We start from the raw sequence: 72,089 nt of genomic DNA, 5'->3' as shown, positions 1-72,089 counted from the left end.
TCTTTAGTTGATTATTTCATGTACAGATGAAATTTTGTAATAGAATTTGCACTCCTTTTCCTATGTGCTAGTTTTGAAATTTTGTATGACAACATGCTATTCTAATATTTTCAAGGCTTAATCATCTGTCAATCATGAATTAAATTTCAATTTTGTAACCCTGCACCACCTGCTGGCAAGTTTGAAGGAAAAATTGATTTCAAAATTAAAAAGTAAAAAATAATTTTTAAAAAAATTAATTCTTTCTTTTACACTCATAAAAATGTGTTTTTTCAGACCTTTTACAAATAAAACATTGTTCTGTAGTGCAAATAACATTGACTCTTTAAAATTCTCCATTATGAAATTCTTTGTACATAATGTTCATTAGTTCTATAGAGAATAAAAATTATTAAATTAATAAATTCAACAATTAAAAAACCCAAGTTGATCAAAAGAAATCTTCGAGCTTCACGAAGAATAAAAAATATTAGTGCTATATGAGGTTTAAATACGAGTGGAATTAATTTTTTAAAGCATCTTTTTTTATTATTATTATTTAAGAGCTATGCACAGAATCTGAATTCGATGGATAATTCCCCCAAAAATAAACTATCTTTTGTTGTTAGAAAAAGAAAAAAAAATCTCCCAACAGATTTCTCTCCTGACACAGTTATAGTTAAATAAGCAACCACATTTTATAACTAAAGAAACATCCAAGCAAAAATGTATTGATATTTTGTTTAAAAGAATTTTTTTAATCTTCTGCCGCTTTAAAACATTCCAGTTAATTGGTATTCTAGTGAACTGGAGTTTGCTGTGTTTTTTTTTTTTAATGGAAAATTTTTGAAGTGTGCTGCTAAACAGTTTTAATATATATGCTAGATAAAAATACAATTTGATATTGTTTATATATTTTTACTTAAAATTAGTAAGTCAATAACTTGAAAATTTTAAATTTCATTTTATTATAATTTAGAAAGCATTATGAAAAAAAATTGATGAAATATTCTGTAATTTAACTATAATTTTTTTTAAGATTTTTTATCAGGTACAATACAGGCTTGAAACAAAAAAGGCTGAACTTCATAAAATAATGAACTATAACAAGCACTATTAGAGTTCTAATAAACAAATTTCATTCAAACACAATGTTATGCTTTTTGATCTTGTTTTCAGGCTCATTTCGAATTTCAAAAGACAATGCATTTGGAAAACTTATTTTCAGCAAATATGACAATAATTGATATTTATGAACAGTTAATATAGTATTAGATATACATACAAATTAACGCTACAGATATTTATTATTAATTCTTATAATTTTTATTTAATATAATTTCATTATATTTAATTTATATTTATTTTTTATTTTATATTTATATATATTTTTTAATTTATACTTATAAATTATATTTAATATAATAATTAAATGTTTAATTATATTCAGTAAGATTTTTAATTTGTTAGAATTCATTTGCTTATGATTAAATGTGCTAGAATTCATTTGCTTATGATAAATAGGCACCAAAGCATATATCAACTTTTCCTTTCTGCTTCCTCTCTTTCCTTTTTGTCTTTTTAAGTTGAATTTTGAGCCATCATCTTTCTTGTACAATTTTTATCAAGCTTCTATTCAACACAATTCCTATTACGAACTGAGAAAAATGGAGATAAAGCAGCCGAATCGCAAGCATAAATCTCAAAGCACAATGAATTGAACTGATCAACTTCTTTGCATTATATTTGAATAATGGTTTGCAACAATATAAACATGCTTGGTATATTAATTTTTTAAATAAAAATTATAATTCAACAAATTTGGCTCAATTTTTTTCTTTCATAAAATTTAAAAGATCCAATACAAAATATTAAATATCTGTATATTGAAGAATTTATATTCGTCTCAAGTATTATTTAAAATTAATACAATTTAATCTCTTTTCAGTAACAATCACTTGTTCAACTTACAAGTGTATATGATACTATTTCATTGCGAATCTTGCAAAATATTTACCAACTATTAAAATAATCAACTAACATCTGTCATTTGGGATAAAAGAAAAAATTCGATTCAAGAATCAAGTTTTACTTGAGAAATATTCAATTTTCTTCTAGGACAGACATGTCTGTTGAGTTATGAATTATGGCACAATATAATTTTTGAAGTAATATCTCTTAGAAATTGCAACTAATAAAAGCTTAAATATAAAATATGATCAGAAGTGAGATTTAGTAAAAGAGCTCATAATGCATTAAACATTTTAAAACTTCCACCCCCCCCCCCAACAATCAACATAGATTTCAGGTAATCTACATCAACTTAAACATGCTGTTTTAATAAGTCATTTTATAATTTTGTTAAAAAAAATTTTAAATTTAATATTTTAGAACCCAAAACATAAATATAACAAGATAAAATATTTATACACTTCTTGACAAGTACGGATTAAATTGCAGCATTTTTTTATACATGAATGTGTAACTATTATCTCTCTTTACAACAAAATTTACAAGTTATTTTCTCTATATCAACTAGATAATTGATTGAACTAAGAATCTGGAATATAAGATTTAACTCCAAAAAATTATAGATACATCTCCGATTTATTTAATCTTATTATTGCAATACGAATCAAGAATTTAAACAAACTTATTCAAACAGATTTTTTTTTTTTTTTTTGTAGTTCTCAAATCCTATTTATAAAATCAAATAATGATAAAAGAACAATTCATTGAAGTTTCAATTTTCTTCCATGCTTGTTAAAATGAATATTTTGATAGGCCAAAGAAAAACACTTTTTCTTTACAATATCAGTTACAATGGTCAGAAATCATGTCATTCACCACTCATATTTCACATCAAACATACCTAATATTGCTTGTTCAGATTTAAAATATCTTTAGGCATTTTATAAATAAATTACTAATAACTTACCCTTTTGCTTTGGAATCTATCAGCAAAATATGAAATACTTTTAACATAATTAAAGTTAATTATGATATATCAAATTGCAGAATCCATGCGATGATAATATTGTGTACAAAAATGTCAAACTACACATAAAATTAACTTTTGAAAGTATGATAAAGGATACGAGAATAAATACATTTATATATAATATTTTTAAAGTAAAAAAACCTCGTATCAATTTCTCCGATCACCTTTTTTTTTCCTAATTAAAACATAAATATCAGTGCCATGGTACAATGTTTTAAAAATTATCAGAAGTTTGATTGTTTTTGGGTGAGTTATTGTTAATTTCCAAAGAATAATTAAAACTTATGTGCCAACTCAAACAAATAAAATTTCAAATATTTAAGATTATTTTCATTCAATAAGAATGGTAACACTAATAAAAAGGTCTTTTATATAATAGAAATATAGCTTATAATTAATAAAAAATTAACAATTTATATAGTTTATTCACAAAAAATTCATTAAAATCTTCCTTAAGGTTTATCACATATTAAGCAAGTAGAGCAGTAGTTTTAATTACTATAGTATAAAAATAATGATTTTTTTTTATTCACAGAGATTTTAAATAAAATATTTCTGAATTAATTTTTTTTTTTTTTTTTACTTAAATGCACACACAATCCAATTTTTGAAAAATTGGAAAGAACATATTTCAGAAAGTACTATATTAAAATTTTAAAGAAAACTTCAAAAGTGTACAGATATTTATCATAAGGAAAACAAACACATAATTCATTAACAGCAATAGCAACTGTCAAAGAGTTTTTAAATGATGGAATATCTACTAATTATCATTTAATTGAAAGGCATTTAGCTTATATAATAACAGTAAAATTTTAATCACTTCATAATAAAACACAAAGAAAGAATTCAAAAATTTTGTACAAAATTTTAATCGCTTATTGATGAAATGGTATAAAATTTAATCAGATCAATTGTAGAATCCAATTTTTTTTTCCAATAAATAATAGAACAATGTAAAAAATATACAATCAATATCTGGGACAATTCAGAATTTCTATAAAACAGCTTTGCTTTTGAAAAACCACAAAACAATTGAGTTTTAAATAAATTTTTGTTCAATGTCTTCTAATACAATAGGTCAGCATTTTCTTTAAATAAAAATACTCAGATGTAAGTAAGAAAAAAATGTGCCAATAAAACAAGGTTTTTAATGTCAAATTATTTCAGCTTTGAAGTAAAGTATTCATCAGGAAAAGTGAATACATGCACACCATTGCCATTAATGTTTGGTAAACTGCCGGCATTTGGAATAATATTCCAAGATAAATATAAGCTGACGTTCTTATTCCCACGGAGACCATTACCATCGTCCCAGAAATAATACTTAGTATTCATTTTTTTATAATCTAATGACGCATTTTCGTTCCGTTTGATGATTTTATCCCATAAAACAACCTGGTTGATAGCATTGCTTTCGGTGGTGTATTCGGCTGTTAAATAAATGAACAACTGCTTCACATTCCAGTTGAAAAGATGCGACAAATCTGCTTGAAGATCGAAAGTTACAAATCCTAGATCATTTTTCCATCTGGAAGCACTGAAATCTGGAACATTTTTCACTACAGCTTTAGCAGTTGATAATGTTACGTTTCCGCTGTATTCATTAAAGGCAGTGGACAGAAAACATAAAAATGTCAAACAAGCTAGGACACTCAAAGAAAACGCAAATATTGCATTGGCACGAGACAAAACGGTATTCATTTTTAGGATATTATGTCAGTTTATAAAGCGGCATGAAAGCTTCCTTCGCTTACACTTATTTGTTTGTCGCGTAAGCAGAAGAGAAACGATGAAAGTTAATCGATATTTGACGGTTAAGGGTGCGGAATCGAAAAACAAGAGTGACGTTACCAGACTGGCGTAATAATAATTTCACAGATAATAAATTATTCCTTAAATATTAATTTATATCAATATTTAAATCAATTACATAAATCTCGAATCAACTAAAATATGCTTGTCATTTTTAAAAATTAATTATATATTTTAAAATTAAGAATCGACTAGGATGTCGCTGCAATCGAACTTTCAGTGACAAAACTTTAGCGATTTTCGAATGGCATTTTGAATTGAAACCGGCAACGCCATTTTCTTTTCGTTTGGAATTCGTTAACGGTAGGCATTTCATAAGTTCAACTGATTAGTTACCGGTGATTACTTGTAAACGAAAGTACAAAATCTGTGTACAACAATGTCCGACAAAAGTGAGCCCGAACAATTTCGTAAACTCTTTATTGGTGGCCTTAACTATAAATCAACGGAAGAATCTTTAAAGGCTCATTTTGAAAAATGGGGTGAGATAGTTGATTGTGTCGTTATGCGAGATCCACACACTAAAAAATCGCGTGGATTCGGCTTCATCACCTACAAGCGAGCTCATATGGTGGACGATGCTCAAGCGGCCAGACCTCACAAAATCGACGGCAGAGAAGTAGAACCCAAGCGTGCTGTACCACGAGAGGATTCTGGTAAACCTGAAGCTCAGGTAACTGTAAACAAACTTTATGTGAGTGGCTTGAAAGAGTTAGGCGAAGAAGATCTTCGGGAATATTTTGTTACCTACGGTAATATTGTGAGTGTAAATGTTGTTGTGGATAAAGCAACTGGTAAGAAACGAGGTTTTGCTTTTGTAGAATTTGATGACTATGATCCTGTGGACAAAATTGTGCTTCAAAGGCACAACTGCAAAGGTCAGCGACTTGAAGTTAAAAAAGCCCTTTCTCGAGAAGAAATGAATAAAATAAAGAGCAAAGACATGGGTGGTTATGGTGGACGTGGAGGCAGAGGTGGGCCTAACTCTGGTCGAGGTGAATGGCGTACTGCAGATGAATTTGATCGTGGCTACGGAGGTGGATATGGTGGTGGCTACAACAGTGGTGGTTATGGTGATAGTTATGGAAATGGTGGTGGCGGCGGCTGGGGAAGCAACTCTTATAATGATGACTATTCCAACTCCGGAGGTTGGGGAGGAGACTATGGAGACTCGAGTTACGGTGGTGGTCCAATGAGAGGAAGTGGGGGCTATACTCAGCGAAGTCAAGGTCCATATGGCAGTCGTGGTTCTGGAGGTTATGGACGAAGATAAGCTAGTAATAACATTTATCATGATCTTTCATATTGTCATGCATCTTCTTCACGTGACATATTTTGTGTAATGAATTTTTTATCTTAGCATCATTTTTTAGCTACACAATCAAACCAGTCTTGAAAGATTGTCCTCAAATCATTTTTTGTGAGTATTCAGTTCAATACTTGCTACCAAGGTGGTAATAAATTTTATATTGGAATTTGTGATGTGTCTATATTTATGATGTTATCAGTTATCATATATTTTATTTGTTTTTATTGGAAATTTCGTTATTTATTTGATTCATATTTGTTGAAAAAACTTTGTAAAATGCAAAAGATCTTTTGAAATAAAATGCAATGACATATTAATTGATTTTATATTAAGTAAGCTTTAGTTTTGGAAAATAGATCAATATTATTAAATATTGCAATGAAATTCTGTTTTATGTGCTTAAGCTAAAATTACTATAAAAATTTTTAACAAAGTGCTTTTTGATTTATCAGTATGCTTAAAAATAATGCACACACTTAAAATTTAAATATGCTTGTCAATGCAGTACGCATGAATATAAATCCATCTAAAGCAATGAGAAGTCTTATTTCAAAATGTTCAAGAGTTGAAAACTTTATATAAAAAATAAAATTGAAATCTGGTATGTTTTTTTAATGGTGCGAAAATCATTAATGCAATGACCATATAGGAGAATTGGGGACATGGCGAATAGTGCCAAGTTGTAACTTTTTTAAGATGCTAAGTCTTTAATTGTGTTAAATCTTTTTTTCTTATTATATTAGTTTGGTGAGTTTTGTAGATTTACTAGAATTTTTCTGCCTTGGCAAGAAGATCAATACTCAATTCTCCTGTTTTACAGATGTAAATTATCAATATTTCTAATAAAACAAAAATTCTGAATATTCTTGTAACGAGTTCTTACTACACAAGAAGTAATTTTTACTTAGTATATAATTGTAGATCTATTAGTGTGTCCTGAAAAGCATTTTGTAAATATTTAAATATGAACATTAATATATTATTAATAAATTACAATCTATAAATGTTAAAAACTTAAGATGTCATTAAATTTGGTGCAGAATTTAATATAAAATATTCGGAGCTCTGTTCTAAGTTAAAAGGAAGTACAAATTTTGATAACTCAAACTTTTCATTTTTTAACTAAATATGTACTTTAATGGGGAAGGAGCTAAATTTTAAAGAAAAGAGCATTTAACATTGATTTTGTCAATACTGGGTTCAATTCTATGCTTCTGTTATGTTATATAATTAGCTAATTTTAAACAAGCTTTAGCCCAAATAGGTTTATACATAGTTAACTGTTCTTGTAATTACAACTGCCCTTTTGTAGATAATACTTTTCAAGTAAAATGTGCTGCAATGATTCCTTGGTGAAACCCAAATCCTCCGAAAATCTGTCATGCCTTCAAGCAGAATATATGTTACATCTGACGTTATAGGCAAAACATCTTCTTAGTGTAATTTTGGGGGGTGCAGCTATGGTTTTGTCATGTCACCTGGCCAATATATAATTTTGCGGGCTATATCCCAAAATAGCCTAGTATTTTTCAAATGTGGTATTAATATAATTAAAATTTCATTAGAGAAAACATCCTTGAATAAAATATAAGAATGTTGATTTTTGTTGTTTCTGTATTAAACAAGTTTCAAAGAGGCTCAAAAAAGAATCATTGAAATTTTCTCTTAATAAGTTATGTTTTCACCCATATGAATTACATTCATATAAAAGAATGCATGCGTTTTTCTCGTTTTAATGAGAAAATATTTAAACCTCCATTTTAAGCATCTCATCAGTTGCATTAAAATGTTGTATATCAAATATGTCAAAATATTTTCATTGATGCTGAAGACTTGTAGTATAGGTGAGTTACATATATTTTCAAATTGTACGTTATAAAATGCAATTTATTGGTTTCCAATTGTTACTTCAAAATGTTGTACGATTTTGATATAATGCATTTTGCTTTTGATACTTAGTTTGACAATAAATTTGTTGAATTAATATCATGCTTGCTTTCTAAATCTGTACAAAATCTTGAATGTTATAACTAAGCTACATTGTGTGTGAGCGATTGAACTTTCACTGTTTGTATATTAAAAGAATATGGAATGAAAATTGGGAACGAAACTCAGTTTAAATGTTTTATTTATTTTATAAATAACAACTGCATTATGAAAGTAATAAAAATACAAATAATATTATCAAGCAAAGTTAATGTGTATGTTACTGTGAAAAACTGAAATACAAGAATGTAAGCATTTTCCGATAAATGTTAACATTCTCTGGAAAATTATGACATTTGCCAGATATCGATTTTTCACTGCATCATATATATATATATAAACTATTATTGTTATTGCTGAAGCCTGCAATTCAGACAAATAGATTATTTAATTAGAAAGTATGTGTGAAACAGGCAATTAATTCACTTGGCAGCCAGCATGTTAGTTGTCTAAAAATGATTAACAAGATAAATGATTTTTCAAGAATGTTCTATGTGTTGCAGATTTTTTTCCATATTTTATTAATTTTTCCTTTATATATTAAAATTGTCCTTTTTCTGCTATTAGGGTAATCTTGTCTTCTGAATAGAAGTTGTATAGGCTTCTTTGCATAAAAGATTTGTTGTATTAATGAGCCGCATACATTTTAATTCTATTGAGAGTCAGACACTTTCCTGTTAGTATAATCTAGTAGTTTCAAGAGAAAGTGCTAGTTTAGTTATTCTTGGCTCAAAATTATGAAGTCTTGTTCATTTTCCATGTAGCCTTAAAGCATGAAAACTCGGTTAAAACATTTAAATTTTCACTTGGTTCCTTTTTAAAATCATTTTGTGCAGTGTGTTCTTTATCTGTAGAATTGAATGGCAAGGTAACTGCTGATAAATTAATTCCACAAAATGACTTTTAAAAATGAATAATTATTATATGCAGTTTTTTTTTATTCAGAAGCATGCTTTTGATGAAAATCAGAATATCAGGTCAACACAAATGAATTAAAATTCATCAATAACTAATTTTCTACATAAATTATTTATTATATTAATAAAACAAATTTTGTTAATAAATGCCTAAGTATAAAAGAAAAAGCTTGTCTTATTTGAGCAATTGACTTTAGTTTCAAGCATGGGTGGAATCATTACTTACAAATCAATAAACATGAAAAAGCATGTTCAAATTTAAGAGAAATTTTTAAAAGTAGTTTTAGAATAGTTCAAAATAAAAAAGGACAAAAAAAAATTTGCTATATTCAATTTAATTGCAAACTTTACAGTATTCTTTAATCATTTCTTATATAATAAAAGTTACATTTTGAAGAATTCATTATCATTCTTTAGGATATGTGGAACTGAGGATGCGATTCTTTCCAGTTTTCCACTCTTTTAACGAAAAGAAATTCTTAGCAAAAAACATTTGTGACAGCCAAGTCTAAGGGTAAAGAGAGTATCAAAGAAAGCTACATAGAAAATATCTGGCAAAGTTGTCAAATTTCAAAGAAGTATTCACCTAAAAAATGACGTGTCAAAAGTTCTTGCACACAAAATGAAGCTATTTTTTGAGCCACTATGATTGATTTTCAAAAGCACATTGTGAATTGAAACTTAAGTCAATGAAAGATCTGTAAAAACAGCCAGTAATGTGTCTCAAAGATCCATTGATCATTAAAGAAATGCTTGCTAAAATAGACTAGTGATGTACATTTGCAATAAAGTACTGGCCTTCCCTTCATATTTGTTGTCTTATATAGATTTGAATCTTACCTGGAGATTATACTTAAAATATCTTCGGGAAAAATCATATGCTATTGATTTCATACTTTTATAAATATTTTGAATGTAAAATTCTGCTGGTTTGTAGTTTCTATAATTTTTTTCTGTATATTGACTATAATTCACACTTTTTGCATGCTTTTCTTCCGTGTGTTGTTTTATGTCTGCCGCATTTTTAGATTTCCCTTTTTTCTTTTTCTTTTTGCCTTTTGGTCAATCACATCCTTGTGTGGAGCATACACACATCAGTGACTTTTATTTATATTGAGATAGAAGTATATAATAACCTTATCATTAATATTTTGCTGAGTTTTTATTTGCAATATAATCTTAAATCTTTCACATTTAAAAAGACTGCACTTCTACTTTTTAATTTCCAAAACTTTTTACAATTATCTATATTTACATAAAATTCTCTTTTTTAAAAAAAATCACTTGATAATTCTTGCAGCGAAATTTTTAGTCATCAATGTTTTTATCATCCTAGCTTCCTGTCGTTCATCCTGGTCCTGGCTTTATCCCATCTTCACTTATACTTAGTAATATTTATTCATTTAAATATTAAAAATCCCATCAATGTAGTCAATTCATTTTAAACTTTTTTTTCTAGAATTATTTACCATTTGTTTTGCACAAAAAATTTTCCACTGAGCATGTAAATTGCATACGCTTCTGTACATCTTGTCCTTGTAATCTTATAAATTTAGTAACAATATCTTGGAAGTATTTATATAGGTTTGAATTGTGTCTTTGCCACTTTTCAAATGCTTCTCATGATTTCAGTTCTCTCAAATTAATATAATTACCTGATTAAAATATCTAGTTTTTATCCTTAAAAAAATTGAAGGAACAATATTAATACTAGAACTTCTTCGAGATAGTTGCTTGTTGAGATTAGAATTGATGTATTAAAAGGCTTTTATATATGTAGGTCTAATACGGAGTCATTGTATATCAAGTACATGACATGTTATTGAAGTTTGGAGAGTTAAATGTTATGCTTATCATCTAGCCATTGTTCTTAATTCATATTTTTACACTGTCTCATTGCTGTCTTGCTTCAAAATGGAACATAAATGAACTTGCATGTGTTAAATTTTTTTCATGAAAGTATTCTTTTGTGGGAATTGAAGATCTGATCTGAGATCATAAATGACACTGTTGAAAATAGTGCAAGAATTACATTCTGCAGAAATTATAAGTAACATCCTCTGATGTACAAAAATTAAGATTGATGAGCGTAACCATATAGTGATAAACATAATTTCATGTTCATTGAATAATTGGGCTTAAAAATGTAAACCCTCATATAATGCAAAACAACTGCATAAAAGGTTTGCTTTAGGAAAAGATATATTTTGTTACTGAAATATAATCCAAAAGAATATGTATCACTTGCAAATGCAATCCAGAACAATGTTTCAGTAAGCAATATATTCATACATGCTTTAAATGATGTAATTAATATGATTCTGGTACAATTTTTTTTATTCATTTTACTCTGTATGCTTTTGTATATGGATAAGAAGTAAAGAGATTCTCCAAGACATTCTATACATTTACTATAAAATTCAAATCAGGTAAACATGCTTGATCTGCGACATAATTAAATAGTCTCACTTTAATGGATCTTAATTCTCAATATATATTCTTCAAGAAAAATTTGGCTGCTGCAATGTAAGAGTTGCATGATATTGGACCGTTTTGATAAGTTGGTTGAATGGCTTAAATTAAAGTGTACCAGACCTTGCTATATTTTGCTCCTTCATAACCTGCTATTGGAGATATACTATTAATGAGATAGGAGTGTCACGAATCCAAACAATGATATTCATTATAACTTATTAGTTCTCCATTTCTTTTCATTTCGTTATTTTTACCCACTCAGCAAATACACTTGCCTGTCTAAAGTCAAAAATGAGTCACCACTTGTCAGAGACGCGTTATTCCTATCCTTTAGTTCCAAGATTCGAGTTCAGATTTTTTTGTAATATATATATGATAAAACCCTGATTTATATAACGTAGCCTTATGTTTACGTTTTTGATATTATCTTGGGCTCTGATATAATTTTAGTTGATAGCAATCTTGTCCAATTATTGCTTTCATGAAAAAAAGAGGATATTTATCAGAAAGACTGCCTAGTCAGAAAACATGTGACTATAAGGCATGAATTCTTGAAAGACCAATTGCAATTTGTCATCTCAGATCCTATAAACTGCTGGAAGATTGATACTAGCTACTACTTGGATTTTATTCCTTGATAACTGTATTTCTGTCTACAAGAGACCACTGATAAAAGTGTATGTTCCAAATCTTTTAAGAAGAGTTTACGAAGTTGTTTTTATCCTCTGTCCAAATTCTCTTTATAATAGTCATCATAAAGTGAGAAATCTGAATTAACTTCAGCTATTTCAGATAAGTTGGAATCTAATCTTTTGGATTTATGAAAAAAATAATCATTTAGAGCTCTAATGAACATTATAATTCTTATTTTGGATAAAGATTCTTATTTTACTTTATAGCAATGCAAGATGAATGATTTCTTTAATTTTTACTAACAAATTTGTGTAAATGTAAATTAACATTTGTACATTTACACATTATTCTCAATTTCGCTTTGCAGTTTCTAGGTTTGCATTAAGTGGAGCTTTTAGTCTCCATTTCTCTCTTTTTTGACTTCAAAACCAGATATATTTTTATTTGCTTTTGTTTTAAAATTTATATTAGCTATTTAAACTGCAAATTTTGGGAAATTATAATAAAATATTTTATTTACAAGAGAACTAATTTCAATATCTCGTCTATAAAAAATTAAACTGTAAAGATGGCAACTGTTTTGACACAATTTAATAGTGGATATTTTTTTTAAATTGCTAACAGCATATCTTCTTATAAATACAAAATTATTAATATAAAAAATGTTTTATATTAATTAGAATGGTTTTTTAAACAATGTTAATATGTTAAAAGGACAAATGCAGAAAATAATGCAAAATTTGCATTAATGCAATGCAAATAAAAATTATTAATTTTTTAAAAAAAATTGAAATAATGCATTAATTGAAGTGTTTTCAAAACTTATTCAAAAGGGCACCTTCACTTCATGGATTTAAGCATTTTCGGCCCTAAGCAACACACATTGTGAGCACAACACTTCCTTTAAAAAATTAATCCATTTATTTTCACGTTTCAACAATTTTTATCAATAGTTAATGAATTATTTTATTTTTTATTCTAATAATTTCCAAATATATATACTTTTAAATTTATATATATATATATCATCTAAAAATGAGTAAAATAATAAATTTCTTTAAAAAAATATTAATGATATAAATAAGTATTAGATAATTATTGCAATAGATTATAAGAAATTTATTTTATTTTCTTTAAAAGTTTTTTTATACGATTTGTCATCTAAAAGTAGATACATTCAGAAAAATATACAACTACTGAATAAAATAAATAGTTTAGTTGATTGAAGACAACAATTGGCAACACGTATATCAATAGAATTCAGCATATACGCTCAACAAGAGGAGTATTTGAACAATGAATTCTTATTTCTAATAAAAGACTGAAATCTAGTGTAGCCTCTCGTATCTTCAACTGAAAAAGTGTCTCTGAAACTCCATTTCAATTGTTGTACGATTTATTTAATTACACAAATTTAATAAATAAAACATATCGATCTACAAAGGTTAACTGATCTGAATATATAATATCTGAGATGGAATCGGCATTTATGAAATAATAGGTGATTTAATGACTCGATTATTTAATAATCGCTCCTTTATATGTTTAAATTTTAAGAATTCTATGCGTGTTGTTTTTGAATAGACAGCTGGATTTCCATGTTTTGTTACTTCATTTGTTAAAATAATAATATTATGAATTTAAATCTAAATTTCCTGAAACATTTTCATTGTTAAGTGATCTGAAAAATGCATATTTGTTTTCTTTAGCCTCGAAATATTAAACTCCAAACTATAAGAAGTTTTATTATATGAACAGCACATTACAAAATATTGTATATATTTTGTATACGTTTAATATATTACTCTCTCTTATACATTGTATAGAGAAAGTATAGTAATCGTCAAAAAATTCAACATTGAGATTTTGACGATTTCCACATTTCAGACCTCTCTGAGTTCGAAAAACACATTTTTGGAAAATGTCCGTCCGTGTGTCTGTCACAAAGATAACTTAAAAATGCTTTGAGATAAAGGGTCGAAATTTGATATACGGTCTTTACAAAAAATTTTGAGAAAATCTATTCAGAGGAACTCCGTCTGTTCGAATATAAGTTAAAAAGATTATTACAAAATGAAATGAGCTAAGTAGATGAAATTCGGTGCACAGATTTAACATCTATACTATAGAAACTAGGGATTGCAATACCGGACTAAAAGTTCAATACCGGTATTCGGTATTTTTTAGATCTTAATACCGGGATACCAATTTTAATACCGGTAGTAGAAATTTTAGAAAAAGAAAGAAAACACAGGTGTTTCTTTGTTATATTTGCCAGTTTTATTAGAGAGTGTAAATATCACAAAAAATAATTTGCAACTTATAAATTATAACAGTATATAAAGAATTACAAAAAAAAAAAGTAAAGGAACATCTTATTTATTTAAGTCACGAAAAAGTGTAAATATCACTATTCAGTCTGTGGTACTATTACACATTTTTGAAATATGATCTTAAAAAAACATAATGCATCAGTTGTACTGTTATTAAGCCTGGAACGTAATTTTGTGCAAAAATGACCAGCTGTCGAAACTATTCTTTCGGCATCTACGCTGGTTGGTGGTACTGTTAGCAATGTGCGATATACTTTTTCCAAGTATTTACTTCTAAATCCCTCATCTTCAAATAAATCGATTTCTCGTCAGATGGTCTCGGATATAGCTGATTTCTGCATTCTATTTTGGTTCGTTGAAATTTTTTTTATTTGTCGCTCATTCGAATTTTTGTTCAAGAGACAATTCCTATTCACTATCGACGTTAGTGTCATCATAATCTTCGATAACAGTACCGAATTCTTCTGAATGTGGATAGGTTTTTTGGGTAAAAATGTTTAAGAAAATGATCAGACTTGAATTGGTTAGTCTCTTTTTTATCATTTTCATTTATAAAATCATTATAATTATGTAAATACCGTAATACATTTTCTATTTCGGTATGCCTTTCTTCTGTGCGATTCTGTAATATATAATTCTCCAGATAGTGATGTGTGCTGTTCTTTCAATGACTGCAACATGAAATTTATTGTTGCAATAGCTGTTAATAAATTAGAATCTCTCCGACATAAGGCCTGAACAGCCAATTTTATTGGAAGTAGAGCTTATACAGTTCTGGATATGAAGTCGAATTCACTATCTGAAAAATTAATTAGCAGGTTTAAGTCGATTATTGCTTTTTGGATTGAATATCTCAGTTTCAAAAATCGTTCCATCAATAGGAGTAAACTGTTTCAACGTGTTTTAGAATCTAATATTAACATACATTCTGTTTTATTTTCAGTTAGTATATATTTTAGTAATATGTCATTTTTTGTAGGGGAACGTTTAAATATCTTAACAATTTTTCGAACTTCATAAATTATAGGAAGCAATTCTTGATGGGTAAATATTTCATCCTCATTAGCAATACCTTCTTCAACAATTACATTGTCATTATCTTCATTGTCAGTATCACTCTCACTCTTACTCTCTTCAAAGTTCGAATCCGAAGTTTCTATATCCACAGTATTTGGATTCTTCTGTTCTTTATTTTTTTGGTATAATACATCTATTACTTCTCATTGAATTTCATGAGCATAGCACATTTGCTGATTTGCACCAATCAACTTTTTTCATAACTGTTGCTCCATCAGTCATTATAGATACAATATGTTCTTTCAGGGATAATTCATGTTTCGCTAATTTAGATTTAAGCCATTAATTATCTAATTAATTTCGCCCGTTAGGGAGACATAAAAACAACTCGGAGAAATTGCCTTTTGGTGTAGATAAGACAAATTAAAAATATGGGAAATATTGGAGTATGTTCCGAGGTGCCGCAAGGACGTTAAAGTTTCATAAAAACACAGTTTTCGAAACTCCTTCAAAGATTTTTGCTTTTTCCGATTATGAAATAAAAAGTTTTAAATAGGCGTTATAATGTGAATAGAAATATAAAAAACAGTTTTACTATTGCATTGGTATGGCATCCAGGACTCTGAATCATCGCCGGAGCGGTTGTTATTGAGGGGAATTTGTCTGCGTTTGGTGACAAGCTCAGAGTTGTGCCAGGTCAGTAACTTTGCCGAGTTCAATTGAGTTGGCTCTCCGTTCCATCCATTGTGTTACTGATTAACTTAACTGATTTGTTAGTTTGCGCGCTTGTGTGAGTACAAACGACTTAGACTAAATTCATAAAGACAAGACAAGTGTCGGATTTTTTTTTTTGGGGGGGGGGAGGTTAGTCATTTGCTTGAAGTTGAGCTCACTATTCACAAATGTGTTATGAAGTGCTACTGTTATATTAGACATTATCTCAAAATTTCTTCAGAGAAGGATCCTTCTGTAAGTGAAATATGTAACACTTTGAGAGAGTCTCCGGAAACAAGGGGTGGGGGATTCAGTTACGTCATTTTCAAGCCATGAGATCATGTCGAAATAGTCCTTTGCATCGAAGTTTCCCTTCGGAACTTTAAACTTTCTGACTCTGATTCTACTTTCTGTTCTTGCTTTTAAAATAAGTCGTAAACCAAGTTCTCATTGAATTTTAAGTTCATCACTTAGCATGGACAAAAGGATATTTTCTGGAACAACAAAGTACCCATTTCTGTGAATACTCGGGTCTATAATGTTCTTGAGATCGTCACAGAGATATCTTGAATATAAAATAAGGTTAAGCAGATATTTGGAACCATAAGTATATGAAGGTTTTAACTTAATATTAAACCACATAAGTACATACACTTTCAAATGTGCTCAGCCAGAATCTTAAGATATTCTTAAAGGATCTGATTGGTTGTTGCCTGTTTTTGTAAAGATCATTGTTTTTCTTCTGCGCTGTCATTGTCACCAGTAACCATTTTTGTCCTTTCTCGAGTAAGCTTATCTATTTTCTGTAGTTCTTTACTTTTTCTTGCTTCTTTCTTCCTCAAAGCGCTTGTAATAGTTTACTAGGTATCAATATTATTTATAACCATTTAGTTAATATTTATATTATATTTAACTGGTAATATTTTTATTATACTTAAGGCATCTGAAGCTGAGCGAAGTAATATAGTGGACCCGGTTATCGACTTTTCCTGGTTTCTTTGTCACACACAAACAGTGGAAAGAGCTGTGAAATTGGAGACCGAATCGGCTCAAATTGTCTATGGTTTAATCGCAAGAGAAGGATACATAGGAGTAAAAATTGATTCACATGTGGGTATGCAAAAAGTTAATACAAAAAAAAGACAGATTAATGTATCAATGAAGTAGAAACAAACATTTTTTCAGCTTTCACATTTATAATCATTCAGGATACAGAAGTAAGAAACACAAAATTTGATATTAAAAAATATTTTATTTACTATTTTTGTATTTTGTAATAGATAATTTTTTCTATGTATATATTTAAAACCATCTTCTGTAATATTGTAAGTATGAAAAAATCATAAAAAATATTTTCTCAAAGTTTATAATTTTTCAAATTTTTTTTAAATAAATTTTAAGCTTTTTTCCGGCATTTCAAGATGTTGTTGTATTACAACTAAATTTTTTTAAATTCTTTTGGAACCTCTTAGGCAGTTTTTCCCCACTATTACTAAACTAAAATTTAAAAAAATTAAGGCCATTTTTGTTTAACCCTAATGTTTATATTTAGCAATAAGGTGAAGTCGGATTATTTTAGAAATTAGGAAAATCATGAAAATGCCGAAAAAAATTACAAATTTACCATAAAAATTCTTTAGAATATTTTTTTATTGAAGTAAGGGGAATTAACATAGAATTAAGGTTTAATAAACAATGCATTTCTGTATTTAAAATTTATTACTTCACTTTTTTGCAAGTAATAATAGCATTTTTTTAGTTAAAACATTTCTTCTTTTATTTACTGTCAAATTATTTAATAACATTTTGAGATTAATATAAAGTGGATAAACGGGAGTTTATGTAAAGCATTTTGTTTTTAAAAAGTATTTTCTGAAGCCTGTCTCCAAAATGCAACAACACTCATCAAGTGACTACTTTTATTAATTAAAACGTTTTTATGTTTATTAAACATTATATCATCTTCGATATTCAAAAATGATATTCAAAAAGGACCCGACGCTTCAGGCTATTCTCTAATTTTCATGCATGATCTCAATCAATTGATTCGAACCGAATTAGTACATATTTTAGTTATTTAAATTGGCAGCACTAACTAACACGTAAGTGAAGACATGTTTTTAAATCCAACCGTTGTGACACATTGCATCTTTTCTTTGACTTGCCGTAAGTATGGTGCTTTCTAAAAAATATTACAGATTATTATTTGAGAAGTATAATGTATGAAATAATCAGCTGAATTTTACAATTTTTTTTTTTCGTGGTGTTGAGGGGTGAACTGAAAGAAAGTGTATCTAATGGTACGAAAGTCAGAACCTGACAAAGAATTACAAATATCCGCTCATATTACTGGCCAATGCCACATTGCGAATTAAAATTTTGCAAAATTGTTAAACTTGGAATTCTGAAACGAAAAGTATAATCAAACAAGAGAATAATCATTAAAAAAAAATCCAAAGATCTGGAAAAAACAAAAACATTTTCCATTAGTGAAATTTGCGCAAATTGTGCAGCGCTTCATGTGCTAAGGTTAGCCACCTTGATATCTATATTTCCCCGCCTTCTCTGGTCACTAAGCCATTGCACATTTCTCAGTTCTTGTTGTTTAGTTCTCTGTTGTATAATCTATCTAGAAACTATTAAGTGCGTTTAGAAAGGAATTACAGCATGACTTCTGTAAACATTAAAAATCTCTATGCCACTGCATTTAAAAGTTCATTGCACGTTTATACAACGCCAATGCACTGACGTTCGGTGAACTTTCTACATGATAACAACTGAGTGGGTATTTTGTCTTGATTATTCATCTGTTCATTCTGCGGGTATTGTAATAACTGATAGTTGTCTAGATTATAAAATAAGCGTTAGAATAGTAATTAGATCTTATCAAATTTTCGGTTTTCTTGCAATGTTTTTTTTTTTTTTTTTTTTTTTTGACTTTACAGTAACGATTTAGGTATTTACGATGTCCCACTTTTAATAAACTGGTTACTTCAGTTACACATTTCAACATATTTTTATTTCAATCAAAATGATTTATTTTAGGTTACGCTTGTATTTTACTAACTTTGAGAAAATGTTATTAATTAGTTTATGAAGCTGCTCTTTTATTTAAGGTTAATATTTTATTAACTTTGTGAAAATTCCATTATTATTATTACTAGCCAGCGTTGACATCCGGCCAGTTCGCCAGCATTAATGCTCGCTAAAATTTTCACTCATACTATTACGAAAGCCTTAAACCGTTCTGTTCATTGTACTAAGTATCATTCTTTGATTTTTTGTCAACTCCAGCAAAATTTTGATTTTAATTTAAAGTGGGAACAATTAAACTGCAATTAATTAAAAAAAAAATTTTTTTCCACTGAAACCAAGCATTTTAACATCACTACTGAAAATATTAATCGTTCGGCCTTAAAATCTTACGCGCATTACTGAATTATTTTCATAACTTATATAATATCTCAAAGAATTATGCAAGAAAAATTTCTCGGATTCATCTTAAAATTTAGTTTTTAGTTTAATTTGAAAAGGATTGAAATGACGTGAATAATAATGTTTTGTTTTGCCTCGATCTATAAATATATTTCAAAAAAATATGAAGTTTAAATTTTAGACAGTCCTTCGGCCCTAAGGAATCATATTCTTCAAAATATTCTTCGCACTCCAGCTTTTAAATAAATGAATAAACGTTTCTTCTGCGATCAAATCAGACTGATTTATGAAGTTTTGAATATTACAATTTCAGAACAATAAATATTTTCATAATCTAGGCCAATCATTCTTGAGAAACAATGGAAGATGATTGGCGTATCTTCTTATAGACGGTCGATGAAGTAATATAAAATCGTCGATTTTTATATAATAGTAATATACAAATTTTCATAAAGTAGTCAGTTTTATTTAAAATATTGGTGTCTCAAAAATATTTTGTTAAATATGATTCACATCGTATAGAATCTATGTAAAAATTTAAAATTCGTAATTCATCAGAGCATTTATTGAATCAAATTATATAAAATATAATTATTTATTTCATTTAGACCATTTTGTTGTCAGATGTATGTCTATTATTAAATGTTTACAAAATTGCTACTAGGCCCTTATTAGAATGGATATCCTGTATATATTGAACCACATTTGCCTTAAATAAAACTCATTTAGTGAATTAATATCACAGATATAACAAAAGATCAAAAAATTCTTGCATTTTTTTCTAAAATATTTATTTATTTCATTTAATACAGTCATGTGCTGAAAATTGTATTTTTCTAGATTTAATTTGTAGTAATAATTAATTTATTTTTTTAAATCAGAACTCTTGCCAGTGTGATGGCAACGCTGTAATAAAAGCTAATTTTTTTGCCATGCTCGTGAAGCTTAAATTTTATTTTTATTTTATGCAAAATAAATTGTTGAAAAATACGGTTAAAATATTTTTTTAAAAATTCCTTCAAAATAGAAACTTAACATATATGTTAATATTGTTACAAACCTGTAATTTTGCTTCCCAGCACACATAGTGTCATCATAAGAAAGACCGTTTTACTGCCATCCGTATTAAATGTTGCCGGATGTCGAGCCAGTGATTCCAGATCTTGGCGACGAATTTGGCTACAAAATGGAGCATGCTCGAAACTTCGAGAATTTTGTCGATCCATCCATTAGGAGCCGATATACGTCTGATTGGTCTAGAAGATTCTAGCCCCGCCTCCCGAACTATAAAAAACTGGCACTCTCAAGCAGTGTGTGTGTCCTCGAGTAGTCGGAATCGCCGACAAGTAAAGAGCCTTCCAAAGGATAGCGAAACAACAGCGGAGTACCAGAGTTGTGTGGAGCAAGTACTGAACTGCTGTGTGCCGAATCCTGTTGTCTACTGTGAAGACAGCGTCGTATATTGTGTGTAGCCAGTTGTAAGAAGTAGTGAGTCGGCAGCTAAAACGAGAGAAGACAGCGAGAATTTCAGCCGTTTGGAAAGACCGCAGAGCGAAGCTCCGAGGAACCCCTCTCCTGCTGGATTATGTCTGGCCGCTTCGTGTGCTGTGGACGATTACTACCTGTGGGCTACTCTCGTCTGTAGTGTGCTACTGTGTGCTGTTCTGTCTTCGTCTCAGCTGTAAATATTTGTCATCGGTGTATTCGTCGTCTTTGTGTACTCATGCTCGTCGTGTAAATAAACGTCGTTGTGTTCTACTGAGGCCTGCTGATTGTGTGTTCTCTACACCATATCACTATCACTAGCAAAGCGAACCCGACGGCAGAAGAGAAATCCGTAACAATATATTGATATCATCAAAAAGATAATTTTTTGAACTTGAACTTGATGTAAAAATCTTTTTTGTGCGATAATATTTTCGGAAGGTATCGTGGAAAAACGCCGACATTTCAATTAATTTTTAATTAATTAAAATTTTATTTAAAATTTTTTAAAAATTTCTCCTAGGTACACATTTTTGTCCTTCAAAGTATACATGTGCTAAATTTGGTAGCTATAAGGCAAACGGTTTGGCCTATAGAGCGCCAACATACACACACATACATTGAGCTTTATTATATAGGTGATCCATGGTTGCGATGCATCTATGTTTGTATACAACTAGCTAAAATAACTGTCATTGTTCGAGAAGAAAATATTTTCACTCATTTTATTAATTAAGAGCAGCTATTTAAGGAACTGTGATGAAAAAATGTGTTTTCTTTCTAAAACTTTTTTTAGAAAAAGTCAAAAAGAATAAAAGAAAAGTTTCAGTTTTTTTCAGTGAAATTTGAATATATAAAAAAAGCTAATAATTAGAACACATTAAACAGTTACATGATTCCATCGTTACGTGCGATAAAGTAAAAAATATTTAATACAAGTTAAAATATCCATCATTGCTCGAAATAAAATATTCATGTTTTGTACAATTGAAAAACTCGCCATTAAATTAATTGTCCCAAAAATTTTATTAAAATCTTGCTTATACTTCAGCATTAACCAGAAAAAATTTTAATGCCGTATCTCATACAAATGTATGAGAATCGGTGCCATATTAACATTCAACATAATCCCAACACTTTCGTAAATAAATGCTTTTTAGACAAATTATTTTTAATAAAAAACTTATTTTATATAAAATACTAGCCGCCTTTGGCGACCAGCCGGTTCGCCAATCTTAATGTTCGTTAAAATTTTAATAATTAAATATTTTATGCAATTCCACTTTAATAGATTCTTCAGCAAAATATTTTAAAACTTCAAATTTTGATAGTCATATAATTCACTCATAATATTATAAAGGCCTTCAGTCATAACGTGATATGTATCTCTCTAATTTTCTGTTACCCCTCGTAGAATTTATGCTTTAAATTAAAGTGTAAAGGATTAATCTGCAATTAATATAATAATATTTTTTACAGAAACAAAGCATTTTTTTAATAATATGATTACTGATAATAGAGTCACTGAGCGTTTAAACTTTATGGGCACTAAAGAATATCTTTCTTAATTTATGTAATATCTCAAGAACTTGTCAACAAAATTTTCTCAGATTCATCATGAACGGATCGATTCATTAACAATGTTTCATTTTAAATGCATCAAACACTAAGAAAATAAAATGAATCGTTTAAAATAATCGGTCGAAAACAGGTTTTAAAAAACTACTTAAAAAACGATGTACTTAAAACTATAAGCATATACAAAAAATATATAACTAACATAAATACAATTTAATTACAAAAGCATACAACTAACCTAAAAGTAATTTAAATCGTCCGTTGATAATGGTTGCCATGCCAACAATCAGAACACAGTGCGCATGCGTGAATTTTCTTCGCCTTTTACGGTAACGCAAATGCGTGAATTTTTCTACGCCAGTTGGGGTAACGCTATGCAGATTATACATTTTTAATTTCCTTTATTCTGTGTTATTTTAATTCAAAAGTACTTCAGAATGAATCTGAAACATGGATTAATTAACAATGTTTAATTTTAAATGCATCAAACATTAAGAAAATAAACAGAATCGTTTGAAATAATCCGCCGAAAAATCTTAACCCTAGCCTCATTACTGTTGGGAGAAAAAAAGAACTAAAGCCTAAATCATTTGACGTTGGGGAAAATGGAAGATTATTTTGGCGGAAAAGTTGGCGGTGGGGAAAATGGAAGATTTTTTTGGCGGGAAAGTTAGTTTTTAATTAATAATTAAAATTCTAATTAAAATTTCAAAAAAAGGGACCCCAGGTGCACATTCCCGACCTCTAAGGTATACATGTACCAAATTTGGTAGCTGTATGTCAAATGACCTGGCCTGTAGAGCGCCAACACACACACACACACACATTGAGCTTTATTATAAGTATAGATATAGATTAAGTAAACAAAATCCTTCTATAGTTTGTAGTTTTATTTTTGATAAACAAATTTTAGAATTCCTTTATAAACCAATAAAAATTGTTTTCAAGATATTTTTAAAAAATAAAACAGGATTATATATAAAAAAAAATAAAGGTAGAGTGATGCAAATTCTCATCGTTACCTTATAACGGAGCCTTTTAATTTACCCATTTCAAAATCGTCTGCATCTAATAAATTATATATTAAATTTAGAAATATTAATAGAAATTCAAGGAAAAATTGAAATGAAATGAATTTAATATCATTGTAAAAATAAAATTTTGGAATTTTAAGAAGGCATGAAAAATATTACTTGGGAGATAATTAATTTAATATCATTGTAAAAATAAAATTTTGAATTTTAAGAAGGCATGAAAAATATTTCTCGGGAGATAATTTGCTTTTTTGCTGCGGCATAATAGCAATATTTTGGTTATATTAAATTAATTAAATATTTAATTTACCCATAGAAAGTTTATTGTATTCTTTCTCCCGTATTAAAAACTCTGTAACATTTGGTTGAATTTACGTTTATTTAGGAAGAGATGTGTAACATATTATACACATCAGATATATCATGAATATATATATATATATACAGTGGCTCAAAAAATTGAGAGTACACCTTACGTTTACTTGATAAATGCGACTTTCAATATAAATAACACATTAACGGGAAGTGCAAACTTGTTTTTATTTTTACACATAACAAATGGTTTAATTTAGAGTAAAAATAAAGAAAAATCAACGGAAAATTTCTAAATTGAAAAGTTTCAGAAGCATTTTAAATAAACATATGCAGAATTTTCCGCATGCATATGTTTATTGCATTGAGAATACACCAATGAAATTTTTGCAATATCACGCATAGAAACAAAGTGTCACAATGAAATTGCATGTCTTTTGGCTCTTATAATGGTCTCTAAACGTCATGGTAACTATTCGACCCATTTTTGGTGGTATCTGAAGATATTTTACCCCATTCTTCTCGCACCACTTGTTTTAAATGGGTTTTGTTTCTAATTTTGTATTTTTGAACCACTTTTTCGAGTATCCCCCACGAATACTCAATGGCATTGATGTCAGGGTACTGTGGTGGTGTGTGTAACTGTTGTTTACAATGAAAAAGACATCATATTTTGGCGTTACGTGCATTCTGTTTGGGGTCGTTGTCCTGCTGGAAAATGGAATTTCCATCTAAACCCAAATTTTTAACACTTTCCTTTAGATTGCTGCTACCATATGGTTCATCCAACTTGTTGCAGAACCTTTTCAAATCATAGGCAGAAGTGTAAGTGCTGAAACTGTGCAAAATACCATTAGACAAGCTGGATATAAAAGTCGCATTGTTAGAGAGAAACCGTTCATCAGCTTGCAAATTCAGAAAAAGCATTTGAAGTTTGCAAAAACTCATCCATTGAAGACCAATAACCTTTGGAAGAAAGCCATATTTAGTAATGAAAGAAAACTCAACATTTTTGGCAGTAACAGCCATCGTACTGTATGGAGAAAGCCTAATACTGCTTCGGATCCAAAAAATTTACATCTTACAGTTAAACATGATGGTGACTCCGTGATGATTTGAGGTTACATGGTTCCATCCGGGGTTGGAAATTTAATTTTTACAGATGGCATTATAAATGATACGGTTTACTAGGATATACTTCGCAGCAATCTAAAGGAAAGTGCTAAAAATTTGGGTTTAGATGGAAATTTCATTTTCCAGCAGGACAACGACCCCAAAAAGAATACACGTAACTTCAAAATATGGTGTCTTTTTCATTTTAAACAGTAGTTACACACACCACCACAGAACCCCGACATCAATGCCATTGAATATTCGTGGGCCATACCCGAAAAAGGGGTTCAAACACACAAAGTTAGAAACAAAACCCATTTAAAACAAGTGGTGCAAGAAGAATGGGGTAAAATATCTTCAAATACCACCAAAAATGGGTGAAATCGGTACCATGACGTTTAGAGGCCATTATAAGAGCCAAAAGACGTGCAATTTAATAGTGACACTTTATTTCTATGCGTGATATTGCAAAAATTTCATTGATGTATTCTCAATTTTTTGAGGCAAAATTCTGCGTATGTTTATTTAAAATGCTTCTGAAAATTTTCAATTTATAAATTTTTCGTTGATTTTTCTTTATTTTTACTCTAAATTAAACCATTTGTTATGTGTAAAAATAAAATCATGTTTGCACTTCCCAGTAATGTGTTATTTACATTGAAAGTCGGATTTAGGAAGTAAAAGTAAGGTGTACTCTCAATGTTTTGAGCCACTGTATATATATATATATATATATATAATTTTAACGTATGTGGTACAAAAATCCACTTATTACCTATTGGCAAATGGCAACAATGAAATGTAAATGAACCATCATGCGAAGTTTAAATTACTTTATTGAACATTTTTATAACTTCATTGTAATCCACGCTTCATGCAGCTAATTAAAGGACCTATAAAGTATTATTAAAAATATTCTGGAGAGGGCTCGTCACCTCTGCAAAAAGTACATTCAGTCAGAGGAAAGAAGATATAAAAGAAATGAAGAAATAAGTTTCAAATAAAAAGCTTATTTGAGCGAAAAAGTAAATTTAACCGTTGCTAAATGAGAAAGATTTATAACTTATCTACGGAAAATATTCATATCATCCAAAACAATTATTTTATAAAAAGTAGTCTTTCTATTGTCTTAATATTCATAAAATTACCTTTATACTTTCTCATGTACATAGTATAAAGGAAGTATTATAATCGTCAAAAAATTGGAACTCGAGATTTTGACGAATCTCCACGTTTTATACCTCTCTGAGTTCGAAAAAACACGTTTTTGAAAAATTCCAACCTTTCTCTGTATCTTTCTATCAGAAAACAACTCAAAAACTCTTTGAGTTAGACGTATGGAATTTGGTATACTGTCTTATTACAAATTTGCAGATTTCTATTAGGGTTTGACGGTTTTTCAACCCCGGTTTTTTTAAAAATAAATTTGTCACATTTAAAAACCGGCTTTTAATTTAAGAAAAACGGGTTTAAAGAATTCATATTATTATATGTAAATTAATTTTAAACTTATTTGATTTCTTATTCATTCTATGCAACGGGCAGCAAACACATTTTTTCAACGTTGCGAGTTACGTTGGCCAGTGCTTGTGCATTGTGCACTGCGCAGCTGTGCTTGCAAAAGTGGAAAAGACGTGCCTAAGCGATTTATTTTATGTTAGTACATATACATATGTGCAATCCATCTCGACAGGTTTGCTTAATATTGTAAAGTGTCAATTGGAAACATATCCTAAACTTTTATAATTTCATAAAAGTCTTGGGACAGATTCGTCTAGCAGCTGAAGGCGACGACGAGACACCGATTTATTAACAAGTGAAGGTATATTTGAATTTCTGTTATATGAACTAAAATATTTAAACACTGAAATATGTTTGAAATTATTATATGCTTTAGAAGAACGAATTCAAGGGAAAAGACAAATAGAATTAGCAGCTCTTTTGCTGTATTCGCAAAATGCACAAAACATTTCCAGTTCAGCGAAGAAATCTAGTGTACTTTCTTCAAAAATCGAAGTTATTAAGTTATCTGGAAAGATATTGTCTAAAATACTTCCAAATTTTTATGTGGAAACCGATTCTGATGAAGAGTAAATAGTAGAAACTACTTATCAGAGTAATGCTTTTTTAAAAGAAGGGATGGAAAAAACAATTCATAAATTTCTTGAAGATCCTGAAGAAAAACTTACAAATCCAAAGACACTGAAAGCTGAATTTTCATTATTTAAACAAACGAATAAAAGAACAAAAAACTTAGATTTGTAATTTGATGCCAAACTCAGTAACTAGTAAACGAGTATTTTCAATTTCAGGCAATATTGTGTCCAAAATAAGAACGAGACTTAGCCGCCGTTCAGTGGATATTTTATGTTTTTAAAAATCCTATTTTCTTAGATGAAATTAAAATTAATGAAAATAATATAATATTATTTGAAATTTTTGCTTGAGTTTTCGTTATTTTGTGTATTTAATAAGTAATATGTATATTTAACCCTTAATTTTTTTTATATATATTTTAACTTTGATATTGATTTCGCATTTTTTGTTATTTTATATAAATTAAATTAAATAATTTTTCCCTATTTTGTTTTTTGACAAAAATTCGAAAGCCGGCTAAAACTTGTTTTTAGGAAATATTGAATTCGAAGCCGGTTTCTCAGAAAATCGAGTTTTGTATAAATCCTAATTTCTACCAAACCTTGAGTAAAGCCTTTTCAGAGGAAGTCTGTCTGTCTGAATATAAGTTAACATCATAACTGCAAAGTGCTAGATTTAATATAATGTAGACATCTACAAAATTTTGAGCCAAATCCAACTAGGAGGGTGACCGTTTATTGGTCTGTACTTTCAGAAACATATACACGCAATCACTCAAAAACGCTCCGACTCAAATATATCAAATTTGGTGTGGAACTTCGTGACTACAAGCTTAGTTTTGTCAATCTGTTGTGAAAAATGTCTCTAAAACACAAATTCTATTTTTAGATACTATATTAACTGTATGCCAGGGATTAATCGCCAAAAAACTATGCAGACAAGACAGATTTGCATAAAAGTGCTAAAGCCTAATATAAATATGTATTTTCATAACTATAGTACGCCAATGCCATTTGGGGATAACACCTTTTTTTTTTATTTTCTTTATTATTTATTTATTTTATATTTTCAATTCAGTATGATGCACTATATCTAACAATGTCTTTAAATACTGTGATGGAATTCAAACTCACAACAGCAATCAAAACATTCAATTATGTGTTTCTGTATTTCCGTATCATGGTAAGATTTTGAAGAGGTATGTTATGAGCGAGGATAGAACCTGGGACCTTGTGGTTCACAGCCGAGTAACAAGACCACAAGACAAAAATAATAATCATGTCTCGTAGCTGTTAACTGGCTTATAAGCTCTTCACCACAGTACTCTCCCTCCAGTGAGTCGGAGGTGAGACGAACGATATGGCTGTTGAGTGGTGATGTTTTAGCTGTTGAGTTTAATGCGCCTATACCCATTTGAGCAGCGCCAAGCGTTATGGCGAGCGTGTGTGAGTGAGTGGTTGCTGTTGCGTCAAGTGAGTCTGACGACTTTGGGTTGCTGCGTCAAGTGAGTCTGACGATTTTGGTTTGCTGTGGGTAGATGGCGCCACAACAGCTGTACGAAGGTTGAAGGTTCATCGTCCGAGGTCACCAATGTGGCGGATTGAGATACGCGAGGATAGAACCTGTGACCTTGTGGCTCGCAGCCCAGTAACATGACCACGATACAAAAGGGTACAAAACTCAGGTAGCGTAGCTGTTAACTGGGTTATAAGCTTTCACTACAATATCTCAGAAACAAAATAAGTTAAATATATCAATTTTGTTATGGTATTTTGTGATTACAAGTGTCATTTTGTGTCAAATTTTTGTTTCAATCTTTTGAGGAAAAATGCGTTTAAAACACAAATTCTATTTTCGGGTAATATTAACCGCATGCCAGGGATACCTTGCCAATGATGATACAATAGATTCAATAAAAATGCTAAATTCACGCCAAGAGTTAATATTTCGTGACTATTGTACAACAGGGCAGTGCAGGCTTTCACTGAGATAACGACTTAATTAGAGAATATGCGAGAAAGTTTTGTGGAGACTACTCACGCTGGTTTAAGTTAAGATACCTTTTACAAATTGGTCTCGGCTCTCTTTAGCGTCAGGGTTACAATCAAGTAAATAGGAAAATACTTTGCCAGTTTGATCTTTTTTAAAATAATTTCTTTTATATTATTCTTTTAATAACCAAAATGTTTCATTGTGAATTTTAAATAATGCATACTTTTTTTTTTCTTTCTCTCATACGAAGTATAAAGGAAATATTATAATCGACAAAAAAGTTCGAATGCGGGATTTTGACGAAATTTTACTGGTAGGAGGCAGTTTATATAAAATATTTTATTTTTAAAAAATGTCTTTACCATGCTTTTAAAAAGTATTTTTCACTTTTTCGTATATTACGTAAAATCATTGTATCATCAGGGAATAATAACCAAAAAATTCGCCAAGGATGTCAAACTTGGCGTGGATTTAGATTTAGTTTTAAAAAAACTAATTATACGCCAAAAGTTGATATTTCGTAACTATTGAACGCCTGTGCCATCTAAGACGTTTTCTGGAATAACATTTTTTATTAGAGAATATTCGAGAAAGCTTTGGAAAGATCACTGCAGCTGATTTTTGCAGCAAAATATTACGAACGGACAAATAAGGATTAGTTTGTTCCAGGTACAATTCAATTTTGATAAATAATTGCATATATTTTTGTTCCATAAACTTTGAAAGAACTTTATTGGATAAATTGCATGCCAACATGAAGGAGGGAGGGCTCACGGAGTACTTGAACTGAAAGATTCTTAACCTCCATATGGATTTGGAGAAAATGGTAATGATTTAAAGTATGTGTACATAGTAAGCATTAATATTTAATTATAGACTAACTGAAAAAAGAAAATAAAAACGTAAAAGAATGATTGTTACATTTTTAAAATTACTGGCAAAATTCGAGTCGCAAAATTATTTTGCTGTGGTGGTGAAGCAAGTTGTCAGTGGATTAGTTATAGATCAAGCATCTTGGTCTTCTGGCATTTTAGGATGTCTTGGATCATAGGTTTCGATGTTTTTAATTGCAATATCATTTTTTTTACGAAATTTTTTTATAGTAGAGAGCTGTAGGTATTCTCGGATATCGATATTCTGGATAGATCATTGCATGTTATTAATTTACCTGAATGTTTATATTTTGGAGATATCAAGTTGCTTAATGCGGGTCTTTGCTATTATCACCCACATGGAAGAGTCGTCTAGCAATGTCTTGGAAACAAGAAATTTATTCTTTTTCTGGAAGTTTTGAATTTAGATTTTAATATAGGATAAAATTTAGTCTTTGTTCTTTTATGGTTACGTTTCATTTTTACTTTTTCGTGTACGATGTATAGAAAAAGTATTATAATTGTCGAAAAAAAATCGATCTCGCGATTGTTGCTAATCTCTACGTTTCAGACACGCAGTTCGAAAAACACATTTTTGGAAAACGTTTGTCTGTCTATGACAAGATAACTTTCGTCAATATTTTTTCGTATAATTTTTAACAATACATTTTATTGTCCAATAAAATTATAGCTATTATCCTAATTTCTTTAAATTTTTGGCTGATTGAAAGCTAAAGAAGAAATATTCAATTTACCTCAGGAATGAAAAGATAAGTTTAGAATACCTCTTACAACCTAGATTTTACTTTGCTCTAAGGGAAATTAAAGCCTTCTTTTTTTATATTTAATGTTATTAGCAGTGCAGAAAGTCTAAATAAGAAAAAAATCGATGCTTTTATTTATATATTTAATTGCAAATTAATAATAGTAAACAGTATTTTCGAGGCATCAATCAAACGTTTTGAATAATTTTAGCAATTAATATTAATAAAATAAGCATAAATTAAAAGATTTTGAACTAGCTGAGAAATAAAAGTCAGATTCTTATCTTCTAAAATATTCTTTTATAATATAATTGAAACATAAACAATATTACGCCGTTGATTTGCATGTTTAAGTTTTCACCAAACGATAAATTATTTTTACGAATTTTTTTATACTTACCCTCTTTACCATAAAACTTATTAAATAAATAAAAATAATAATAACCGAAACGTTTATAAATATTTATTCAATTTTTAAATGGTGTTTTATGAACATCTACTGACACTGTGACTTTATATTCTATTAATAATGTTTTATTTATTTATGTATTTTACGCTATATAAATTTTGTACTTTATATCGAATATTCTGTGTTTTTTAAATTTATTAAAGATCTCACAAATCATTTTCAAAACTATAATCATTTCCCATTTGTCTGCAATGAAATTTCGACAAAAGGAATTGAAGTAGAATTTGTTGCACGTATCGATTTTTTTCCCGCCTTTCACCTTAGTATTTATTTTTAAAAGAAAAAGAAATATCCTAATCTGAAGCAAAGCTGAAAGATGCTTTACCAGAGAATTCTTTTGCGAAATTAAAATATCCTTATTAAAAAAAAATGCAAAATTTATGCTGTTCTGAAAAAAAGCCGTTTTCTGCTACATAACACAAATATGACAGAAAAGAATAAAATTTATTAACTGATATTTTAAGCCTGGCTCCTTCGATTAGCATAAAAATTCTAGTGTGTTTCGGTTCAAAAAATTATAATTCATGAATTTAAAAAACGATAAAAAAAATATACTTTTGCATTTTAAAAATCTATTACTTTTGATTTTTTATTCAATATTTTAATGAAGAAAAGAATTATTGCGAGAATCTTTATATACTGAAAAAACGAAAGCTCTCATAAAACATTAGGAATGGAAAATTTCAATTGTTTATAACTTATCAATCTTTTACTCAAAATTACAAAATAATACATGTATTCCAGCGTTTATAGAGTTTATGAAAAAGTAAAAATGGAGACGACATCCTTAGATAAAGAATTGTTTCATGCATACGTAGAGAACATATTTTTACAGTGATCGGCATTTAAAGTTTTAATTTGCATTATTTAGTTTCAGAAAAAAGAAATTTGTCTGGACACTTTTTTGACAGTACACAATGTTTTTTTCACCCTTCTAAATTTAGTTTGTGGTTTATTGAAGCACAAGCAATTTTCTTTTTAACAAACAGCATCAGAGCCAGATTAAACCCACTCTTTTTTCTCTCTCCCCAAAGTACAATAATATATTATCTTAATTTAATCTTTATATAAGCAATTTTGAATTAGTATACAAAACAAACATTTAACAAACTAAAATAGCAAAACATTAAATTGCCAATCACTTTCACGAGAGTTGCTTTCATTATACCACGTATAAACAATAAAATATCCAAATAATTTTTTACAGAATGTATAATTTTAATAATAGCAATTATATATAAAAAAAGAAAAAAATTTTAACATAATAAAAATACTATTTAATTGTAAAATCGAACATATTTTTTAAAATCATAAAGCAATGTAATATAAAACTTTAAAATAAAAGCTACTAAAGATAAAGTAAAGGTTTTAAAATAATGTTCTAAAATTTAAATAATAATTGATTTTAATTTGAATAAGTTCAAATACACAGCCTTTGAAAATTCAATGAAAGTGTAAAACCAAATTACTCTTTGGCGCCTTGGACAACTGCATATTTAATTCTCGAGCTTTTAACCCTTTGCGCACAGAAAAGTAATCCGATGCATAGTTATCCCCCCCCCAATACTTACCTTCTTTAGTGCTCCGGAAAATAAAATTAATCTTTGTTTTAAGTTGAATTTTCCCAATAAAGTAATCTATTTCTTCATACAACTATGTAGGCATTTTTAACAATAAATTTTTGAAAAAATAAGTAAATAAAACATTCAAATGATGCACCATCTTGAATGAGAAGGGTCACCATCCGAGCGCAAGGGTTTCATAAACACACACACACACACACACACACAAGCCAAATTGCTTACAAACAGAGGAATGCTATAAGATTTGTTTCATCTGGCAAAGTGATACGAGTACAAGCAATATTTATTGCAAAAGCATTATTAAGTACAAAATAAGTTTACACAGGAGAATAAATTTCAATAGATTTTAAAACTGAAAAAAAGTTGAATATGAAGGGTATTTATTACCAATCAATATTAAGTGAAACCGAAATTGTTAGAAAATAGTTCAAGTGTTGAACAATAAGAACAGGGTATTTCATTGGAATATTGAAAAAAGATAAGGAACATAATTTGAGAATGCAGAAGTAGTAAGTCTTCTAGTAAAGAATGCCGAAATGTGCCAAAACCCCAGTTTTCAAATAATGTCGTTTTGGAAGACCCACATTAGACCAGCACATCCCATTATTGGTATAAGGCTTAGAGTGGGCCCCTGAACTGGATGGTCCTGTTACACTCAAACCATCTGCCAGGGTTTCCATCAGTCCAGACATTTATTACCACATTGTTCAAATTTTAGCACATAGACAAAATCATTTTGGTAGTAATTATAAAAGATTTTAAAAGACTTGTTGGAGGATAATTCCTCACCAAAATTCCTTTCTCTTTTTAAATGATATAGGAATAGATAAGATAGTTCATATTTTTCGGGGGGGTTTTCCCCCATAACTTTGCTTCCTTACTTTTGTTTGTTAGAAATAACAACAAAAATTGGGCAGGCACTTTCAAGCATCTGTTTGGTAAAGAATAGCCAAAAATGGTGTTCGAGAGATTAAGACAAACCATCAATCCAGTATCCTGTTTCACTTTTACTTCTACTGCACCATTAATAAATATGTAAACAAATGTTCTAAATAAGTCCCAATTTATTTTTTTAATTTTTCCCTGTTTTTTTTAAACCAGAGTCTGGGGCATAATAATGCTAAAACAAATAAACTTTTTAATGCATGAAACTTAATCAGAATTATTGTGAAGGTTTTGTGTAAATATACATTTATTAATCAATTTTTATTTACCAAAAAAAATCTGATGCTTGCCAATAGACATAGCAAATTATCATAAAAAGTAAAAAAAGACAAAAAATAGTCTTCAGTAAGCAATGCCTTTAATTGCAAAAATAAATAATGCCATCTAGATGATTAATTATGAAACAAGTACATCTGACCTTATTCTACAATTTACACATATTGTAATATATATTCCAAAATAATTTTAAAATATGAATGGGGCATGTATGTCCAAAATATAGATTTAAAGTGCCAATAGGACTGTATAAGAAAAGTGTTGTTAGCAGAACTTATAAAGAAATACTAATTTTGCAGAACAGTTTATGTGTATATATATACTGTATTTCAAGATACTATTGTAATCGTCTATTTAAATAATATATTCCCTTGATTTTTAAGATCATATGCATAACACAGGACATGTTTAAAAAAATAAAATATTTTTTGAATTTAAAAGGATACAAGCATACATTCGAAACCTGTCAGGATAAGAAATAGAAATATTTTATCATTCAGACCTGAATTCTGATGAGATTATAATGGTTCCATCTAAATGAGAACTTAAAAATACTTTTCATATAAATAGTCTAACAACTTCACACTAATCTACTAGCAATCTGTGGCAATTTGTAATGTAATCAAAGAGTTAATGTAGCATTTAATCCTTTACTGTATCATATGCATATTTAAACCATTACAGCATTTTCTTTTTCATTAAGTTTGAGAATAAACTTAATTTTTTTTTTCTCCTACTCAGTAAGTATTTCAACTAGTTAATTAAATATTTAAACTTAAAATTTGTTTTCTAAGGGTTTTTTTTTTTTTTTTTTTTTTTTTTTTTTTGTGCTTTAAAATCACATAGTAATATGAAAAGGTTAAAATAACTTTCTCATCAATTAACAAGAAAAAAATGTCATTGTATAATTATATTGAAATACATAGTCAAATGATATTTATTAAAAATTACTTACAAACAATATCTAGCCTTCGAGTGAAGATCAAATTCTTTTAAATTAATGTTTGTATAGTTAATAAAAAATATTTCATCTGATGAATATTTGTAGCTTATCTTGATTTATAAAATATACCTAGAAAAATATTTTTGGAATTTTAAAATCAGGATTCTGAATTTGATGTTGCAATAAAAATTACCAAGATGGTGGCAAAAAATTTTTTTTTTCTCTGGCATTTATCTGAAGGTGAGAATAGTGATATTTTAAAATGAGAATAAACTTATTGATATTTAAGAAATTCTGTTCCTTCAAGATAGTAATTTTTAATAAACATAGTTAAATCGTGATTTATATACCAACAGGATCATGTGGACAGCAGACTGTAGAAATTTTGAAAAACCTTTCTTTCAGATTCACAAGTATTTGTAACAAAACCAAAAAAAAAAAAAAATTAAAATTGCAAGAAATTGGATTCAAATTTAATTACAATAAAAAACTATTTTCAATTATCTATTTATTTATTATTAATTATCCTCTTTTATTAATTTCACAATTTTGACTAATTGAAAAATTTTCTACAATAGAAAACCTCAGCAATACTTATTTTAGTTTAAAAACACAGTAGGAAATCTGGGTTCTGCAATCGTAGAATATGGTGCCAGACAGAAATGCAGTTTGAGTATACTTTTATTTCTAAGAAGAAAGGCATCATTTTTGCTAAGTGAAAACATCATATTGGGAACAACAGTTTTCCAGCTATTTTCCTTAAAATAAAATTGTACTTGCGATAAAACATATAATATTGCTTAGCATCTTAATAAAAAACTGATGATGCTATATTATCACTGTACGTATACACAGACTATTCAGGGTAATAAGAATATTGATGCTGAGCAATATATATTTTGATAGTACATTTACTGAATTAAAAAGAAATTGAATCAAATTTCAAAAATCAGATTTTATTATCGATTTATAATGACTTATTATGTGACATAAGAAAATATATAATTTCAGGGATGGGGAAATGTAAAACTTAATCAAGAAAATGATGTGTTGTCACAGTAATTAACCTATCCAAATAACAACTATATTCTACACTGCATAGTAAAAACTGGTAAGAATGCTTAACCAATTTTAAAAAATTTCGATTGAAATATTTCTTTAAAGTAAAAAGCTGGAATAATACAGGACACTTAATTTAAAATCGCTATACCAGCTACCCTAATATCTTTTGTTACTTTATGTTTTATGTGCAACATCAGGATCTTCATATCTAGATTTTAGCACAAAAAATAAACAAAAAATTATCTCTTTTTTATATACTATAAATAGTTCCATTTCAACTGACAAATCACAAGTCAGATTTGTATTTTCAAAATTTTTATTCAAATGAATAATAAAAAATGACACATAATACATTGAGATCCAGTATTTGCATGTATATATTGTACATAATATAAATACATAATCTGTAATCTATCGTATGCATAGTAAGCAAAAAGTGTGGATTGTGAACCCGAAATTGAAATTGCATTCTTTAGAAATACTGTATTTTTTGTTGTCTAAAGCAATGGGGGATTTCTGACTAAGGGCTACGGAATGAGGATGGACTGTAAGCAAGGAAATAAAAAGATATACTAGTTGCTAAATAAATCACAAATTTTATGAATTATACATATGGGTAAAACACTCTGTTAAGTATAATAGGCCAGACTCCTATTATGATCATTCAATTATTACATTTAAAAACACAAAGTGCCTATATAAATAAAATGTAGTGCTGCTGTTAAATGCAGATGTCATGCAACTGCAAAAAGAATAAATAAATTAAAACATACCTATTTTCAAAACCTTATGGAAACAAAAACAAAACCCTTAAAACATTAAATGCTGTTAAGTTCAAAATAGGTTGAAACGTGAATCTAAATAACCAGTTTATTTCTAAAAAAAGGGTAAGAGAACATAATGCTGCTAACTGACCTAACCCTCCATTAGGACAATCATAAGATGATGACAAGATATATATATATATATATAACATATATTGCATGTACCACTGCTATAAATAAACATGTGAATCAAGAATTGAAATACTATGTACAAAGAAAACAATAATGACTACCATTCCAACTTATAAATATTTTAATGTACAAAATTCATAGAAACAACGCTACACACATATATGAACACACTGAGAACAAGAAATGACAACCATTCACATTTAACAACCGTGATATTCACTCAACATAACTTCATACAGAATATTTCTGTAACCAAAATCAACACAGCACAGGTTATCGTGTTCGTAACGACTTGTAGTCATGGAATCCATAGCATCCGATACATCTGAGGATATAACTTCTGAAAAGAAAATATTTTAAATTAAGTTACATTATAATTAATAACTATATATTCTAATTCTTTTTGATAATAGTTATATGTTTTTGGTAATTTCTTCCAAATACAATTATATATATATTGTCATTGCACATCTTACAATTATATATATTTTCATTGTACATCTTAAGTCTTAAAGGTACTAAAATACTTGTACATCCCCCCTTAATATGAACTGTATAAATAAAATAACTCAATTCAAAACATTTTTTATTCGAACAAATTACAATAGAATAAGTCATCCACAGCTGGTATCATGTCTAGTATCTCTTCTGAAAGAACTCAAATAGCATAATCTTAAAGTGTAATAAAAATCATGCAAAATATTAGTTCAAATAATAAATGTTCCTATCTAAAAACAAATGCAATCATTTTTAGAATATGTAATATGAATTAAAATCTGTAATAAAATTTAATTTAGACTCTAATAGTTTTAATAATCCAATCATATTCATGTGCATAAACAATCTTAACTAAAAATGAGAGTTTATCTTTGTGTTGTACAGGTGAAAGTACTGGATTTAGAACTTCAAAATTTGAGGGTCTAGATATGTACCATGGAGTAATTTCTTTGAAATGTCACCAACCCTTATTGGATGCTAGATACGACATTGCTGAAAAAGCACTGTTGTCACATGAGAGGTGATAATGACAATTAAGGGTAAAAAATTAAGTGCATTTTTTAAAAAAGTTTTAGATTAGTAGGTTTCAAAAATTTCATTTTGGAATTATTCATTTCAATACCTAAAAATTAAAAATGCTTTATAAATGATATCAAATTAGATACCAACCGATATTTTTCTTAATTAAAAAAATATTCTTACATACTTTGCAACAATATTTTTCCTATTTGCAAAGAAATTCAAATTGTTTTCAATATTATTACAAATATCTAATTACTTTTTTTCACACATAATGTTGAAAGTTAAGAAATGAAAATTCTGTTTATTTATTTGATCATATTTGATACTTTTTTTTGTAAGTTATTTATAAGTAAAGATAGACAAGATATTATACATATCAGGAATATTTCATAAACTAAATGATTACGATTGCTACTTTAATATCTTTTTACAGCATATTTTAATTCAATAAGCTTGTTGTTCAATGTAAAATATTTGGTACCATTTTTAGATTGGAATTACTTGCAAAAGGAATTAAAAAGTATTTCTTGTTAACAATGTGCAACTAAATGTTAGATAATGCAGAACAGTTGCTTCATGTAACTAGATGCCATTAGAAGTATTCATGTACAAAATAAACAAAACCAATACAAGGCTGCTGTAAGAAAATGTCAAATGCTTGACAGAATTTTGTTTAATAAAGTATAAATGTCATATTTTACAAAGGAGACTAAGTTTTAGTGATTATACTATGTGTCATAAGCTGTTATTACTAGTCAATTCACATGCTATTTTCCTATTCCCTTAATAAAAAATAAAAAAAAAATCCTGCAAATTAATGTCTAGTGACACAAAATATTTCAAATATTCTGTGAAATTGAATTTGCTTATATTCAGGAATAAAACTGCATTACAGTTGATATTTTAATTATATGTTCAGAATTTGAATGATGTGTCTTAACTTAGTAGTTCATTTATAATAAAAAAAGGTTTTTTTCAAAAAATTTTTAATAGTGCATAATAAAAAATTTTAAAGAAAATCTGAAGGTCAGAACAAAATGCTATTAGAAATATCCTAAAGAAATTTGAATTTAAATCATATTTACATTTTTGCTTTTTAATTGATGCTTAAAAATTCTCCTGCCTATAAAATTCATTACAACTTTATTTTCTTGTATAATTTTCAGGGCTCCACAGTTTTAGTTTTATTTTACTCTTCAAAGTTAATAAAAAATTTACTTATTTTTTAAAATTTTAATATACTTTATAATTGATTTTCGTATTATCATTATAAATTTATCATTTTCGAATCTTGTAACCAAAATTTATGAACTAAATATTAAAATAAAGGAAAATTCAATTACAAAATCCCATCTTCACAAACAATAAATGTAGAAAACATAAGATTAAAAATTAAGATCAACTCACCATCTGGTCGACGTCTCTTGCAGACATCATCATCACAGACAGCATCTCGCATTCTTTTTCTGCTCATGCGAGGTATTGGGAGAATCTGCCGACTCTGGAATGCATTTAAACACGCTTCCTCTCGCTGGCTGATAAATCGAGCAAGATCTGGAAATCCACTCACCAGGGCCAAAGCACTAGCTGTTTGTCCACTCAGATTTTGAGAACTAGGGAATAAAAGAGAAATGTAAATGTTTAATTAACTTAGCATCCATTACGTAACTTCAGGAATAGAAATATATCAAACAAGTTCTGAATTGAAAGTCAAAGATTTAAAAAAAAAAATGGTATTAGCATAGCTAATTGTTTTCTAGTGTTATAACAACACTCCCACGTATATCCTTTCAACCGACAGGGAATACTAGAGATTCCTAGTTCGGGAATATTCTGTGGCGAAAGAAAGTGTTATAACAAATATTTTTATCCTTATTTTTGTTTGCTATCCAACTTAATATATTCAATTTAGAAGTCCTATACTATTATAATCAGCACATCTTCCATTTTGTAATGATTATTTATAGTCAGTGTAACAAAAATATAATGCACAAAAAATACAAGTTTGAACAATTTCATATTTGTCTGCTCAAGTGTTAGATTTAGCATTTGCTACATTTAAGTGACAAACCTACTGTTATCTTTTAAGATTATAAAATATGTTAGGGCAGTAGAAACTATTAAGGAAGCAGTAGTAGCATATATATTTAGATTAAAATTTCATTCGTAAAATGTCCACTTTTGTAAAATAATGATTTATATTTTAAGAAACTAAAACTAAGGCACTGTCCATATTTTCTAAAACCTTTTTATGCAGATAATATTTTTATTCTTGTAATATTAGTGTGCTTCAATTTTTGTTATAGAAAAAATTTATAATGCAATATAATGGACCGAAAATTAAAAATAGGTAATCACAACCAATTTAGTGCATTGCAAATCTCCTTAAAATGTAATAAATGATATGCCACAAGTAACTCATATTACTTGTTAAATCATTCTCTTTTCTTTTTTTTTTATCACCAATGCAAACTGAATATTATAGGCCAAAAATAAAAACTGATTTACAGTGTCACAAATTCCTTAAAATGTAATAGATAATACATCAAAAAATAAGTCATACCAAGTAACTCTTAAATCATTTTTTATAGAATGCAACTATCACAAAACCTATAACCTAAATAACTTAATTTTTTAAAATAAAAAATATTTCCCCAGTGCTCTTTGAGCTTTTTTAAGATTTCTCGCTTGAAAAGACGCACCAGACATATAAAAAACATTCTTGTATATTTTAGATTCATCCATATAAAATTATCAAACAGCTACAGCCTACAGCATTCATTAAGTTATACTAGTTAATTTTTTTCTTTCAAAAATGTGGCAAGCTAATATTTGACAGGATGCATAATTTAATAATGAAATGCTATAACAATTCATATGCTTCAAAGTCATAAATCATATAAAAAAATTACATGAATGATTACAGAACAAAGACTTCAATAAATAATTTTTTTCCATATGAGTATTAAGAAAATGTATGAATAATAAAAAGCTTGAGCTACAGATTCATCCAACTAAAAGCTTTTCAGCAATGGCTAAAATTTTGAATATTTGATTTCAATAAGATTAAAAGCCTCAATTATCTGGGCCTCTATCAACCAAAGTAGCTGCAGAAAATTGAACTATTTTATTTCCCTTTCTTAATAAACTAACTAAATTTCTAAGGAAAAGGTTCTGGCATTGGAATTTTTCAATACAAAAGTTCACAACGTCCTTGGTTATAGATAGATATACAAGCCTCATTTAAAAAACGAAAATGTTAATGGCAAGTGATCTTTTTATAAGTCCAAAAAGATATGCATAGGCGAGAAATCAAAAGAATAATAATAAATTTAAAAATACAATTTCATTCTCAAGAACTTTAATAATGATGTAGGTATGTTCCATAAAAAAAATGAAACTGTAAGCTGAAAAGTTCCAGATAGTTCAGAGAGCAGGGAAGAATATTCTTTTGAAAATACTCTTAATGGATTGTTGGGAAAATACAAAAGAAATACCCCCAGTAATGATTAGTAATTCTCTAATAAAAATAAATTGTTATAAAAAATAGAAATATAAAATCTGATAATTAATAAGAATTTGCTAAAATCTGAATATGTCATGGCAGACATATATAATTACAGATAAGAATTTTGAAAAATCATATTGTCACAATTTAAAATTTAATAGCTTCATACATTGGTTTCTTGATATTTTGTTCAATAGAATTTAACAATATATTACCCAATATTATCAGCAACTTCCATTAGAAGACTGACACATTCTGCATTGCCAATCCTGGCCGCTTTATGCAGGGCTGTTTCCCCAAAAATATCCTGAAATAAAACAACTTCTTAGTAAAAACACAACAAACTACTACATGACTACTGACAAGGGGAAAAAATCATTATAAACATGGAAAATATACAGCAAGCACATAAAAGCACAGAATTAAATATCACAGCAAATACAAATCAGTAATTACCACATTCATATAATGACATTAAAGTAATCGGAACATTTGCAAATGAAATTGAAGAATATTTTGATTTAATCAAAAGCAAGTTAGTTCTATTATTACTATTAGTCAATAAATTTGACAAAAAAAATTTTTAATAATATTTTTTCTTTTATCATTTGGGCATAAAATTACTATTTTAAGGTATTTACTTCAAAAGCTTCACATCATAACATGCTAAGTAATATTTTCCAATATTTAATATCATGCATATTTTGTTGTGTATTTCAGTGAATAATACAAAAATTAACATAGCCTGCCAAATGTTTGGCATAATGCTAGCTTTGTTTCTTAGCCATCAGACTGTGCATACACGATGGTCTGCAATTATTAATTGAAATAATACATTATTTACATGTAAGCATTATTATAATTCATGCAATGATTTTTTTTTTAAAAAAAATGGGAAGTGGGATATTTGAAAAAATTATTTTTAGTAGCTATTGAAAATTGCATATAGAAACAGTTATTTATTAACAAGCTGCTTTTTTTTTTTTTTTTTTTTTTGTAAAAATTTTCTACAAAAATTTTGAGCCAAAAACAAATGACTATTTTTCATGCAACATTACATAGTAGTCATTTTCTTACATTCATTATTTTTTTTTAACGGGAACATTAATATCATCTTTTAAGAACGAATAATTTTTAAGTAATTAAAAGAAAACTAAATAACACATATTTCCAAATTTATAAATAGAAACCAATTATTCATAGTAATTAACAAATCTGAAATTATATTTCTCATTGCTTAAGTATCACAACTTTCAATGAGTATTAAAGGTATTAAAGGCATTATTTAAAACTATTATCACATAATGAAGAATAATATGAATGTGAAGTTTTGAAATATATACCGATTTGTTCATAAAAGAGCTTTTTTTTTTATATATTTAGAGCATTTCAGTTTAATTTTATGAATTGATGGTAGAAAATGATACTTGTACTTGATGATTTTGTACTTGAAAGGCTATATAAAAATGAATCACCAATGATGACATTAAATTTTGAAGAATCCAAAACTATTAATTTATAATTTAAGAATTTTCAACTTCAACAGTTAATCAGATTAAACTAAGAGCCTATTTGTTTATATTTTTTTATAAGAAAAGATAATTATTTCAGTTTGGATTAAACAACTGCAGTTTTCTTTTAACGTATTATTAAGTTTTGCAGAGAAATTTTTTAAATGGATCTTAAAATTGTTTCACTATTAAATTCTATTATTAATGAAAATACTGTCATTAAAGCATAGTTTATATAAATATTTTAGCTTCCAAATTATTCAGTTGACAACTGTTTGAAAGAAATTTAACTCTGAAAAGAAATTTAAGATTTTCTTTAGATTCATTTATACAACACTATAAAAACCATGAGCCAAATTCAAAAATATAATTTGAATGCTGGACAGATATCTTTTGATACAAAAGCTATTATTCAATTTTATAAAATGTCATTTAAATTTAAACATGCAAGGTAAAATGCATATTTCAAATATTTTATATACTGAAAAGAAATTCTACAATTAAATGAAAAAATAACCTTTAAGCCTCATGAAATTATTAACTTGTCTTATTGAATTAGTTCAAATCAAAGTTTCATTTAAAGAATATTAATTGTCCAGTGTAGAAAAATTGGTAAAATAGAAGTTAAATTTACTTAAACTAGCTGCTTTTATAAATTATAATTTCTTAAAGCAGTTATCAATTGTCCTTTTCTGAACTTACTTCCGATTTGTGTGTCGCCTACCGTATGTTAAATTATAAATAAAAATTTCTAAAAATTTTCTAGCATCAATGCAATCAATAACAGAATTTTTATACATATTTGATTCATTTTGAATAACTAAGGTTAAAACATAAAAAAAATCTAAGCGAATATTATCAAAGAAAGAGTAGTTACTGCAATTGTATTTGCTTCAGTGAACAACACTTTCATCAAATATAAGATATATAAAACTTTATAGGTATTCACAATGTCTAGGTGTAAAACTTGTCAACACATTTCAATAGGAAAACAAATCATCCTCTTTCAGAAACATTTTGCAATGGAAATAAAAATCATTAAGAATTAATTCATTTAGTAACTTAATCTTTTTTTAATTAAAAAATATTTTGATTTTGTTATAACTTAAAAATTTAATTTCAAAACCATTGCATTTTTTCCCAGCAAATAAAGAAAAGAGTAAATTAATTTGTAATACCTAAATATTGTAATCATTAATATATATTATGAATAAATTATGGAATCATTTCTTCATAATAGCATATTGAATAAAATACTAGATCAGGAGAAGTTCTTGAAGCATCTCTATTCTCAACCTATTTAGGCAGAAAAGTTCTCCGAAACTACAACATTGGAATTTAAATATTAAAAATAAGCATGAATGAAAAAGAAAATGTAATTAAAGTAATTTTTAAGCACATTCGGAATAAAATCTTTTTAATCAGAACGTTTATACTCTTATTAAGAAGCACTGAAAAACCTGAAATCTGAGGAGAATTTTCAAAACAAATGAAGTTGTAAGCTATAGTTTAAAAAGCCTTGAATTAGATTAAGAAAAGAAATTCTAAAGCCATGCAGGCTGAAGGATCAAAGATCACAAATCAAATGGACAATAATAGACTAAGAAGAATTTTCAAATTTCATCAGCAATTTAAAATAAAGAAATATTCTTGATCAATCTGAAATGCCCAGCAAGGCTAGAAGATACCAAAATTAACCAAAACCATTATAAAAAGAATTTCCACCAAATGAAATTTAATAGCCTGCTCCTATTATTTTGTTTTCTGTATTGAAAATTACTCCGATATTTAGGAATTTCAGGTAACCATTTTCTTTACAAAAATTTGGAGAAAAAGTTACTTTTCTTTTATCAATTTAACAGGACAGGATTTTTTATATCTAACTAACAGGCATGACAATCTTGGAGCAAAAACAGCATAACTTCATAAAATAATGAGTCATGCAAAACAAACAATATGAAATAAAATAGGTATCATTAATTGAAGAATATTTATCCTAAGAATGATACACATTGATTCTGAAAATGCCAATATTCAGAGAAATGTATCGCATCTGAACAAAACAAGATTTTTTAAATCACAGAAATGAATGCAGATAAATTTTTCAGCAAAAAATATTAATTAAAAATCTTATCAAAAAGCTTGAATTCAGTACTTGTATTATATCAAAGACAATCAAAATCTGACTAGGAAGTCTAAGAATTCGATAAAACTGAAGAGGGTTTTTTTTTTAAAAAAAAATACATTATTTATTTTTAAAAAAATCCTGAAACTAGGAAGGCTCAGATTGGGACAATCTCATATCAAATACAATTTTGACTAAAGATAATTTTCAGGTAGAAATTCTGTGTGCAAATATTTTGCTAACAAATATTTTAAACAATTCTTTATGATCAAAAGCAAAATGAATACCAACAAAAACAAGATATATTGTTCACATAATTTTTGTTAAAAAATTAGAATACAACACAGATTTTTTTTTTTTTTTTTTTTTTTTTTTAATATAGAAAAATCATGTTTCTAAAAAATGTAACGTGTTTTTTCACACATTTTATGTTTATTTAATTATTTTAAGACTATGCAGTTAAACCTCGTCATAATTATTTTTAATGGATTGGTTTTAATTACACTTTAGTCTGTTATATTTAAGCCCTCATATAGTGTTAATTATTTTGCTAAAAATAACAGGCTCTGTTTTGTTTAAAGTAAGTTCTCGCAACATACGGAACCTTAACAACAAATGAAAGCAAGTTAAGCAAGTGTTATGAAATATTCATAATATATATTCATAAACAGATGTTCAGTGCATTCTTTGAAAAATCTCATAATTTTTGTTAAATGAAATTAAATGAGAAACTATCTAAGCACAGATTCTTAGATTCCATTCTAAAAATATTTAATCACTATCTTGCACTTACAAAATTATGAAATGATGAAAATACATCTATTCATAAATTGAAATCAAAGTGCAAATTACTTATAGTAATATTATGTATGATAATTAAAACATAACACTGTTTCAATCATATATTTTTAAAATAACAGAGAATCCAAATGATAATCAATAATAAATCTTTATAAATTAATTTGTATCTATTATTATTGCAGTATTATAGCAATTTAAAATGAAATGTGTTCAATATGCTGTTCATTATTATTTCAGAATTTATGTCATCTAAAATAGAGAGGTTTAACTGCATAATTGTATTTATGCGTATCTAAAATCTGTTAGTCTTACTTTTCCTTCACTAAACAATATAATTTTCAACTATAAAAACATCTAAATTCTTATTTTATGATGACTGCTAATGGATTGATAGATTAATTTCACCTAACTTAAGATTAATTAACATTAACCATATAACATAGGTTTTGTTTAATTATTTTTACAATTAATTATAAAAATATTAATATTAATGAAAAATTGAGTGACAAATTTTATTCCAGACAATTGTAAAACCTATTTTCAAAACAATATCAATATAAAACACAATAAACACTATAAAATACATATAACTAAATGGAATTCTACATATTTTTACGAACACAATTCAATTTCATATAATATGGAGTTTGTGAAATCTAGGTTTAAGGTGGTGAAATAAATTGAATAGCAATTGTTAAGTAAACTATGTTTTTGATTATATAAGAATTAAAAAGAAAGAGGTGAAAGATAAAAAAAGCTTTTGATTAGCTTCAAAAAATTAACAAAGAGCTATTTTTTAAAATAAAGAACAAACCTCCAAAAACTGAGAAGAATTTAAATTAAAAAGAGAACACTGAAAATTGAATTGATGACACGCAAAATGTCAAAAAAAAAAAAAAAAAAAAAACCTAAGTATTAAAAGGAACAATACCAAAGAACCTATTTGTTCATGATAATCTAAAATTGTATGATGAAGACAAGGTTCATAGGGAAATGTTTAAGGATTCAGATTGGAGAATATATACTTTCAATAGTTAACAAAAAATTTTAAAAAAAAAAAAAAAAAAAAAAAAGCTAAAATTATGCTTTATGGCAACAGCTTTATACGGACATTCAATGCCTAATTAAAAGTCACAAGTGACTAAATGAAGAAGCTATATTCATTCCTACTTGCAAGGATTATTATAAAACCCAAGCCAAAATTCCAAATCAGAATAATGGGATTAGCAACAAAGCTTATTAAAAAATTTTCAAAATTAAATATTCCAAGCCTTGAAATTAAAGACATATTTAGAATTACAGGAAAAATCATTGAAAAATTACTGCTAACTACAATTTCTCAAAATTTATAGAGATTTTTAGAATCACTTATTCATTAAAAAAAAAAAAAAGTATTTCACATGAAAGCCACGGAAATTTTAAAATGTTCAACTAGGTTTAAGAATCAAGTGTCATGAAATTAGAAACAGCACCTAAAAAAGTAATTTACATAAAAAAAGAACCTACAAGATTAAAGAAGTAAATTGATAAATTCGATGGATTAAATTACATCCACTCACTCAGACATACCCACAAAAAAATATATATATATATTCAAAATATAGGATAAAATTAAGACAAAAAAAAAATTAAAAGCTGCTTCCCTTTAGCTCATTGAAAAAAACTATTCAGAAGTTGAAGCTCCCTAAAATAGCAATTCTTAAATGTACATAAAAAGAGTACCTATGTTCCAATCATTATTGGGAAATGCATGGGATAATTTTCCACATTCGAAACCAATTAAATGGTTAATAATTACAGTAGATAAAAAGAGTTTTTAGACTTTGGGCAATCTACAACATCCATTAGGAATAATCCAAATCTTAGAAGCAAAGATAAACACTTAGTGGTCAGTATTAAAATTTTTCTGGTTCAATACAACTTACAAGAATACACAACTTGTAAGAATAAATCAAATCCTCAAGTAAATTCAACTTGTAAGAATAAATCAAATCCTCAAGTAAACAAATTACATATCATAATTTAACAACAATCAAGCTAATAAGCAGATGCTAAAGAAATTAATGCATTCTGGCATTTTTCAAAGGCAAGAGAACTCTTAGAAAGTAACTAAAATCTGTTTAAGTTCAAGAATTTTGTGCTACATCTGAACACCTTTCAAAAAAACATTAATTATACACTGAAAACAGTATGAATTCATTCTGAAGTAAAGATTTTCTGAGATATAAATTTCCCAAAACCATTTTACAAGACTCAATTTACTTAATATAAGTAAACAAAATATCAATTACTTTTTTACAGAAAAAGGACCACTACTTTCTGAATGGGGGAGAAAAAATGCTCAAATGAAAGCCAAAACAGAAAGATCTTTAAAAAAAAAAAGTATATTGGTAAAATAGCTTTTAATGCAATTTTATTTTTTTTATAGCATTCAATGTTCCTCAGAAGAAACAGATGCAAATCTGAATGAAAAAAAGGCAAGTCTTGTACAAAAAACATGAAATATTAAAATTTGATTAATTTATCCTTCATATGTCACTCGCATATCAGGACAGTGACCAAAATGTGCAGGAATATTTGATTAAAGAAAAGCTAGTATGAAATTTAAAAGTAAAAAACTTCTGTTCATATTACAAAAAAAGAAACAGCATGAAAAGAAAAGCAATTTTCTCAAAATAATCAAGCTTCAAATATATATTCAGAACAGTGAACAAGCAGCAACAATTGGAGTTCATCTTTTAAAAAATAAGTAAAACAATCTCTTCCTACAATCACACATATAGCAATCCAAATTAATTAGAAAGAATCATAATTACACAAAGAGAAAAAAGATTATATATTAAGTTATAAAATCATGAAAGAATTAGAAGAAACATCGTAAAGTTTTCAAATAAGATTTCAAAAAATAAGACAAAAACATAGTAAACTTAACAATTGCACATTTGCAGGGAAATTCCATTTGCAGAGAATTAAGACATTTCATCTATTTTCCCATAATCTGGAAAAAAAAGTGAAACATTAGATCACACTCCTAAACTTGAGTTGCCCGGTTCCCTTACCAGAGGAAGCACAGATGCTTCCGTCTAAAAAGCCCTAGTTGCATACAAGACAGTGTTTAGATGTTCTTTATATGTAATCCACTGCTGGAATTTGAGCTCCAAGCTGGCTTTGCACTAATCCACATTTATTTTTAGCTGAAATAGCACAGAGGTCATTCATTAGCCCTTAAAAAAAGAGAGGCAGCCAAAACCATCTTTAAAAGATCAACCTAAAAATTAAGGCATCGGTTTTAAATCACTTTTCAAATTCATTACAACACGTTCAAAGAATGAGAAAAAGAGAAAATGAAAAATAATTTTGATACTGAGTCACCTGTGATTCACAGATAAAACATTTGGAAGTGTTAACTTCAGAAACATTGTTGATTTGTAGCACTGAAGACCATTTTCTTCCAGCAAACAGCAAAATTTCAAACTTGTCTTCTTTGTATCATATGCAAATAATTCCATTTGAAAATATCAATCTTCCTGATCATAACAGTTGCTAAATCATATACTTGTTACAGATCATTCAAATGGATTCCATTGTCTGCTTTCTTCTACAAGTGTAGAAAGTGACCAGAAATATCTGCATTTCAGCTTCTCTGTATTAGCTATATTATATTTTCTTCAGTTCTATATTAATTAAACAATGTTTTTCTTCAGTGTCTTCCTATAGTTGTAATCCTTTTAAATGCCTTATTAATATTATGCACATTAAATGTTTACAGTATATGTTGAATAAATCTCGGTAATTGATTACAATCTAGACCAATTAACACATACGACAATCCATTTAAGTCATAAATAAATGTAAAACTGTAACAAACTATATAAGACAATTTGCTGGAAGTTTTAAATTGAAACTAAAAGCTCCTCTTCTCGAACCACAACTAAATAACAACAATATTCTTCAGGGAATTGAAAGGCAGCTTATTTTTCAATGCATAAACTGAGAACAGAATCTTGAAACAATTTTAATAATCCTCAAGAAAGATTCTAAGCCCCCCCCCCCTCCCTCCCAATTTAGGAGTATAAAATCAATATTCATGAAACTGGGGGAAATTTTATAATTTAAATATTTGTTAACAGCAAATATTGTAATTAAAAAAAGAGGAAAAGATTCAAAATTGTGTCGTTTTAGATTTCATATCCAAAATCCTTCTAATTATATAAGTGGAAAGATTTTTTTTTTTTAACGAGTATTTAAATTATTTTACAAAAAGCTCAAAATTCACATTCAGCTTGATTCTTCTTCATGATCTTTTTGATACAGAAGTTGAACAGATACTAAAAAAAATTGTCTTCTCAATAAATACAAAATAAATTTTCAACACGTCTTCATAAATAGATCTTTCTCTTTTTACCTTTTTCTTCTATACTTATCTTCAAATTAAGAGATAAAAAATTAGAAGATTGATTGGCTGTTCACTATTTCACGGCTTTTGTACATTACCGAGAATCAAAGATAATAACAAGACTGAAAATTTTTGTTTCATTCATAATATTTTTCTTTAATTTTATATCATTCAAAAAGATGAAATTCATAAATCCTGATTCTTCTTTAGTCTTTAATAAATAAAAGAATAATATGAGGCATTTTCTTTAATTCAGAAGATGTTTCCATTTCCCAGTTTTCAGTCTAAAGAGTGCATACATTTTTTTGGTATAAAATTATAAGTTCTTTGGTAATGTATCTGCAGTTGATTTGACATACTGTTGTTAAAAAACTTCCTTTCAAGCACTCCGCAATAGATGATTTTTCCACTAATTCAGGCAGTATAACAAAATGCTTTCTCCCCCCTTTCCAACTTTAATTTCTGCATTCCTATTCCCATTTATAAATTTTATTTCTTTCCTCTTATTTTTATATTCTTTATATTATTTAACGTCGCAATCAAAATCAAATAAAATGTATAAAACAGATGGCATAGTTGAAATTGTTTTACTCCTATCAAGAATTTAGTAAGAGAATTATATTGCGATAGATAATTAGTTAAATTATTCTCCAATTCAAATATTTTCAAATTACAGATTTATGAATTCAAATACTGCATGCATTCTGAAATTTGATTAATCAACAAACTTATGATATATAAATTTAAATAAGGCACTGCGGAAAATATAAAAGCAGCTTTAAAAATTATTTTTTTAATTTCAGAAATCCAGGAGTGAGAAGACTTCAAAATCCACTATAGTAACCAAAATTTTTACATACTTTTAGAAGAATGACCCCCAAATGAATAAATTACTCAAGATTCTCAACATTATTTGGTTGAACAAGTAACAAGTTTGTCGGCTGAAAACGAGTTGCTTAACTCCCTATAAAGATTTCACACATTATCATGTTCAAAAACAAAGATCATATAATAATCAAACTGATAAATTGAACTTCTCAATATTCACTGGCAGAAAACTGCAATTTAATAAATGAAATACAGAACATAATTTTGCTCCATATTATTATTTTTTAAAAAAACTAAATATATTTATTTAGATTACACATATAAAATATGTCGTAAAATATATATTTTTGTTCTTTTCAATTAAATATAACTAACTTATTCTAAAAGTATAATAAAGTAACTTATTCTAAAAGTACAATACATATGCTTCAGCCATTTCATTTAACAGATTAACAGCCAAATAACATGTCCATTGTATGCATATTTTTGAATGAATCAACAAGCCACTAAAAAGTTAATAAACATTAAATGCCCAATTTATCTATTTTTCTGCTAATGGTATTCAAATGCATCTTTAATGAAGAAAGAATATAATCAGTGCATGTCGTAATTAATGTTTTAAACATGCAGTGGTTATTAATAGACAATATATACTCATTTATAGGGTTTCAGTATCAAAACTGGTCTGTTTGTTCTTTTTATAACATAAATATCCTTGCGGCAAAGATAAAACTGCTTCTTCATTTATCTACTTTCATTTGGAATTATGCCTTGAAATGATGTTAAAATGAATGATAAAAATTTGAAATTGATTCAAATTTAAAATGTCAGCAATTTTTACGCTTACCTTCATTTTAAATCAACTTGAATTAATGTTTTTAAAAAAGAAATTTCTCACCAAAATGCTATAATATCAAGATCAAGATCTGAAAGATCATTTTATACAATAAAAGCTGATATTCAATTTAAATCCATCTTGTTGGCTCGCTGATATTCAATCATTTTTAATACCAAAGCTAATAAAACTTGGGCATAGCTAAGCTTTTATAAAATAAAGCTAAAGCTTTTAATACCAAAGCTAATAAAACTTGGGCATAGCTAAGCTTTTATAAAATAAAGCTAAAGCTTTTAATACCAAAGCTAAAACATAAGAATGGTGTTGATTTTTTATTAAAAGTATAAGAATTAAAACCCTGCCCTTCTCGAAATTTTAAATGAAACCTGAAATAAAATTTGAAATATAAGAAAATAATTAAAAATTTAACATTTAAAATTTGCTGCAATAAAAAATGAATAGGTAAATAATTTGATCAATTTTTATTAAGACATTAAATTATTTACTAGATACATAATTTAACTGAAAGCATATGATTACACTTTCCTATTATACATAATTATCCTATTATACATAATTATGCATTAAAATATTGATTTTGTATAATATCAAATACGTCAGTTTGAAGTTAGCATATGATTAAGTAATATAGGATATAATTATAAATTTAATATTCTTATTTATAACACTATTTTATATTATATTATTCTTTTTAAAAGAGTCTTATACTTATATAGTTACATTTAATATACATTGATAACTTGGAAACTGTTGTATTACATCATGGTTCATATAAACTAGGAAATAAATGCAAAGACAATGTATTCAATCATATAATTAGAAATACCAGTTTTCAGGTGTAAATAGTAATTGAATAGTTAACTTTTAAAACAAATAAAGCTTAAAAACTTCTTTAAAAGAATATAAAGAATTAAATAATTCAAATTTTAGAAAGGCAATAAAATTGTTTCTTGATACAAAATGATAAAAACTTGGAATTTCACATTACCAAATTTCTCATATCTTATTAAGATAATTCTCAAAATTATCTATTCACTCAAACATTATTTGGCAGTTAGCAAATCTATATATATATGGTACACGTATGCATCAATCTCTATTTTCATTAGAAACAAATGGCAGTGTAACAAATGAAATGAAAGCATGCTGCGATACTAATACACTAAAATGTGTAATGCGAGTGATCATTGATATTATTCATGTAAATCTCAAAAAAAAAAAAAAAAAAAAAAGTTTATATTCATTAGATACTACCAAAAAAAAAGATTTTATTAAGCTTTATATTTGAAAATAAAATTACTTTTTGTCTGATTCTTCAATTTTATGAGTTATTTAGAAAAATAAAAAATTGCAGAAAGAAGTGGTAAGCCAATAAGGAACAATAATGAGCTTTGCATTTACATACAGCATACAAAATAAACTATTGAATTACTTAGACTAACTTAAAATTTTTTAATTAAAACTTTTCAAAATCTATAGGCTTTACAATGAATTACAATGAGTACAATAGGAAAAGTTAAATGATAAAAGTTAAAATCAAGTAAATTAAATATTATTTATTGACTTGACACTATCAAAAATTTTTAAATAGTTAACAAATTATCAGTCAATTTCTTTTATATATAAAAATTACTTGAATCTATAAATAAGAAAATTTTCAACTTAAAAATATTTATATATAAATCTTAGCTTCAGTTTTCATTTTAAAGCCAAAATGCCATATGTATAAAATAAACATATATATTTTTTAACTATAATTTATATTATTTCTCCAACTATATTGAAATACAATTTAAAATTAAAATTGTAATTAATTTGTAATATATAACTTATAATATTAATAAATGTAAATACAATTCTGATTTCAATTTTAAACCATTTACACCAAGTGATCAATTATTCCATTTTGATAGTATAAACAGTTCCTTTATTGGAGGAAGGGGAGGGGAAAATAAAAGTTTTGTCCCCATATGATAAATGGGCATCAGCTAAATAATGCAGATCTGCTAACAGTAATAATCAGTGTTGGAATTTAGGAGATTTACCATATAAAAGTATCAATATAAAATTTAACAAGTTTGGTGAAATCATTTGTGCTATAATCAGACACTGGTTCATTTTTTAATACTTATCACAGTAAAAGTTTATTTCATTCACAAGCAAGAATAGCAAGTAGCAAGAATTTAGAAATAAATGTATCCTATAAAACATGTTATACTTTGAAAACAAGTATTTTCAAAGGGAAAATTATTTTTAGGTGTCTTGAAATGTATCAAACAGAATAACTGTCAGTCTAACTGGTCAATCTTTAAAGACACGAGATCTTAACCCTGCACAGGCAAAAATATTCAGGATATAAATTTTTTAAAAATGATTATATTGTAGTAAAATGCAAAGAAAACTGCAAATGAGGGCATTAATCAAGTAGCAACATCATTATTATGCAGTTTATTTTTAAAAAAATCATTAACATTTCAAAAACTTTTATTACAACTGATTTACATAACTGGATTGCTCTTATTCAAATATCAATTCAATATTCAAATATACAGCTTAAAAATACTTTTCTATGGTGCAAATGGCATTCTTAGTGAACTGATAATTAAATTATTTGAATCTCAATTCTAATAATAAACAGTGAGAAATAAATAAAATAATCTTTAAAGTCACAAGATGAACATTTTTAAGATATATTTTATATATGTTTTAAAAGAAAATTACTCAAAACTATTTAAATAATAATTTAATAGAATATAAGTTAGAAATATAACCATTTGAGCAACAAAATACATGGATTAGTCTTACTTAAAATGTGTTCCAATATGACAATAAGCAATTCAACACATTACAAATCCTTTTACAAAATCTGATCTTATATCTTCATTTTATAAATGTAAAGAAAATTATATATTCTTGTAATCATGAGATTTTGCATTAACTCAAATAGCTATACTTCACTCTTTGACATTTAACTAAATAACTAATTTTAGGTTAAATTTGCAATAATTAAAAAGAGCAAAATAATGTCGAATATTGTATGTATAACAGTTGTTAATATTCATATTTAAATTGAGAAGTCAATTTAATCAGACCAGGAGGAAAAATGGAACAAATCCAGCATTCTGCAAAGTATCAAAAGTAATACATTTTTTTAAATAATATAAAATGGAAGTTGTTTCTAAAAATTAAATAATCTAAACATTTTAAAATTAAAAATATTTTATTAAAAATCCTAGTCAGAAGGATTACTTTTGATAATTTGCATGATGCACAACAAAAAAATGAATTACAAATTCTACACAAAAAAAAATTTCAACATCATAATCAATATGTTCACAGAAAAAATAAAACACCAATATTATAAAGTATTAGCTAAACTAGTAAAACTTTAAAGGCATGCAAACAATGATATTTTTAACTAATATAAGTTACAGTGAATTAACAAAATTCAAAATTATGATCCAAAATAGCATAAAATGCTTAAAACCAACTGATAAATCTATTCTTAAATCTATACATGAAATAAAATTGTTCTAGATGTACAGATCTTGATTGCTCTTAACAGAATGCAAAAGTAGATTTATCATTTTTGCATCTGTTGTGTAGATATTGTACTTTCTTAACTATTTTGAGAATAACGGTTTAATAATTCAAATTCTTTTTAAAATTATAAGATGAAGCATTTGATTTTACAAGACTAAAATGAAGGTGCCATAAATATATAAATTGGCCTTCCATAAACTCACTAAAATAAATTAATGACACGATTGATTAAAACACTAATTTAAAAAAAACCGAATATAAATTCTGAGCTTTTAAATTTTTGAATACATATTTGTTGGGCAATTATCTTATATTAGAAAAGAAAATTGCAGCAATTAAAAAAAAAATTAAAAATCACTAGCAGTCAAATGTGTTCCAACTAGATGAATAACAATCAAATGCATAACACAGAAAAGTTTTCAGCATCAATTAAAAATGCGATATTCTCAAAAAAGTGTAAAAAATATCAACCTATCAGATACATGACTCAGCATCCACTTTCTAAACAAAAGATTACAATATGAAATTCTAATAATGAAGACATAATATTCACTTTCGCAGTAGAAATTCTGTTTTAGCATAAGGAAAGATCTAGTTTAGTTAAAATAATATTCTATTTTGAAGACACATAAAAAATGTTTTGAGATGCAACTCAGAATTTTAAACCATGGACACATGATAAAAAAGAAATCTGAACTAAATCTTACCCTCAAAACTTCACTACAATACGGAAAAGACATTCATGAATTCAATGTGTAACAGGCCACAATGGCTCTACAACGAAGAAAGGGAAATATTTCCAGAGAAGGAGATATTTCAATAAAACATTGCTACATTGTTTTAAAGGAACTATTTAATACAAAAATGACATGATAGACAACTTCTGTCTGTAACAAGAAAACTACAGTTTCTTAAAATTAATTGTTGTTTCTTATGGCACTTGCCATGGACAAGTCCGCTGTTCGAAGACAGCCGATTTAAGCCTAAGGGGGAGTGCCTCTTGTTTTTATTGTAGGGCCAACTAGGGCCAAGAGTATGACTTAACTACACACACGTCACAACCATTTTTTACGGGGCAGACTTCATTCACGCATTTCGTTCACTCATCCACAGATCGTAAATTAGACCTGAATCAGAGAACGATCACCTCTGAACCAGTACCCCCAGTGGTATTACTCTCGACATGGAGGACTTTGTGACCACGACAGATTTATATGCGTGTCAGCCACCAAGCACGCAGGGAATCTTCGGCCGGCGGGTTTGAACTTGCAACCTAAGGGACGCGAATCCAACGCTCTACCAACCAGGCTATCCCGGCCTTAAAATTAATTCAGAATTGAATAGAAACTAAAGATTGAAAACAATATTCCACAAAAATAATTGTCTTCTAATAAGAAACTGAATTTTCTTAATTTGTTTTAAATATATACATACCAATGTATTTAAATATTGTTATAATTATCAACAATATGCAGAAAAAATGATATGAAGTGTGAAAAAAGAAATCAATTAAGATCCTCAATAATGAAAACATCTTAAAAATAATTGTAAAAGTTAACACAATGCAAAATCTGTACACCTTTGAACACCATATATATATTCTGCTATAAGTATAATTTTAATAATTAAAATTTGATAGGAATTTAATTATTTACATGCAAAAAATGAAGTAAGATATTAAGTTGAAAAATTTCTGTATTATTGTAAACTAATAATTAACATAAAAATAGCACTTATCTGAAAAAAAATGTATTGTTAATTCATAATTTTTTGGCATACGCATAACATAAATGACAAGTTTAAACAAACTAACTTAAACAATTTTTATGCGTAAAAGTAATGTATATATCAGAAAGATAAAATCGTATAAGAACTTGTATTTATAAATTGAATAATAAAAAATATAAACTTACAATATACTAATAACTATAATATCATTTGATCACAAGTTCCTAAAATCTAGAAATAAATACTACACAAATAATATAACCTAGTTTAAACTTAAGTCTATATAATTAATTATTGTTCATCGTCACAATCTTTCTACAAGCATGTACACAATCAATTTAAAATAAAGAAATGAATTCTTGAGAACCAATGTTAAAATGAAATAATGTTTAGATTTTATTTCAACCAAATTCTGAAATGCAATGAAAAATCAGATACATTTTAAAAACTGAAGGGGGGGGGAAGGCATCAGTCTATGATAATTTACAAAAAAATTAAACTCTTAAACATTTAAAATAATTTTTTAAGAATTTATTTAAATTTTATTTCACAATATTTTTTTTATTTTTGTAGAAGAAAAATTTGAAAAATTTATCTATCAGGAGGAGATAAATTTGTCTATTTGAAATGTATCTATCAAAGAGAAGAGTGATTTTAATAATAAAAGAATGTCAATATAAATAAATTCTGTGAATGGGTTAAAATGAAGAAACATGTACTTTTTTCAACAAAAAAATCAATTTATTTACATTAATATGGGACTAAATACAGATATCAATCATGATAAATAAAATTTACAGTTTTTCAAACAATGACTACAGGGCAAATTTAAACAGAATAGAAAATAAGTTTATTTTGTATCAGATTCATTCATTTAAATGTATTATTCCTGGAATGCACACCAAAAGCACTATGTATCATTTTTGAATATTTACTTACAGAATTCAATTCATATAGCTTAAAGTATAAAAGCAATCAAATACTTTAATTTGTCATTTAAGGGAGGGAAAAATGTATCTTAAATTTTGAAAAGTAACCTAGGATTAACAATATCAAATCTAAAGGATTATATGAATAATACAATAATTCTATAATATTTAAAAAACAATTTTCAACATGGTGTCCAGCCAGTCACAAAATTTCAAGGTATAAAATGAAATAAATATAAATTTCCATGATATTTTCCAAACTTTCGGAATTTGATAATTTTGAAACTATCAATATAATTTAGAATAATTCTTACATTTTTACATCAATTATCTAGCATAACAGTCATAATTACTTTATGTATATTATTAAGATGCAATATTAATCACAAGTACCAGAATTTTAAACAAACAAACAAACAAAAAAAGGAATTTAATGTTCAATTGCTTTAATAATTTTTTATGCACTGCAAATGTAATATGCATCCCAATTTAAACTTACTGTCCAGCAGTTAAAAGTTTAGTTTAATGTTGAAGAAAATGAGATCAACATAGATACTGTAATTCATCTTACTAATATAAATTATAACATTGAGTCGAAGTGCAGAATTGTATATGCATTACCATAAGAGAAAAATATTATTCATAAAATTCAATCTGGAATAGAATGTTCCAGCTGTTTTCAAGTGAGCAACTATTTTTCCATCAAATCAATAGTGTTAAATTTAGTCAGTTCATCAACTTTGATTAACTATCTTATAATAATAAAAGAAAGTATTTTAAATTATACTTGTATACTAACACAATAAACAACCAGTAACTAGTTAGCAATACTTGCCAAATGGCGAAATTAATTGGCAAAATCGGTCCAAGTTTTTATTTTGTAGCATCACATGAAACATGGGGCAAGGTAATTGCCGATAGATCTAAAAATCACGAGCTTTCATATGAAATAAAAATCAGTGCAATGGTTATGGATAGGAGAGTGGTTCTTCAGTTTTGTATAAAGATTATATTAAACAAAATCATGAAGTTGTTTAAAAATTAAAATTTTGATCTTCAAATAATTCTTGGCAAAATGATTAGCACATCTGCTTTAGCAAATATGATAGAATCTTACTGCTGCCATTTTCAGAGATTGCGAGCAACTTAAGACAATGCCCTATCCATTCAATTTATGTAATACAATTTCATTCAACTTAAAAAATATATATAATACATGGATAAAATTTGGGCAGTAAAAACAATAAAATAACATGCATTTCAAGAGCTGTGCCTGAAAAAATTTTTTGCTGCTGTAACAGAAAAGTGCCAAAATGTCTCCAAAAAGACAAAAGTATGTTTAATATTTCTTTAAACGTCACTATTCTCTTTTTAAATGCATTGTTATCATTTTCGTTCAGGAAACTTTTTTTTAACCCAAAAGTGGCAAAAATTGCTTAGACAGATAGATTGACAGAAAGCTATAATTTTTTTAAAAAATTAAGAATTCTTTAAGCTGAAGGACACCTTGTTAAAAAAATCTATTAAATTATCATAAATTAAGAACTATACTATGCAAAAACCAACGGTTCAAAGTTAAACAGATCAAAGGAAAAAGCAAAAAGATTAAAAGAAAAGCCATTAATCACTAATATATATATTTTTACAAGGGATCAAATAACTCTGAACCATTGTTTTTTCAGAATTACTAATTACTAAAATTACAATATCATTAATTAGTACAAATTCCATGAACAATTTTACTATTATTTATATGATTATCTCTAAGCTAGAACTAGTTCAGATTATTAATTCCTTTTATACTTCAAAATAATTTATATATAAACACACAAATCTAAAAAAATAACACTAAATATAATTAATTCAACCTTGTTTGTTTCAAAATTCGCACATGCTTGTAAAAAGATTGTGATAAATTAGTAGTGAAATAAAAGAAAACCAGCTTCAGCAGCAAAAGCTTACTTTCACTTTCGGGTTTGTGCCTGCCTGCAAAAGCCATAGAACTACAAATGGATGCCCTCCTTCAGATGCAGTATGAAGAGGTGTCTGAAACGTTTTGGAAGACTGGATGTGGATAGTCCTGGGTTCCACTGAGGCAACATGACGCACACATTCCAACTGTAAAAGACAAATAATACATCAATTAACTTATATGTACAAGCAAAAGATATTTCTGTAAAATTAAAATCAAGATTAAATTATTAATGATCAGAGATCATTTATAGATAGATATCAATGCCGTAATCTTTGTATGCACGATTTTTTTAAAAGCATTGATATTTTGAAAATGGTACAAGCATTCTATTTATTGTATAATAAAAGCAATTTAACTATCATGATAAACTTTTAAATAATACCAAAAGGATTACATATCAGAATTTCAAAGCTGTAAAAAATTAAATCAATATAAGCAAAAATTAATTTTACGAACCATCCAGATTTTACATACTTTATTAATTTATACTGATGAAGTTAAAATTAATTAAGGCTTCATTTCTTTATTTTAGTTTATAATGATTACAATAACTTCACCAGAAGAAACAAATGCAGAAGAAGCCTTATAAATAAAACATTGATGCACATAGTATTTAAATTTTATAATATTTTCATTAAATAGATTTATTATAATCTACCAGTGTTAAGTTTCAAAGTATTTGACAGATTTGTCCCAGTTTAATTAGTTAGTATTAGATTATTATTATTATTAATAATAAAATAATATCTTTACATATATCATTACATATCAATTTTTTTAAATGCTTCAGTCATTTAAAATACTTAATAAAAATAATATCAATGCAATTTTTCATAAAAGCTATGATTGCCTTAATAACTAGGCATAAATATTTTTAAAAAATGCAGTTTTTTTTCCTAAGGCAAATTAAAATATTAAGAAATGCTCTTATAATTTTATTGAAATATAAATTGCATATTCAATTAAATTCTCATGCCCTTTTTTTTTTTTTTTTTAATAACAGAACAATTCGAAACAGTGTCATAATTTATAATTTAGAACATATTCACTGTAACCATTTGAAAAAAAATCTTCACATTTATTTCTTTGAATGTACACTAATAAATTCTATACTAATTTGACACACAACCACAAGAAAAGGAAATGAGAATCGAGTTTTCAGCTTCTGATGAATAGTTAAAAAGGGTGACGAATATAACAACTTTACTGTTAAAAATTATATCCCTTTTCAAAAATCAGTTTCAATAACAATTTGTGAAAAAAAAAAATTATTCTGATCCAAATGCAAATTTTAATTTATGTATGGAGCATCTGCAAACCATTACTCACCATCAGTTTAAAAAGTGTTTAGCACAAGTAAAGTATTTGGTTCAGGAACAGCTGAAATATTAATCAAATGAAAAAGCATACGATATTTAAAAAAATAATTAATCTCTTGAATTGCAGAAAATTTTCGAGCAAACGATTTAAAATTAAATGTATATGTATGTGATGTGTTTTTACTAAAAATGTCCTTAGTTAATTTGTAAGTAGCGTTTATGAATATTTTAAATAAAACGAGTATTGCACTTTTTATATTCTAACATAAACAGAAATTCAATGAAGAGCAGTTGAAAGTCGATACAGACTTCTACCAACACCTCTATCGAGATGCTTGTTATTCAAAAACGGAAAATCGAATTATGCTTCTCGTTTTTGTATTAATGCCATCTTATTTTTTAGGCAATGGTTCAGAGTTGTCATTGACGACAATTTTTATGGCATGAATGATTCTAAAAAGTAATCATGAGTTCGTTTGTTTTTTTAACTCGAGGTTGCTTTGTGTGTGTGTGTGGAGGGGGGGGGGATATTAATACACAGTTCCATTCTCAAACATTTTATCACAACTCCATACATTTTCGTAATAAAAAACGTCACTGCAAACATATCGTGGAGTTTCGCATTGCTGATCAAGATAATTGTTTTGCAGAAAAATGCAAAGAAAACAATGGAAATTAGCTATATTCGCGAAAACTGTTTAAGAAATTTGATAGCTAATAAACGTTTATTAAAATGTCAATATGAAAAAATATTTGCCGTTTATTTTTGTGATTTTAAATGAGCAATTTAAAAAAAAAAACTCGTTGAGCAGAAAAGGTATGACTTTAAATTTATAATCTATAATTCGAACTGATTATGATCACAATCAACTCAAATAATCGAAGTTCTATTGTATCACTAACATTTAGAGAGAGTGTTTAAAAAAATAAAATGGCTGTCTATTGTTTTTGCATAGCAGATACCTTGAATGTGAGGAAATCCGAACAGCATTTATTTATATAGTTAACAATAAGATCATAATCGAGATATCCAGAATAGTGCAATATTAAATGACGTTACATTTTTACAACTGCAAATACGGTGGTGTCTACACTCCTTGTCATATTAACATCAAAGCATGAACATCTGCATAGGCAGTTATTTCAAATCACCTGCTTCATCAAGGTCATTAGATATAAAAATGTGATTCAATGAAAATCAGAAAACGAATGAATTACACTATCATTTCTGCATAAAGCAATTCGGATGCATCTGCACTACCATTTCCTGAAAGCGAAGGTGGGGGAGGGAAGGGGGGAAAAACCCTTCAATATACAATTTTTTGGTACAAATATCGATTTCTTTCATATACATATAACTCAATTCACACGCGAAGTGAAAGAAATAATAAGCAGTGCATATTTAAAGTATAACTACAAATGCGATATTAAGCACGAACACAAAACTTTTTTACTTCTCATTGTCTCATTTACATACAAAACATCTTTCGCAATCAAAAGAATTAAAGCATAGGGAAATAGCATCAAATAAATTTACTTGTTTTATAAAATTTACAGATTTCCATACGATTGTCCCCCCCCCAAATCTCGATTTTATCTGCACAACTCCATTTGAAATCAAAATAAATCAAAGAATATTTTCTACATGGGGGAGGGACTCGGCAATTACCTGATCTATACACCTTTTATAACTAACCTTTATTTAAAAAAAAAAAAAACAATGTCATAGATAATCCAAAAAAATTATCATTCGTCATCCATTATTAATATGCTATTTAAAAAAATCTCTTCAATAACTTTCCAGGTGGGTTTATGCCGAACGCAGAAACCGGAAACAAATTAGAGCATTCACAAAATAAACAGTGCAGAAGACAGCAAAAACAACCCCGAAGAATTCTAAGGAAGATCCTGCCTAGCAACCACCCCTTTACCGATTCACAAGTGGGCCAAAGTGCAATGCTCTTCCTGAACACCTACGCGGGGACAAAATAAGAAAAGTACCGTCACCCATCGTTGATTCTATTAAGAACAACGATAAACTAAGTTTTTGTTTTTCCACCAATTTCGAAATCCGGTCAGTTCACCACCACTCAGCGCTTGCTTAAGAACTGACCAATTCCCAGTCATGGGAATATTCATAATAGATGATTGCCGCGTAACAGTTCACATGAATATTTATTAGTTTTATTGTTTTAAGAAAGCTTTCGGCATGGGTTTGAATTCAGTTGGTAATTTTCGCGTTACTATAAACAATTTACTAATCTTCAAGCTACATTTTCTTTTTTATTGGAAAGTTATGGCCTATTAGCAAAATAATATTAAAATAATTTTATTCATTTTAATGCACTTGCATCAAATTAAAAATGAGACAAGCCGTAAGATGCCTTACAAATATTCAGCTATAACAGAAAATTACTTAAGATTAACAATTCATTAAAAAAAAATGAATGCATTTCAAACAAAATTTTCGATTATAATTTTTTTACTTGCTACGAAATCCTAAAATTCATATAAAAAAAGAAAAAAGTTTATTATCTAAATACCACTTTAGTGCATTTTAAATGATGAACTAAAAACCAAATAAAACGGAAATGGCATACATGGCCATTTATATTTTTCGTTTTGCCATTTTCAACAATACATCAAATTTTCATTTCAAATTGAAATTTAACGAAGCAAAAGATAAAAAAAAATTACAATTATAATTTGAAAGACTAAAATAATAATGATATAAACCAGGGAGAAGGGAGAAACGTGCGAGAATCCACTTTTATTAGTTACCATTTAAAAATAATAATAAAAAGACCAATAAAAGTATAAGATCCATAAAAAGTGTTATGAAGGTCAGAAAAACGTTAAAACCGGAAGTGAAAGAGGGGACTAACGCTACATCTACTTTGATCTGATAGACTAAAAATTCTAGAAAATTATAAAGGGAAAACGCTATTAAGTAACAACCAATTCGTGTTGTAAACATTTTTTTTAAATCATCTGCCCTATCAAAACGATACATTATCAACGCAGAATCTGCACGTGTAAAAAACAAAGCAGTTTTACTTTTTATAAACGTTCTGCTTATCTATTGATTAAAAAATATAAGAGGCAAGCATTTTGAAAACCAGAGAGAAAAAAAAAAAGGTTGTCACATTCTAATTTTATATGCTTAATATTTATGAATTATGTAGATTACTGAATCAGGAATTTAAGAATTCTGATTTAACTGTTCTTCAATCTAGTTATAGAGAAAAATCCATCAAATGATCTAAAAACAGAGGGGACGAATTTCTAACATGTATTTAACAAATTACATGATATATATCAAAATAACAAAATATATAATAAAAATTTATTATTTAATAACGATTTTATAATTTTAATTATAAAATGGGTAGATAATTTTATGGCATTTTTCAGTATAATAGGATGCCAACCTATTTTTAATTTATGCATCTATTCTATATCTAATTTTTGATGTTTAATTTTCATCTATGTTCATATTGAAAAGCTTTCTCACAGTATAGTATTAGCAAAACTAGAATTCAAAGAATTATTGATAAATTAGAAACTTCTAACTACAGAATGAAAGATATAATTTAATACACTATTCTTTCAATAGCTTAGAATTTAACTACTTGTATTTTAATCTTTAACTTTTATAAAATTACTATGTTTTATTTATTTAAAATAAAACTTCGGTGAAAATTTTATAACGATATATTAGCACAATGAACATTTTAAACAAATTTTAAATAATTAGAAAACTAAGAAAATCTTACTTAATTTATGTTTATTTATGCTATGCTAACCTATACCTATTCTATTACATTTATACTTAATCCACTAAAGTTAGTAGTTAAATCTTCAATTTTATTTATTATTTTAAGAGAAATTCAAAAGTAACAGAATAAATACAAGTAATTGATAACTTTTGTTTTCCGAAGGAAAGTAATAATTGTCATGTTCAAATTAATTCTTTTTATTCAGCAGTAACAACTATTTCTTGAAAAAAGAGCAAGTCCTCTTTCATCCCTCAGTCATTTAACAACATTAAGACTACATTTATGAATTTAAAAAAATTACACAGTTGATTAAGCTTATTTTAAGTTGATAAAATTTTTATTTATCTATATTAATTTAACTTTTATAAAAACATATTTTATAAAAAGTTAACAGTTCCTTAATCCATCCTGTCTTTGCAAAACAGTAAAAATGACGCAATAGAATTTTTTCACCTCTGCTTTTGAACTAAAGTTTCATTCTCCTCATAGAACTATTTAATATATTTCTTTCAACTTTAACTTATTACTTTTTCTTTGTTACTTCATTCTCCAGTTGAAACAAATGATGGATAAGTTTAATACTAATAAAAGAATCTCTTCTTATATACTTATCTCATTAAGAACAAATAATTGTTACAAGTGAAAATAAGGATTACAGATAATATACTATAACAATTTGAAATGGAAGGGTCTTTTTATAATAAATTTCCTATCTTAAGGACATACATTCAGATTCCAACCTGATATATATATATACCTTTTAAAATCCTGTCAATAATTATTTTTGATTCTTCTAGAACAGTAATCATTAATAACTATAATTAAGACAGGAAAGATGGTGATTGAAAAAAATAACTATGACTTCACTTCTGTCTTAAATAGATATCAAGAATTATCAAAATGTTTGTAGTACAGTCAAACCTCGTTTAGGGAGCACTTTACGAGTGATGTTTCGCAAAACAAGTAGCTAGGAGACAAAGTAACATACTGACTTCTATCGGTTTGTGTTGAGCACTGTTTTAAGATATCCCTTTTGTCTACATGGAAGAAGTTTGGCAATGTTAAATACAACTCCAAGGGGTTTAACTTTTGCGGTTTTTGAATAACTGCCTGTGGAGCCTTAATCGGCAATATTGTGTTTCTGGCCAAGATTCTGGAGATAGAGATGGATAGCAATAGCACTGAGTGTAACCAGAACTACCGAGGTACTTCTAGAATTATACTGGGCATTATAGCAAATAGATGCGAAAGAGATTTAGTCTGGAGAAAAAGAAATAATAAAACCAATGGTGCAACAATCTTTCTGTGAAAAGTGGGAAATGCTAAAAACTTGGGAAATTATTGCATTTTATGTTGAGAAGTATGACAATGATATGGCAGTGGTTATGTGCATTACAAATTTATTTCGCAATAATGCTGTGATCATTTTTACCAGAAGTATCATCAAAAACATATATATTTAAACAAATTTTTAATAAACAAAAGCTTGCATTATAAATATTAAATTATATTGATACAAATTTGAGTGTTTTATTTGGAACAAAATGCACTGTCCTATTTTACATGGATTCCAATGGGGGTGGGAAAAAAAAAAAATCGCTTTTCTAAATGAGTGTTTCACATTATGAATAAGATTTGAGAATGAATTATGTTCCTTAAGCAAGGTCCCAAAGTATTAGTTTATACCTTAATCAACATAGATATATTTCTTATTTAAAAGTAGAAAAAAAAAATGTTCTGGTTTGTCAATGTAAAAATAAACTATATTTTATGACTTTTGCAAATACTATGCTATGAATAATGAAAAAATAATAAAATTTAATCTATTTGCTTTTTTTACTTTCTGAGGAGGGGGAGGGTTAATACTTACGAAGAAACAGAAGAGGCAAAAATTGCATATTTAAATCAATCTGCAAAACCGCATGAAATAAAACAGATACAAAAACATCATGTATATTGAAAAATTACAGCTAACAATTTTGCCATATTGGATCATGCTAATTATTTTTTAATTATTTAATTAACATCAGGCATATTTTATCAAAATAAATGTATTATCACTTAATTAGGTTAAAAATAAAAGTTTATATTAAATTCGTGCTTTAATGTTAACAAAGTATTATCAGTCTTCAGTTACAAAAAAAAAAATTAAATCCCATACTAGGAATACAAATGCATATCCAAAAGGTTTTATTCATTTGTTAACACTGAAGAAGAAAAAAAAAAATTTCTTTAATCGCAAAAAAAAATTAATCAGTAATCATTTTTACAATGAAATGTTGAATAATACTTTCATCACACAATTTAGATTTGAATTATTATATCAGTAAAAATTTCTGTAGAATTGTAATCATATACTTGAATTAAATTAGCAACATGGCCGATAACTATCTAGAAAATATACTTCAGGGAAATATCCCTGTACTTATTTCAGGTTTTCCATGAAAATTCTTCCTTTTACATAGCAATCTTTCACTTTTCCATTTAAATGTTATAACCAATATTTAACATTTACGAAAATGCCTCAACTATGCAACAAATAAAAAAACTTTTGTAATAATTTCAAAGAAAAAAATTTAAGCGCTTCTATAATTATTATATTATGAAGAAATAATATAAAAATTATAAATATTTAAATGTCTTTATTGCTAATAAACTTGCTTGAAACAAGTTCTACCAATTGTATTATGTTTGATATAAACTTTTTACGCACTGATTGCTAAAATTAAAGTACTATCTGAGTAAAACTGAAGGCTTACAACAAGGTATGATTATTTAATTAATTAAAATTATAAGAAAGTTTTCAATGTGTTTTGATTAAAATGTTCAATTGTAAACGAACGATCACAACCGATCAAAAGGGTCACAATTATCATTAAAAAATGGATCTTCTACTCAGAAGAAAAATCTTTTTTTCCCACATAATAAATCAATAAATTAAAAGCAAATTTTAAACAAGATGTTACAAAAAGTAAATGCAATCAGCATTTTTTAGATCTATATATATTGAGAGTAATAATATATTTAAATCGATACATTTTTTTTAATTTAGTTCTTTTTTTTTAATGATTAATATACATTAATAAATTCTCCAAAAACCAATTCTCAGAAATATCGATAAGTTCCAAATATATATATATTCCACTTAAATAACTTGGCAGTCTTCCAAGAAATGATTCCGTTAAGAAACCTATGTAAAAAACCAAATACTTTATAAAATATACTAAAAGGATACTTCTTGATCTAATTTTACAAAATTGGATTTTTGATTTAAATTTCAAGTGTTAATTTTTTGAAAATCAAAACGGAAATAGAACAAATTATATTTTTTATCATCCCACCAGTACATTAGTATTTTTCAATCTGATCATTATATTTTGCCGTACTGACAGTTATAAATATGCAATTCAGACAACTGAAACATTGGATATCTACACAGCAAAATAAAATTTATTTTTAATTCATTAATTAGGAAACAAACACATAATTTAAAGATTATTTCTTACATGTCCAGAATACGCAGCCCAATGTATAGGTGTCCAATTTCGAAAAGAATCTTCCGATACAGCAAGCATGGGTTGTGAAGATAGTATACTGCTAACAGATTGCACATTCCCATCTCTGCAATTCTTGTGAACCGGGTAATTATTGCAGAACACTGCTTCATCAATTGCACCGGCTTCTAATCCGTTGTGAAACATGGTGAAAGAAAACAAAAGCTCGCTCTTTTTAACTAATAAACACTAACGTTGAATGTGAAATATTTAAATACAAAAGAATGTTAATACAATTATGAGATTTTATAAAAAGAATAACAAAAACAAATTATTTTAAAGAATATATCCCGACTCTTTAACTCTTAAAGTGTACAACCAACTCACACTACTACAGAAATCGATTTAGCGCGGGAGTTTACTACAGGATTCAGTCAATCCGGGTTTTTGTATGGTTGCAACAAAGAGCGGGAAAAGTGCCAAGCGGATTCGCCAAATGGCGATGTTTCCTACAAATCTGGATGTATGGAAAGCAAAAGAGATGATTTAGCCAATTGGTTCTTAACAAGTGTGCATTCTTTTTTTCCTGATATCAGTTACTATGGGGAAAAGGTTAAAAATAGGAAATTCTGTTTGTTTACATGGGATGTTTCCTTTTGCGTTCTTTCTTCCTTCAGAAAAATAAATCAAAACGTTTCGTAATTTCATCGAACTATTGAGAATTCTCGGAATTTAGACTCATGTTATCCAAACAATAAATTAATATTGAAGTTCTAAGAAAAAACGTCCTTTACTCTTTTGAACATGATCATTTGAGTAACTTCTGTAAAACTCTTATGAGATGCTTAATTCTTTTTTTCTTTTTATATTTTTTGAATATGTATTTTATGTAATTATTTGTATACAAAATAGTTTTACAATACACCACTGTATTTTGACTGTATTGTGCAATGACTTAACAAATTGATTAGAATTCTAGAAAGTAAAATAAAATATCTTTTCTTGACTCTTTTCATTACAGCATTACCATAGCTTTCCTAAGCTAAACAACATTTCTATAAAATAAAAAGCCTACGATTAGAAAAAAATTAAAATATCACATTATTCAATGAAACTGATAATAAATGTGTAAAATAAACAAAACTATGTTCAATTTATTCTCATAAAGCAAAATCAAAAGAAGTTCGTCTTTAATATAAAACTGAAAATACATATGCATGTTTATCAGTCATAGAATTCCTCCTAAACGGAAAAGGATGGCGAACTGAAATTTTCGTGACATTATGAGGACATTTCTAGGTCAACTATACTGTTTTCAACTTTCAAAATTAATTAATCAGATATTAAATCGAGAAGATTAAACTGGTATTAATCATTTTTCACCATTAATTTCGAAAATACTTATTGCTCCAAAATTATTTTTACACCATTTAAAGAGCAATAAATTGCCTTTCCAATTATATTAGTTTCAATGAGGTACAGTTTTTTTCTCTGATTTTAACAAGACCTTCAAAATTCATTTTAAATTCACTTCATTACAATTTAAATCGAACCAATTTAACATTTCATCGAATCTTTTATCCACATATTTTTGTCACTTTTATAAGTGTTGATAAGAAAAGTGTTACTTTTTTAAACGTTACGGTCTAAGGTCTAAAATGGGAAAATTCTTCAAAATTTCAAGCCCGAATTTTTTTGACGATTACTATATTTCCTTCATACTACTTATACGAGAAAGTAAAAAGCAGTTCCACTAGAAGCAATCTAAAAAGTACAAATCTCAAACGCGTGAATTGGACAGAATTCAACAAGATGAAGAACGAACGACTGAAACTGCTGAAAAAAAACTAAACAGCGACGTTCTGTCGAATAATTAGAGGAAAGAAGTGCAAGACGAAATAATGAGACTTTTGATGAAAGAAACGAACACCAAACTATATACGATCTTTAAACTCGAGGCCTACTGTAAATAAGGAGCAACGAGAGTATATAATGCACTTGCAAGCCTGAATGGAATGTTAGCCGAAACATTCTTTACTGATTATAATTTTCATAAAGTTAGTTATAATCAGAAAAGAATTAATTTAAATCTATTCCGGGAAAGGGCGAAAAACATAGCTTGTATTGTATAAATTTGACTTATAAATATCGCTGATTATATTTCATTCCGTAATTGTTGGATTTGATTTTTTTTTAAATTGACTCTTAAATAAAAATTATTCTTTTTTAGATTAAAAGATTAGATTAAAAAAGATTAAATTAAAGAGACTTTTAGATTTAAAAAAAAAGTGGAAGTAACGACTTTGTCTGGTAGTAGTATGTTTTACTTTTTATTGTTTGATAGCAGTAATTTTTGTAGAGATAAATTCAAAATGAATTTAAATGGAAAGTAAACTTTTTTTCTAAATTTTAAAAAAAGCATATGCTGATATTATCATATGGTCGATAAGGAAAACTGATTTTTTTTCAATATCTCATTTAATCTTAATGGGAAAAAGCTATTAAAAATATAAATTCATTTAAAATAAAGTTCGAAAATGTTTAAAGAGTATATTAGAACATCCTGTATAGAATACAACAGCATAAATTATTGCATTCTTTTTTTCTCTTACTTATTTCTATAATACATATTTCAAATTATGTAAACATCTTTTTTCCATGAAATAATAACAATTTCCACAAATAATTTAATTTCTACACGAGTTTTATGAAATAAAAAAATAGTACAATCTACGTATGAAATCTGTTTGTTGAAAATTACATTGCGTAAATAAATGCAAACGATTTTTTTATGTTTATTTTTTTCATTGGTTGATAGAGGCTATTTTTTTTTCTGCTTTTTCCAAAATTGTTTTTATTTTACCTGCTAGATATTTATTGTGTTTAGAAATAAAAACTGATTTTTTAAAAAAATTACGAAGGTCGAACAAATTGAAATAAATACGTTTTATTACGCTTATGGAATAATTTATAAGACTTTTACTGATTTTCTTAAAAAAATTATTTTGTATATTCATTAAGAAAAAAAATTTCATATTCTTGTTGCAAATTTTAGAATCCTTTTAGGCAGCACGTAATAATAATTTATTTGATCCATTTTTATACTTTTATTTATTTAGATTTATTTTATATTTGTGATATCAAAACTTTGCAATCAATTTATACGCGTTTCCTTCTGATGG

At 27.4% G+C, this 72,089-nt stretch overlaps 3 protein-coding genes across 3 annotated transcripts; 1 reads left to right on the top strand and 2 right to left on the bottom strand.

Annotated features, from left to right (window-relative positions):
• Positions 1 to 3,823: 3,823 nt before the first annotated feature.
• On the bottom strand, positions 3,824 to 4,775 carry LOC129957038 (signal peptidase complex subunit 3-like). Its single transcript, XM_056069157.1, has one exon. It carries the CDS (start codon positions 4,682 to 4,684, stop codon positions 4,142 to 4,144), a length of 543 nt encoding a protein of 180 aa, XP_055925132.1. The 5' UTR covers positions 4,685 to 4,775; the 3' UTR covers positions 3,824 to 4,141.
• Positions 4,776 to 5,040: 265 nt separating this feature from the next.
• LOC129957037 (heterogeneous nuclear ribonucleoprotein A1, A2/B1 homolog) lies at positions 5,041 to 6,274 on the top strand. The gene has a single exon (XM_056069156.1). It carries the CDS (start codon positions 5,175 to 5,177, stop codon positions 6,066 to 6,068), a length of 894 nt encoding a protein of 297 aa, XP_055925131.1. The 5' UTR covers positions 5,041 to 5,174; the 3' UTR covers positions 6,069 to 6,274.
• Positions 6,275 to 37,198: 30,924 nt separating this feature from the next.
• LOC129956488 (ankyrin repeat domain-containing protein 10-like) lies at positions 37,199 to 69,319 on the bottom strand. The gene is made up of 5 exons (XM_056068407.1): positions 68,920 to 69,319; positions 60,303 to 60,458; positions 41,839 to 41,930; positions 39,523 to 39,728; positions 37,199 to 37,435 (listed from the first exon to the last, which is right to left on the bottom strand). The coding sequence occupies exons 1-5, from the start codon at positions 69,112 to 69,114 to the stop codon at positions 37,296 to 37,298; spliced, it is 789 nt and encodes a 262-aa protein (XP_055924382.1). The 5' UTR covers positions 69,115 to 69,319; the 3' UTR covers positions 37,199 to 37,295.
• Between the last annotated feature and the right edge of the window lie 2,770 nt (positions 69,320 to 72,089).

Source organism: Argiope bruennichi, chromosome 11, assembly GCF_947563725.1.
Source record: "Argiope bruennichi chromosome 11, qqArgBrue1.1, whole genome shotgun sequence".
NCBI lineage: Eukaryota > Metazoa > Arthropoda > Arachnida > Araneae > Araneidae > Argiope > Argiope bruennichi.
Note: the sequence above shows the minus strand (reverse complement) of the source record. Positions and strands in the feature narration are given on the sequence as shown.

What these genes read in the sequence shown, in the direction of transcription:
- LOC129957038 (XM_056069157.1), bottom strand. Translation starts at nt 4,684, where the DNA reads ATGAATACCGTTTTGTCTCGTGCCAATGCAATATTTGCGTTTTCTTTG.
- LOC129957037 (XM_056069156.1), top strand. Translation starts at nt 5,175, where the DNA reads ATGTCCGACAAAAGTGAGCCCGAACAATTTCGTAAACTCTTTATTGGT.
- LOC129956488 (XM_056068407.1), bottom strand. Translation starts at nt 69,114, where the DNA reads ATGTTTCACAACGGATTAGAAGCCGGTGCAATTGATGAAGCAGTGTTC. An exon ending in GGGCTGCGTATTCTGGACAT is followed by an intron (nt 60,459 to 68,919) that starts GTAAGAAATAAT and finishes TGTCTTTTACAG; the next exon opens with TTGGAATGTGTGCGTCATGT. An exon ending in GCACAAACCCGAAAGTGAAA is followed by an intron (nt 41,931 to 60,302) that starts GTAAGCTTTTGC and finishes GTTTTATTTCAG; the next exon opens with GATATTTTTGGGGAAACAGC.